This window comes from Gymnoscopelus braueri (assembly GCF_963280865.1).
Source record: "Gymnoscopelus braueri genome assembly, chromosome: 24".
NCBI lineage: Eukaryota > Metazoa > Chordata > Actinopteri > Myctophiformes > Myctophidae > Gymnoscopelus > Gymnoscopelus braueri.
In genome coordinates, this window is record NC_137626.1 from 27,214,047 (window position 1) to 27,276,506 (window position 62,460).

Here is a 62,460-nt window from a genome sequence, read left to right on the forward strand (position 1 = left end):
GTACCGAATGGCCTCCTAGAGTCCTCTTAGGGGCCAACAGTGTCTCAAGGCCAAATTTTTCATAAGTAATAATTTAGGCAATTAACTTAGGACTCCACTCTACTATGTCAAAGCAGTTGTGTTCATATATAATGGCCCCTATGGCCCCCTAGAGGCCTCCCATGTGTCATGGCACATGATTTGTCTCATGTGTTGGACTCATCAAGACTGACTCTAGCTTCTTTTAGTCAGAGGACTAGGCGGGTCACAATACTTAATTAAGATTTAACTTGTCTTTGATTCTAGAGTCTTTAGACATGATGTGTTGGACTTGCACTTTGCTTACTTGAAAACATCTTCACGGCAAGAAAATATTGTAAAAATGCCACTGTTGCATGTGCAGAGGCTCTCTAATATAATATATTAAGACTTATGTCATTTTACTGCACTGGACTGTTGTGTTTTGTTTTACAGTAGTAACTTGACGTTAACTTGAGATATGACACTTGACTTGACTAGGGACTTGTCCAGAAAAGTTGCAGCAAGAAAAATAACTTGAGATGTCATTGGTAAAGTTAATGTAGGCCTATGTTTTTCCCATGTGGTCCATATTCCATATTCCTGTTTTTTTATGCTTATGCTGAGGCCTACATTCATACAAACGTAAACTAGACAATATCTACCTTTAAAGAGGATGCACCTTCAGGAGGCTGCAATTCCAAATTGGCCCCTGTCAAAGTCTTAACCTACCCCCCCCTTCTCCTAAAACTGTATATTGTACATATTTCTTTTTTTTTCATACCAGTAACCTGTAAGCTGATTGTATGACGTTCTGCATAGTAGTGTATATTTGTATGTCTTCTTAAATGTCATCATGATTTGAGTGCACAGGGATCTCATTTTAAATAAGCCAAGTGCTTCTATGAGCGATCCAGTTTAGAGGACCTTGTATTGTGAATTGTACTACATGGAAGTTCCATGTACTTTTACCATGTCTTTCTAAATAAAGTATTCAATCAATCAATCAATCAATCAATCAAAATGCAACAACACATCTAACAAAAAATGCAAAACTGCTTTAAGACTATTAAGCGCCACCCCTGGCTTAATATCTTGATAAGGCAAGTGGCCAACCACAGAAACTGATGTCAGAATATGAGACTTGATTGCATTTTACATTTTTGGAAAACAATTGTAGCCAGTTGGACACCACCCTTATATGCTTCTCGTCTATTATGCACTGCTGCCACCAAGTCAGGGTTTGGTATGACTGATTTCCGATTCTCGAGAAGACTATATGGGGAGTTTGGGTACACTGCATTATCACTGAAATGCGTACGGAGTGGCTCTGATGTGCAAATGTGAATCTGGCTGTTCGTAGGACCCAGCAGACCTTCCCAGACCCCCGGGCTTCACCTGTTCGCATGCACACTGACACTTCTCTGCCCTTTTTCCACCTGGGACTGCCTTTAGTTTCCATCGCTCAATGATTTGACCCCCCAAAAAAAAGCTTCACACACACACACACACACACACACACCAACACCGAACAAGAATGATCTCGTCCGTGCAGGGCTGCTGCGGCTTATTGCTGGTCTTCTCCGCGGCGCTGTTCTTCGCGGGCGCCGGATCCCTGCATGCCGAGATGGTCTTCCGCTGCCCGGGCTGCACGGCGGAGCGCCAGGCGCTCTGCCCCAAGCTGCAGCCCGCCGGCGCCGGCCCGGGGGAGAGCCAGTGTGCGGAGATCGTGCGCGAGCCGGGCTGCGGCTGCTGCCCGGTGTGCGCCCGGCGAGAGGGCGAGCTCTGCGGCGTGTACACGCCGCGCTGCTCCAGCGGGCTGCGGTGCTACCCGAAGCCCGACTCCGAGCTGCCGCTGGAGCAACTGGTGCAGGGCATGGGGCTGTGCGGGCAGAAAGTGGACGCCGACGAGCCCGCGACTTCTTGGAGTCTGATGGAGCACCGGGAACCCACCAGCGGTCAGTTTTCTACTTTTTTTTTTTTTACCGTAAAAACGAAATCCTTTGATACATTTTTAATGGGAATCGTCCAGGCTGTTGCTTTTAGAATAACTGTTTGGCTGTCTGGCTAGAATACAATATAAATCACCACCAGTTTGAAGCTTTAATCACATGAACCAGAGTGTCCCTATATCATGTCATAATAGACAAATATTCTGCAAAAACAGCACATCTGCAAGCTCCTCCAGGAGCTTATAGATCAGCTATTTCCAGCAAAGAAATTTGGTGTAGAGGAAAAACCCCTTTGATCAATTTTTAATGAGACTGTCTAGACTAACCGTCAGTGGGGTTTGCACTTAGTTCCTGAGTATTATCAATGCAGCTGTCAAAGAAGATACTGCAAATATGATCCGCAAAAATGAATTTCGTTTGACCTTCAGCTTTTGGAAGACCAGAACAACACGTTTAAAACTTTGGAGTTGCAGCCTTTGTCCACTTATAGCTATGTCTTATTATGTAGTGCAGCTATACAGTAAAGTGGGCAAGGTATAGGCCTAATGAATGAATGTAGGATATTAATTGAACTATTAACATACTGCACATGTTTTCTTTAAATTGGGGTCAAACATCTGTTGCATTTATTCTGGGGCATAAAGACTGCAGAATGATTCCTTTTAACTAATGTGTGTATCTAGAACAGACATAAAATGATCTAAATGTGCCTTAACATCAGCTTTGATTAGGCTACTTATGAAACAGAAAACAGACTACAGTATAGAGTAGGCAAGGTAGGCCTAATGAATGAATGTTTTAATTGAACTATTAATAACATACTGCAGATGTTTTCTTAAAATGGGGGTCAAACATCTGTTGCATTTATTCTTGGGCATAAAGACTGCTGCGGAATGAGATATATTCCTTTTAACTAATGTCTGTATCTAGAACAGACCTAATGGACACAATGTCTCCCACCTTTCCCCAATACTCTCAAATAATCGTCTGCACAACACTGTAACAATATTACAATGTCGTAAGGGAAGTTTATTATTATAATATAGCCTCGCAGCTAGCAGCCTGGAAATCCCCCAAATGTTGTAGTTGTTGGGGACTACACAAAAACAATATTAATGTTGAGGATTTCCCAGGGGGAGAGTAGAACAGAGAGCAAGACACACAGAGAGAGAGAGAGAGAGAGAGAGAGAGAGAGAGAGAGAGAGAGAGAGAGAGAGAGAGAGAGAGAGAGAGGGGAATGCTTGCATTGATTGGAAACGTGGACTTTAGGCTTTGACCAGGAGGTACTACTGTAAACTGGTGGTGTGGGTGGTTATGTTTACATGCAAGGCTGCAACGATTATCTACTTCAAACCAAGGGAATCGTCCAGGCTGTTGCTTTAGAATAACTGTTTGGCTGTCCAGTCCACCAGAATAAAATATAAATCACCACCAGCTTGAAGCTTTAACCACATAAACCCGAGTGTCCCTATTCCTGCCATGTCATAATAGGCAAATATTCTGCAAAAATAGCACATCTACAAGCTCCAGGAGCTTATAGATCAGTTATTTTCAGCAAAGAAATTTTGTGTAGAGGAAATAGGAGGCAAAGTATAAAGCTCTGGGGGTCCCCGGCAAAGAATTACAGTATAAGGTTTAAGTGATTAATTCACACATGGGCCAGATAAGGGCCACATTAGTTTGTCTGGTTTGTGTTTCAACAATGTGAGGTCACTCTAAATAAAACATAATATATCATTCTGTTCTCCATTTAATGTAGGCTACTGCCTATTTATTGCTCGGGGTGATCGAGGTGCAGGAATATGGTCATGTCTCTTTGTATTCATTATGGTTTGCTTAAGAGTAATTTAACCACTTGAACCCTAGTATCCTGATTCTGGGCTTGTCATAATAGGCAGACATTCAGCGAAAATAGGTGAACATTTTGCAAATCTGCAAGCTCACAGATCTTAGCTTGTAGATCAGCTATCTTCGGCAAAGAGAGAAAAAGGAGGGTGCAAGCGATAGACCCCTGGGGGACCTCGTTCCGCTGAATTATATAGGGCTTAAGTGGTTAACAGCTGTACTTGTAAGTGTCCCTCTCCCTCTGGGTGAGTGCATCAGCTAAACACCCTAGAAAGTTCAGTGTATAAATAGTGCTGTCAAATGACAGATTTTTAGGTAGCAATTATCGTAAACACAGTCGCAGTGAGCACATCCATTCTTTGGCAGAGTTTTACCGTAACACTGACACGTGTTTGGGTCGGCAGTGGAAAAAACTGTATCACAGATTAACTAACGGAGACAGCGTGCAGGGTCATGATACATGGGAAGTTGATTCATTCATTATTAATCAATATTTCTATATGTCTGAGGTGTCCCTCTTGAATAAAAAAGTACCCAATAAACTAAGCACCTAGTGCCTACCTACCTACCTGCCTGCCTGCCTGCCTGCCTACCTACCTACCTACCTACCTACCTACCTACCTACCTACCTACCTACCCACCTACCTACCCACCTACCTACCTACCTACCTTCCTACCTACCTACCTACCTACCTACCTACCTACCTACCTACCTACCTACCTACCTAGCTACCTACAGTACGTAAGTTAGGACGTTAGTTTTAAATGTATGCTTACATATTTAACCTGGTCTGTTTCATTTATGTAACACTTTCTCTTGCAAAGTGCTGTATTATAAATACATATCAATAAGAGAAGCTGAATAGTGAATATATCATGATCTGAATTATAGCAAGGATCTTTTAGAATAAAGCAGCACTAAATCAGGCTGAAACAAATATGAGTGTGTCTGTAAACTTGTTTTGATGTGTGGGGCATTCCAAAGCCTAGGGGTCTTGACAGTAAAGATCAAGTCACCTTTGACCCTATAGATTTCTGGCTGGCTACACAGGCCCTGCCTGAAGTAGCTAAAAGCTCCAAACAACCTGTTAAGATCTTAAAATCAACTGAAATACCAACACAAGTGATGGGAAGATATGCTATAGGGTCAGTGTTGCAGACTGCCTTTTAATATACAACAAAGCTTTGCGGCTGCATTCCGTGCAAGCTGGAGAAAAGACTTTTGACAGCTGAGGTACAGTAGTATGATTTCAGAATAAAATCCCTTTAGTTCTTATTTGTCAAAATTCAAGAACCCCCCACCTGCCCCTGAACCAAAAAGAACTTCTGTGCCATCTGCTCCCTGAAATAACACTGTTAGCTAACCAGAGACATTCAGCTGTACCTGCGGGGCCATCCAGACGAAGCCCACGGGACTGAAATAGCTCCAGATAATCCCTCCCCTCCCGGCTTTACCAAAACACGGGCATTTGTGCCATTTCCCCCTTAGGCGACGACTTCATGTGTACCCGTGCCAAGAATCCCAGCGTGCCTCTATTGAGTTCCATAATAACCCACCCCCACCCCCACCTCCTTGTCCTTTCTCTGGCTTTCACTCTCTCTCTCTCCCTCTCTCTCTATCTCTCTCTCTCCCCTTTTTCCTTCCTCTGGACAAGGGTGCTTGAAGACAATGCAAACAATAGCTGAAACGCCACTGAGCCGAGCGGTGCTGGAAGGGAAGGGAAAGGTACTTTATGGTATGAGAGGTCAGGGGGTGGAGGGCCTCTCTTCAACTCGGGTTTGAAAGCCCTACATGGTGAGAAAGTCATGTAACGGGCGATAAAAGCCCCAAAGATCCCGTGTGCTGTTTTTGGACCTTGCAAGGTTGACAAAATACGGAGCTGAGAGATTCTTGTCACTCAATAGTATATTTGGTGTATACAGTACACTATATACTGTATGGTATATGAACGTGGCTTGCTTTCGCATACTTTCTCCTTTCAGTGCACTTATACAGAAATGTGCTGGAGGATCCCAATTGCTTTGTATTTGCCTCCATGGAACGAAATGAAAGATTTTGTCCGGCATGTGCCTGCGTTTGAGGGCCAGAAATTCTGCACGGCACCAGAAAATGTGGCCAAGGAAATAGCTTTCCCTTTAAAAGAAAAAAAATTGCAGCATAGTTTTGTTTGTTTATTTAGCAAATTCATACGCAGCAGGGGTCAATGTTATGGTCCCACTTGTTAAGCAGTTGATCAGGGAGCCGTAGTTCTTATTCGTATGAACCCCAGTAGTTACTTGAGACATCGAAAGTAGTCTTTCTTGGCTCAGGGCTTGGTGGATCGCTTTACATTCTTCACAACGCTACATTGGTGGTGCAGCTACAGTAGGCGCTTTTTATTTGATCCTTCAGATCAACTGAAACTTCCTTGTGCCTTTGAATAGCCAGGACTTATTGTTGTTGAATGCCTGAAGTGTTGCTTGATATCAGAGGAAAAAACACAGGGGCGACTCTTTGAAGCACCAATTCGTGGTTATGTCTTGACTAACTTATACACAATGCCCATACTATAAATCCAAACACTAAGCTATTGCTACAAAGTAAATTCATCATGGGGGGATTTCTCTTTATTTAATTTATATTTGTATCTTTATTATATCTATGATATCTTTATTATTGTTATATTGTTGTTGTGATGCTGTTAGCACAGTCTTGCCACACTTGTATTAGTAGTACTGGTGACAAATAAACCCCCTTTATTCTTGATTCAGAGAAGCGCGTAATGGCAATCTAAGTCATTCACTATAGATAATGTGTGAAGTCACTTCACATCAGATCAGATCAGAAAAAAAGAACAGGTGTGTTATAACAGGTTATCTGATATGTAATATGATGTATAATGGTTTTCAACACCTCAGGGCTACGCCTGACTTATACTTGGCTGCACGCCGGCGTCGCACACTGAACACAGCGGATCGACAAGCCCACGACGTGGCACACTGAGAGGCGTTGTGAGCTTGTAGGTCTGCTATTTTCATTGTGTGACATGATGCGCAGCCAAGTATAAATCACCAGGAGTTCGAGTGAAGGTGACAAAAGCCTCCCCGGTTACCTTGGAGTTGTGGATAAGGAAGGGTGTTGTTGTCTATATATCATTGGTTCCCAACGTGGGGGGAGTGGGGACCCCCAGGGATCCTTAAGGGGGTTCCAGGGGGTCCCCAGATACGTTCTTGGATAGTTAGGAGCCAAATGGACCCCAACAGGTCTGTATAGACTTCTCTATAGGGTCTTTTTGGTTCCATTTGTACATTAGGGTCCCAGGCATAACACATTCCATCAAATGGAGGTCTGTGGCCTAATGCATATCAAACTGGGGGTTCTTGATCTGAAAAGGCTTCCTAAGACCCTGTGACATACACGAAGAAAACAAGGAAGAACAGGGAATTATAAATCAACTCATTATTCACTAGAAGAGCATAGGGGAAGTACGCTATTCGGATGTGCTGTTTTTAGTATATACATGGTTAATGACAACTCCAGATACATTCATGTCAAACTGAGAATGCCACTTAATTCACAAATGCCTTCCTTTCTCAGTCCCTTTCAACTCTTTCCGTCCATTTTAATTGTTCATGCACAGCAAAATCCAGAGCATTCAAATGCAGTTTAGCTCAACACAGTAAAAATGCATGTTAATTGGTGTTAATTCGTACACTCGCCGTTAGAGGAGCACTCAGGATTTTACTGTGCAGTTGCCTGCTAATGCGCTGTGAGTCTGATGTGTTTGTGCTTGCCCTCGATTCTACACTATGCCCCTGTGCCATAGGGTTCAAGCAGGCTGCATTGGTAGCCAGCTACAGTACCTGGCTGCGTGGCCTTGGATGCCATCGGCCGTACGTGCCAGGTCCTGTCCAAGGGCTCCAATTTTAGTCTCCCCCATCGGGCCAGAAAAAGCCTGTAAGGTAAACACATCTGCACTCCTGCTGAGTGCGTGCTTCTAGGAAGACAGTCCCTGTTGGCCGCGTAACGGATGACGAACTGCAGGTTCCTCTATGCAGGAGCTTTCAGCAGCTTCGGATGCCCGATTTACGCTCCGCCGTACAGCGGTAGCCGTGCGGGTGAAAAGAGCCGATCTGCAAGCCCACAACGCGCCGCAGGCGCGCCGCGTTGTGGGCTTGTAGATCGGCTACTTTGCTTTTTTGCGGTGCGTGACTTATTTCACACCCGAGATTTCGTGAGAGGCCGATTGAAAGGCAGCCGTGCTGCCCATACCGCTGCCCAAATTCCTAAAATAATTGCGGCCCGACGCAGCCGATGATGGCCCTCTGAGATCTTGACCTTGACTATTGCGATGGTGTTCCAACACGCCTTAAGCAAAAAAAAACACTCAACAGGCTCAGAATTGTACGGAACACTGCTGACTGCTAGACTTTAAACTAAAACCAAGAGGAGAACATAATATTACTCCTATTTGAACTTGCCTGTCTGTTTTAAGATTGATTGTAAGATTTTACTGATTACTTTTAATGCAGTTCATGGCCTGGCCCCTAATTACATTTTTGAGTTATTAACCCCTCACGAGCCTGTGTGCAGCCTGAGGTCCTCAGGCAGGAGCCTGCTGGTTGTTCCTGCGCCGACGTTAAAGACAAAGGGTGACCATATCTTTACTGTCAGGGCTCCTCCACTCTGGAACGACCTGCCTGAGGAGATCAGGCTTGATGAAACACTGTCCTCTTTCAAATCACTCCTTCAAACGTACTTTTATCGAATGGCCTCTCTGTCTTTAAAACATTTAGAAATGTTATTGTTTGATTCTCTTAATTACAAATGTTTTATTTCTCACTGCACTTTAAATCAAAATGCATTTCTTAATTTTTTGTAATCTTGTTTTTACAAGTGCTTTATAAATAGAGTTATTATCTTAAAATCTAGGGGGGTGGGGGGGTTACAGATGCTGCTCAGAGTCAGAGCCTTTCCTGTTTCCAACGCGTCCGTTCGAAGCCAAGTCTGCAATTTGCTGCTCAGTTGACCAGAATCGACTGTAGACAATAAGACGTGACACTTCTGGCCATCTGGGAAAGCCGATATAGAATGGAAGCCAGCCCGGCCATTGGCCCCAGTCTTAATTCAGGCAGTAGACCAGACATGATGGTGCTGATCCTTCATCCACACCCACCTCTGTGGGACAGCTTGTACTGCAGAGAGGCATAGAACCCCCCGAAGTGTGCTCCTGACCCTCTCTCTGTGTGTGTGTGTGTGTGTGTGTGTGTGTGTGTGTGTGTGTGTGTGTGTGTGTGTGTGTGTGTGTGTGTGTTAGCATGTGTGCAAGAGCGGAAAGAAAGCAAGGGTATGTGTGTGTGCATTTGGGTAAAGCCTGAGTTATACTTTGTTGCACGTGGGTGTCACGCAGCGAAAACAGCTGATCTACAAGCTCACAAAGTGAGTGTGGCAGAAATCACAGACGAGTATGTGAATCTGTACATGCAACGGCGTGCCTGTTTGTGTTTTGTGTGTATGTGTGCACAGTCTGCACACCTGTGCGTGTCTGTGAAGGACAGTGTGTGTGTGTGTGTGTGTGTGTGTGTGTGTGTGTGTGTGTGTGTGTGTGTGTGTGTGTGTGCGTGTGTGCGTGTGTGTGTGTGTGTGTGCAAGTGTGAAGCATGTGTGAGCGAGATCACTGTTTTTGGTACGTGTTATGTCATATGTGCGTGTATGCATGCGTTTGCTGCACCCACGTGTGTGTGCGTACATGCTTTCATGTGCGCGTAACTATGAATGTTTGTGTGTGTGTGTGTGTGTGTGTGTGCATGTTTGTGCAGAGACTCAAACATCTCAGATTTCTCCTGGAAAGTGGGAGTGTCTGTGTTGCACTTGGATACTGTTGGAATTATGTAAGGGAGCAAAACAAAAATCTCCCCGGCCGCCAATATGCTTGCATGTGTGTGCGTTGTGATTGTCTGTGCAAAACTCTCTCTTACTCACACACACACACACACACACACACACACACACACACACACACACACACACACACACACACACACACACACACACACACACACACACACACACACACACACACACACACACACACACACGCACACACACAGGTAATACTATACTTGTGGGGCTGAGGACATCAAAGGCTTTAGGGTGGCAATTTCATAAATGCCATTTCTACAATTTTTTTAAAAACCTAACCCTAAAGCCTGAGTTGTCCTTAGTTCCATGGCAGTGCCACTCCCCGAAAGTAGCTGCTCTACAAACTCACAAAGCATCGCAGCTTGTAGATCTACTATTTCTGGTGCATGACAACCAATTCCCAACCCATGAACCTAGCCTCTAAATGCCTAATTAACCCCAACCTGAATCTTTTCCTAATTAGTACTGAAAATATTTGTAACCATCTTCAAAATGTCTATTTCTCAAATTCTACTATATAGTATATACTGGGGCCCTCACAAGTATAGTAACACACACACACACACACACACATACACACATTTGTATTACTATACTTGCAAGGACATTTTAGGACAGCAGTTTTATGAACGATATAAAAAAATAAATTGCCATTTTTAACTGTAACCTAAAGCTGAGAAATAGCACATCTACAAGCTCACAAAGCGTCACACTGCAACACGTTGTGAGCTTGTAGACCGGCTATCATTCGGTGCACGTCACCAGTGCACAACTAAGTATAAATAAGGCATACATTTAACCTCCTTTTCTAATTGTAAACCTAACTCTAAACATCTTTTGTAACCATAAAACAGGACAAGGAAAATGGTCTTCACAATGTCTATTTCTACTATATACTGTAGTACTTGTGGACTGGGACGTTTGGTCCTCACAACTATAGTAAAAACACACACGCACACGCGCACACACACACACACACACACACACACACACACACACACACACACACACACACACACACACACACACACACACACACACACACACACACACACACACACACACACACACACACACACACACACACACACACACACACACACACACACACACACCTGATTTCAGTTGACTTTTGCCCCTCACAGAGAAACTCGGTCTTCAAAGACAGAGTGTGTAGGGGAAGCACAGAGGAGCGTCATGAGAGAACTGGAGTTCAACAACACCCGGTTCTATCTGATGGCTGAAGGCGCCAGCTCCTTATTTTTCCTGCGTTCGGAATTTCCTTCCACTGCGTCTCTTCTAGAGCTTTTGTGATGGTATTTTATGACCGGCGGATGTCAGATTTACCTCACACAGAGCACAGAGAATGACCCTCCAACCACCGCTCAGCCTGGTGTCCTGCAAGGGTGGAAGGAGTGCTTGAATATTACTCAAGTAGAAGTTGATTTAACTTGGCTTAAATATTACACGAGTAATGGTTATTGTAACGTCGTTTAAATATTACTCATAGCATGTAGAAGTTACTGTACAGTGGATTAAATATTAATCGAGTAGAAGTTACTGTTACTTGGCTTAAATATTACTCGAATAGAAGTTACTGTTAAGTGGGATTTTACTCAAATAGAAGTTAGTTATTGTAACTCGGCTTAAGTATTATTCAAGAAGGTACTGTTACTTGGCATGAATATTACTCAAGTAGAAGTAAGAACACTACTAAAGTTAAAGTACGTCTATAGTTAGCCTGCTTTGTGTTAAAGTTACTACAGTATGGTAACGTCCTTAGCGTATCCATTTCAATATGAATACGTTCTACGAACCAATCCCTCTCAAGTTCAGCGATACTCTCCAAAGTGATGATTAGTGTTGCCAGATTTTGCAAGAGAAACAAGTGGTCAGGTCTACGAAAACAAGCTCACAAGAAGCGACTAAGCCACATGAGCGTGCACGCACACACGCACACACACGCACACACGCGCACGCACGCACGCACGCACGCACGCACGCACGCACGCACGCACGCACGCACGCACGCACGCACGCACGCACGCACGCACGCACGCACGCACGCACGCACGCACGCACGCACGCACGCACGCACGCACGCACGCACGCACGCACGCACGCACGCACGCACGCACGCACGCACGCACGCACGCACGCACGCACGCACACACACACACACACACACACACACACACACACACACACACACACACACACACACACACACACACACACACACACACACACACACACACACACACACACACACACACACACACACACACACACACACAGTTTTAAGAAAGCTTCTCCATGACTCCAAGAGGTTCATAGCATTTCTTAACATTACGAGCCTTTCAGTACTGTTTTTCTTTTTTACTTATCTAGAACTTTGTTTTGCTTTTAATGTAAAGCACTTTGAACTGCATTCATATCTGAAAGGTGCTCTATAAATAAAGATTAGTATTATTATCATTAAAGTAAACTTCAATCTCCATACCATAACCACAGCAGCAGAAGAGGTTACTCTGTAATTCGTACCTTTCCAAAAGTAGTATAATTTATCAAAGATCGACTTAATGCTGCAATATCAAACTTATTTTAATGCCTACAATTCTATTTGAATCAATCTGTAAGGTAGAGCATGTTGATATAATATAAGTACATTTGCCCAGGTCCTACCCAGGTTCAAATCCCTGGTAGGATATCAGCTTTAAATTAAAGTAGGATTTATTTTTGAACGTTCTCAAATAAGTACACATGATGCCAGCCTGCTACCAATAAAAAGCTACTCATTTACACTAATGAGAGTAGTTAATTAGTTACTTTTCACTCTATGCGTGGGGAAATGGATAGAAGCGAATACGCACCAGTAGTGAGATACGCAGAGAGCTGGCTTTACAAGGCAGAGAAAAACTCTCTCTGCATTACACACTCATGTACGGGAAGATGTTGTATCCAAGCTTGGGTTGTGCTGATTAAAAAATGTCATAACTGGTTAGAAATTGTATTTCATACAGAACCGAGTCTATCCTGTTTATCCTATCTTTTGTAATCCGCACTTTACTATTATGTCTCAGTCTGTACTCTTGTGAGGGGGAAGGAGGAGGGGTGTGTGTGTGTCTAATATCTAGGGACATTAAACACTTTGAGAACATTTATTATAAAAGGCCTCATTATAAAGCCATCATAGTAATGTCATCATTATAAAGTCATTAGTGCATGAATTTATGTTCCATAATCATTTGTGGGAGTTAGTACAGGGAGCTGTTCCTGAAAGTTTATGGCTGTTTTGTAGCTTCAGAAAATGTGCTCGCGCGCACACACACACGCACACGCACACGCACACGCACACGCACACGCACACGCACACACACACACACACACACACACACACACACACACACAGTCCCAGACGTTACACTTTGGTTGCATCAAGGATGTTCTCCCAGGAATGTGTTCTTATCTACTTGTCCAGGCCATTTCTCTGTCTCACTTGTTATCAAAACAGCTTCAAATCAGTGATGTAGAGTATGTGACCTTCAGTCCTACAGTGTGTGACTGACCTGCTAGAAGGCATTTACTGACACATTTTTAGGTCAGTGGTTCTCAACCTGTGGGCCAGGGCCATGAGGATATAGAAAGTGGGCCCCCAAATAATTGGCTGAATTAATAATATTTTATTGATAATTTGACAAAGTCATGTAAAAAAATAAATAGGTTATGGTCCCTTTTTTCCGACAAATAGGGACTTCAAATATACTACGTTAGTTTCATTGATCCAAGGCCGAACACAATCGATTGATTGAACGTTAAAATAAACATGCGGCCCACCCGTCCAACCACTTAACATGGCAGCCGAAAAGGCTGCCAAGTGGTCTTCTGATGGGTTGGCACTTTCGAGATCTTCATTTGGGCCCTGATCCAGGAGAACCACTGTTTCAGATGAGACACTTTGTCTGTGCTTTGGAGTTAAGTGCTCCACACGCACCCCCCCCCCCACCCAAGGATGTTTTGTTGTGAGAAATAACATGTCGCGATGGACTTCATGGCCTCTCACATTGCTTGCACCATCTGTTTGGAGAGAAGCTTTTTTTTTTTAAGTTGATGTTTAACAAGACATGGGGATGCTTTCAGGCCGAGCCCAGCATGCAGCTGTTTGATTCCCCATTAAGAGCTAAATGAAATTCTTCATTATGGTTCCTCGTGTTGTGTTTGAAAACAATGCAAAATTTATGCCACTGGATCGGGGTCTCTTGACAGCAACTGTGACGTGTGCGCGGTGGGGGCCCGTTTGGGTGGCTTGCGGTCCCTTGCGAAATGTAAGCTATGTCGTAATATTGTTTGTGTTGCTGCATACGTTTAGAACAGTGGTTCTCATAAGTGGTTTCCTTGAGGGGTTTCCAGGGGGGTCCCCAGCAAAATGAGAACATAGCATCACAATCAGTTTAACCACTTTAAACCTATACATCGGCTATTTGAAAATAGCCGATCTACAAGCTGTTGCAAATATTTTTGAAACATTTTGACGCAAATCTTGTATGGGGATTGGGGTCCCTGGCACAAAATATTTTCAGATGGGGGTCCGCGACGAAATACATTTCTATTTGCTCAGTGGTAAAAGATGTCAGCTCTTGTGCAGGAGACCTGGGTTCAAATCCAGGGTAAAACAGGAAAGTTACATAGTGCAGTTTTTAAGTAAAACATCTGAGTACTTCTTCCACCATTGCACTGTTGGAGCAATAGGCTCTATGCACAGCAGCCATATTGGTAAGAAATTGGGCCACTTCCTTAGTTCCTTCACAGGTGTTACCAATGACACTAATGAAGGCTCTGTTCCATTTAGTGTGGCAAAGTGGTTCTGAAACCTTTGTAATTTCAAGGACACCCATAACTCTGAGAGTGTACAAATGGAACCAAATGGACCCGGGTCCATTTGGTTCCATTTGTACACTCTCAGAGTTAAAGCAACCGTAAGGGGCCAATATGGCTGCTGTGCATAGAGCCTATTACGCAAAAGCTACGCTTCCAAAGGAGATTGCATGTGAAAAGCGGTTCCAGGTATCACTGGAAGCTGCCGAGGTTACTGCAGTCACCAAGGTTTTCTTTCTAGGTTCTAGGTTTTCTCTTTAGTCTGAGCTATTGGCTTTGGGTGAATCATTGGTTCACAACGTCACTGAAGGCAACGGTCACTGTCCTTAGCACTGTCACATGAAAGCATGTGGCGGTGTGGATGCACGCCAGGTCAATCTCTACATATATCGTCGCTGTCGTGCTTGTATGGTGAAAACTGCTCCTTTTCCCCATTAAGACCTTGGGCCGATTCTACAAATGCCCTGTAAACCAGTAGTTCTCACACTTTCAAGATTTGTGTTCAGTTATTTAGATTTGGGTTTGGTGTTGTTTTTAAATCGACACTAAGGTTAACTGAGAAATGTCCACTGCAAGCCTGTTAGCGTTTTGTGGCAGTTGTAAAGTTAAATGGAAACGCCAAAACGTCTGCCAAAACATTGGAGTGGGATTTTGATGGCACGAGTGCGTCAAACATTTCTATGGCCCGAGATCACCACCGCATGCCGAAGACATTTATTTTTTATTCTTTTTTTGTACTTGAACCGAGGATACATGACTATTTACAGCTATTTATCCAGTTTCATAACTCCAGTTTCATAATCCTTACCGCGACCATAAAATACATTTGCATAGAAATAAAACAATTTTTGGCCACCAGAGGGATCTTTGACGATTGACTGGTGGCCAAAAACCGCAACCTCAGCATTTTCAACTATGTGGACAGGATGGCGTCAGTGAGTGAGTGAGTGAGTGAGTGAGTGAGTGAGTGAGTGAGTGAGGGGCATTCACTCTTCTAGGCCAGTGGTTCTCAAAATGGGGTCCGGGGACCCCCCAAGGGTCATTAAGTAATTAATGTAGCATCACAATCGTTCTAACCACCATCCATTTATTGTTGGCTATTAAAAGAAAAGGTGCTATTTGAAAAATGTATTTGAAAAATATTTAAACTTTTTTTTTTAACATAGATCTTCTCTTCTGGGGGTCCCTGGCTAAATGTTTTCAGATGGGGGTCCTCGGCCAAATACATATACGTTTGGGTGTCATTGACGTGAAACATTTTGGGAACCACTATTCTAAGCAAGGCCGGTAGTTCACAAACTTTTTAATTTCAAGGGCATGGGTTTGGTATGCATTGGACCACGGACCTCCCATAACTCAGAGAATGAACAATTTTGGTTTCATTTGTACACTCTCTGAGTTACAGACCTGGAATGGTCCATTTGGCTTTTTGCTATCAACAATTTAACTGGGGACCTCCTGGAACCCCCTCAAGGACCCCTGGGGGTCCCCGGACTCCACTTTGAGAACCAATGTTCTACTAGGCGGGTCCCCCTACACCAGGTGTTTTTTTAATGCACCCCCATACCAAATGATTCTGTCCTAGGGACACTGATATGAAAACACGTTTCAGCTTAACCCATTAAAACCGGGAAAGCATATGTCATTTTAGATTTTTGTGTTGGCTATTTAAAAAATAGCAAATATAGAAGCTCACAGTATATACTTTGTGACGCGCTGCGAGCTTGTACATCTGTATTTTTTTTAATAATCTTGAAAGTGTGACAACTACTGATTTAGAAGGCATTTGTAGAATTGGCCTCAGGTCGTAATGGGTTAAATTAAATTGTCTAAACGTTATTGCACTTAGATAGATTCATAGTGGCTGCACACACACACACACGCACGCACGCACGCACGCACACGCACACGCACACGCACGCACACACACACACACACACACACACACACACACACACACACACACACACACACACACACACACACACACACACACACACACACACACACCTGCCTTCTAGTGTCTGTAGCATAATTAATTTGATCTCTGTATGGAAGATGGATTGACGGGTGGATGTCATGATATAATAGTTAGTAGATATATTATTAGTTGGTTGAAACTGGTTTGTACTTGCTGACATATGTCCGCCTCATATTTTGTTTTACAGGAAGAAATCATGATTTGATTTTGATTTTAAAAGAAAAAAAAAAGAAAACATGTTTTCTTTTGGCACATTTTGTTAAAGGTATAGTAGGCAACATTAAGCCTATATTTGAAAAATACCTCTATATATATATTTTGCATTTTTTCCCCTCTATCAGCCACTATATAATGATGCTGGGGTGTTTTCCTGCATTGAAAAACACTCCTCTTTCTGAAATCCGTATTTTCCCTACTATTTAGGTTACACATCCGGGTATCCGGTGCGTAAATTCACGCACGCATGTGCGCATCCGTGCGCGTCCGTGTCCGTGTGAACTTTTTACTTTCGGTTTTAAAATGCTCTCAAACTTCTTTTTTTAGGCACATAATTTACTTTTCAAAAAGCGTTTGGATAGAATTTAGTTGTTTAACTTCATATATGTGGTCAATTTGTCATGAAAGAGCCTATTTAAAAATAAAAATTTAGAGAACCGGCAGGGGTGGGCAGTTCCGCGAATTGTATCCGAAAAAAGTAACCTATATTCGGCATGGCCCGTTTAGAAGTCTGCTTACTCTATGGAAGTCCTCCGTGCGTCACCCCCTGGTGGTCGGGGAAACGAACTGCTGGATTTTTTCCCTTTGTTTATCTCTGAATCGCCTACAATCCCTTTAAATAGGAGCACAATACGACCAGGGCCGTGATCTAAAAGAGTTAAAAACATTTTTTTCATTTCAGCACAACTTTAACCACATAAACCCTCTAGATTTACTAAACTGGACCTGAGTTGGCTCTGTACTTGGTCTGCTCTTGCTTCCTTCCACACCAAATCTCTTCGCCAGAAATAGCAGGTAGATCGGCTATTTCCCCAGAATAGGGTTGACGTTCAAGTGGTTAACCCTCTTCCTCAATCAACAGGTGAGACTGTGGACCCCGTGGTCGAACAGGGTCTGACTGAGATCCCTGCCATCCGGAAGCCCACCAAAGACAGCCTGTGGCTGGGGGCCAAAGAGAGTGCTGTGCGTCAGCACCGCCAGGAGATGAAGACCAAGATGAAGACCAACAAAGTGGAAGAGGTGCGGCCCACCAGGCCAAAGCAGGTAATGATGACCTGGTTCATATTTAAACAAGCTCACAATGTGTTGTGATGTGATGCGTTGTGAGCTTGTAGATTGGCTATTTTCACTACTTCAGTTTTTTTTTTTTTCGTGGAATGTATTAGATTTAAAAAAAAAAGTTTTTTAAATCTTTTGAAATATAATTAGAAAAAAAATGTATGAAACAAAAAAAGGGATATTTACTTGTGTCCCAGCCCAGTCTTTGGGAAACACTGGGTTAGTAGGTAGAGAGGTCTGATAATCAGTAGGGTCACTGGTTTGCCCCCTGGTACGCCCCCAGTATGCGTGTGGAAGTGTCCCTGAGCTGAAACTGAATTTCCCCTGTGGGATTAGTAAAGGTCTACCGTTTTTTTGTCGTTGTTTACATTCAGTGGTTGCGTGCGGACGGGTGTCCCGCACCAGGAATAGCAGATCTACAAGCTCACAACTCAACACAAGTGTTGTGAGCTCATAGATCGACTGTTTTCGATGCTCAACAACACCCGCACGCAACTACTGTGAGTCTAACTCAGGCTTTAGAGACAACAGAGTGTCTGTTCTGGAAGTACTTAAGTTATTGAACAGCATCACATCCAAAAGAGAATACCAGTGTCATATTTAAGAAGGCCAGTCTTGGTTATTTTCCCTTGTGAAAAGTTGGCCTTTTGACATGGGGAAGAAAACTTTTAGATGTCTTCTCGATGTCTGTCTGGAACCCTTTCTCACTCCTCTCACTGCCTGGTAAAGTGCCTCAGGCATACCTGGCCGACGTTGTCAGCGCTCTCTAATGTCATGTTTAGACGTGAGCGGTAGTCAACCACACTTCTGTAGAAATCCCATGGTGTCGATAGTTAGATGCCAAAGACATCACAAGTTTGTTTGATCCCTAGCATTAGCTAGTGACGTATCGGATCGGCCCGAGCGTATCGCGCCAGTTGGAGGACGATGAAGCCGAATATGCTGCCTATTCATGTTCAGCCGCGTTGGCGGTATCAGCCGCCACGGCCCGCCTAGCTGTCACTCAGACGGGATTACCCTGCCATCATGACGGAAGCCCAAACCCAAGCCGGCACCCTCAATCACTTAAATCCAATGTATCTATAAGCTTACAATCAGTGTTGATTTTGTCGACTAAAACTATGACGAAAAATATTACCGTAGTCGACTACCTTTATTCACTGACGAAAACGAAATAAAAACTAAGCTATAATGACTAAAATTAAGATTAAATGTATTGACTTTTTGTCAACAAATAAAAACTAGACTAAAATGTTAGTGAGAGACTAGTGGAGAAGAGATCCAGTAGAACTAAAAGACAAGTCATTTTATGTTTGGTTGCGCTCGGGTGTTGCGCTCTGAAAATAGCCGATCTACAAGCTCACAACGCATCGCGCTGCAACGCGTTGTTAGCTTGTACTGTAGATCGGCTATTTTCAGCATGTGTAAAATCAGCCATCAAGGTCTAAAATACATTTTAGTCTTATGATATATATGAAATCTTATGATATTTAGTCGACTAAAACTAGACAAAAACTAAAACATTTCAGATGACTAAAATATGACTGAAACTAAATAAGATTTTATTCAAAAGACTATGACTAAAACTAAATCAAAATTTGCTGTCAAAATCAACACTGCTCACAACTGTGTCTCATCGCGATGCATTGTGAGCTTGTAAAGCTACTTTGACAATTTCTTTTAATTTCATTTTTTTATTTTCACCTGATGTTTTCATCACCAGGATGGGAGAAATGACTGCAAAGCAGAAGGCCCACAACACTCCAGGTTAAATACAAATCTTAAGGTGCACGGCTCAACAATGTCATGAAAGTAAGGAAATAGCCAGTACACAATAGACCATATTCACACGGCGGCCATGTTTCTATGAAGTCAATGAAAGTAGCCACCCGGGGTGGCGGCACTTTCAATGTTAAATTCCAATATGGCCGCCGTGTGAATATGGTCTATGAATGTCCTTTTGACATGTGAAAAGGACATTCATTGTGTGCTGGCTATTTCCGTACTTTCATCACCAGGATGGGGACAATTATTTTAGCGCTCAGCACACCTAGTGACTGCACCTTTCAACAGAACAGAACATGATAAACATCTATGTAAGCACTCAAAACAAGAGTTATTATTATAATTGCTGTGAAAAACCAGGACAGTTTGGTTGTTGAAAACTGGGACATGTGAGTGTTTTAGAGATATTTGTCGGGCCCCTGCCGGGACACCCAGCTTGAAACCGAGAAGTAGTCTCTTTCAGGAGGGAGCTTACTGATCTACGAGCACTGAGAGATCTGTCTTTGTTTCTGCAGAGTTGGATGAAGTCAAGATAAGAAGCAGAATTTATGTCCCCTGTCACAGCAATTCGAAACACACCGTTAAAACGTCTGTTAACGCATTCTACTCAAGCCAGCGTTCACCCCCGTTCTAATTATTTTGTGGTCATGTTCAGCACGGATTCGGTGTCAGTGGCAACTGGCAGGCTTAATGTCTTGCACATTAAGACACAGTATCATAAATACCAAGGCATAAACACCAATATTGTGTTCCAATTGGATACTGTCTAACTTTTAGACAAAATACAATTTTCCTTCAGAGTTTTCTTTGGAATTATTTGGTAAACATACATCATAATAGTGGCATTGTATGTGACATTTGAATGTGGCTTGTGTCAATTGAAACCGGCCGAAACCAAATCAGCTAACAAGACTATTGCTGTGAGGTTCAATCAACAGGCCCTTGGCCTTGCAGACGAGCTCAAGTTGGGTTGAGAGAGGAATGGGATACGTTATTAGTGACTGGGAGTCAGGGGGCAATCTGTCACACAGCTTTTAGGGGTAACATACTGTAAATATGTGAAAATGCAGGCAATGTACTTACCTGTCCAAATGGTACTGTATGTTATAATCATGTCCTCACTCCATTTGGAGACTGGCACTTGCAGATTGTTTTCAGAGCTGATGACACAAATAGACACACAGAAGGTTCGGTCACTGTCTAACAATACAGACAGAGTATCTGTGTTTACATTCAATAGCAAAATGTAATTAAATCTTTGACAAATAAACTTTGCAGACCTCCGTTTTTAACATCATGTGTACTGTTGTCTATTACTTGCAAAAAACATAGTGAATTAATTAAGAAATTACGCTGTGACTGCTTAGCTATAGGGAAAGAGTGTTTAGTGGAAAAAGTAATTGTTTCCACTGGATTCGAGAATGCCATGAGTCTGGTGTCCACAAACATTATGGTAAAACCTGTCCATTTAACCTTTCAGTTGTGCGTTCGTTTTCTCCAAGGAATCTGACAATTAAACTGCAAATAAAACAAATAAATTAGGGAAAACTTCCACACCTCTGCCCCCCGGTCTCTCTCTCTCTCTCTCTCTCTCTCTCTCTCTCTCTCTCTCTCTCTCTCTCTCTCTCTCTCTCTCTCTCTCTCTCTCTCTCTCTCTCTCTCTCTCTCTCTCTCCTCCCCCCCATGGTACTCACATATTTCAGATCCTGGGCTGTGTAACAGTAAAAGACTTGATATAATCCTATCTCAGATCTGATCTGATCTCTGCCTGCCAGCACTTTGAGTTGCTGACTGGACAGTTGCTGTTCGCCTCTCCAAGATCCCCACCCAGGGAACATCTCCCCGGTCAACTTGACCGGATCAAATCATATCTTTCCAATAGAAAGCTGAGTTTGTGAACAATGTGTTTGTGTTGGCTCCATTCTTGGACCAATGTAATTGTGTTTGCGATGACACTGACAGTACCCTGTAGGAGTCCCACAAGGCTGCATTCTTGTAAGACTTTTATTCCCACTATATATTAATTACATACCTAATGCATATAAAAACATTAATAATGTCAGCAGATAATGCAATCATTTTTCCACATGCAAATTACATTGAAGAAGACTCCTTAAGTTTTTTAGCAGTGACCCATTGTCCAGGGCAGGCTTACTAAACCACGTCTCTTGAATACCAAACAAAATGGTGTGTATGATGTTTACAAAACAAAGAGATGACACATTCTGTGAGAGGAGAAGCTTGACATTGTAAATGAGTTGTAGTATTTGGGCTCATATTGATTGGACTCTACAGTAACCTTTAAAAGTGATATGAAAGAGCTGTCAAACACCATAAAATTAAATAAACATGTTAAGCAATTCCATATACTGATGTTCATTACCCATGCTCTATTTTTATCAAATAAATAAAACTCTATATAAAGGTATTAGTCTTATGTTTTTCAGAACACAGTAATTGCAGAAATTGCCATCTACTTTAAACAGCATTTTCTGATTACCTTAACCTGAATAAGGTCAGAGTAAGCAGAATCTAATTAAGATTGATATTTATTGATTTGACATAATTGAAGGATTTGTAGAGAACGTTTTAGAATGGGTGCAAACATATTTTGAAAAGGGCTGCATGCTGTCCGAATGATGGAATATCAGATGAAACGGGGTGGGGGTCATTCCATAGCCAGGCCCAGGAGGGAGAAGAGTTTTTAGGTCACTCTTTGGCCAGGGTGTTGTATGGGGAAGAGAGGGACAGATAGTTAGACGTCCTGTGTTAGCTGATCTAAGTGGGCAGGAAGGGCTGTAGGGGGTGGATCATGTCCTGGGGGTAGGGGGGTGCAATGCCCTTGAAGGCCTTGTGTAGGTCATCACCAGTGGTTTGAGTTTAGATGCCGGCCAGCATCCGGAAGCCAGTGAAGGGGGAGTTAGGGAGCACGGAATGGGGAGCCATGAAAATGTAGGGGGATTAACCCATTAAGACCTGGAACTGTGTCATTTTTAGATTTGAGCGAAAAAGCATTATTTTACACTTTGGGCTATTCAAAAATAGCAGATATACAAGCTCATGAGCTTGTATATCTGCTATTTTTGAAAAATCGTGAAAATGTGTGCAAATCTTTGAATATATATATTTTAAAGCAAACATTTTTAACTCAAATCTTTGCTCCTGGGGGTCCCTGGAACCAAATGTTTTGAGATGGGGGTCCACGGCCAAATACAAATAATTTTGGGGGTCCTTGAGATGAAAAGGATTGAGCACCACTGAAACATACGTTTTTCAGAATACTGTTGAGATTTAGGAGACATGTAGAATCGGTTTCAGGTCTTAATGGATTAAAGACCAGGAGTACCGCAACATTCTGGATCAGTTGCAGGGGGTTTTGAGTGTGCAATGAGCATGCCGGCAGAACGGCAAGGGAGGGAGCTGCGATAGTCGAGCCCGGAGACGTCTGAGGCTTTGGATAAGGAGCTGGGCAGACTCCTTGGTGAGGAAGGCTCTGATCCTCCGGATGTTGTAGTTTGATCCTCTGAATGTTGACAGTTTAATGGTCAGATTAATGCAGCCCATATAACATAGTGACATTTATGTCAAGGGAGATGGGGGTCAGTAGCCAAATATGTCAATAAAGACAAAGATGATTTGATAATGACGTTATAAGTGATAAATCATATGTTAGACCGTCACTGTGTGACTTCCAACAGGCATTTGGCAGATTCAGACAGTGAGGTAAAACTGAGGTCATTGGCACCAGTTATTATTCATTACTGGCAAGAGACATGCTTCATTTAGCCATTGCTGAAAGGATTGTGTGCGTGTGTGTGTGTGTGTGTGTGTGTGTGTGTGTGTGTGTGTGTGTGTGTGTGTGTGTGTGTGTGTGTGTGTGTGTGTGTGTGTGTGTGTGTGTGTGTGTGTGTGTCTGTGCGCGCGCGTGGGTGTGTGTGTGCGTGCGTGCGCGAGCATGTGTGTGCGTGTGCGTGTGTACGACGTGCGTGCGTGTGTCACGTGCGCGCATGTCCACATCTGTGTTTTATGTGGAAATTCATGCACATCTATGAAAATATGCTGATTGTCCAAAGAGCACAAGTTGTTCACTAAGTGCTGATGCACTCCTGGCTTGGGGACCTAATTCTCACACACACACACACACACGCACACACACAGAGAGACACACACACACACACACACACACACACACACACACACACACACACACACACACACACACACACACACACACACACACACACACACACACACACACACACACACACACACACACACACACACACACACGCGCGCACAGACACACACACTGCGAAGCCTGAGAGGCCCTCTTGTGGCGTGTATAGCACATTTTGATCAGCCTGCCGTATGCCCCGCTGCTATGGAACTCTTAAAGGCAGACACACCAAAAACATAGTCTTAGTTTATGCAATCCAATGAAGGCAAAACACTGCAATTTCATTTAAATGGAACCATTTAAGTTGTTTGTATTCAATTCACCTAATTTCACTGTCCCAATTTGTATAGTTGACAGATATATAGATGGATACATAGATGGATACATGGCAAGGCAGGTGTCACTAGAGCAGGGGTCTTCAAAAGTTTTTTCCCAATTACATTTCCCATAGAACCCCAATTTGAAATTATTCTGATGTTGTACATTTTCTAATACTGGTGATACTGAAAGATATTGTTTGGACAGTCATTTGTAAGTGAATTGAATTATTGCTCAATTAAACTATCCCTCCTTTGGCTGGGGACTCCTTGCAATGGCCTTGAGGACGTCTGGAGGTCCCTGGACCGCAATTTGAAAACCACTGGCCTAGAGAGCATACACACAAAAATACTGCTGTTCATGCACATGGTAAATATCTAAAAGTGGGATATGCAAAAGTAGACAAATTCCTTTTACTTCGGCCAATACAGGGTGACTTCTGGAAAAACAGATGTGGCTAATAATCCACAGGAAACACACTTAAGACCTTGAATGCAGATCCAACAAAGGACTGGGCAAATAAAAATGAATGATTAGCACAGTTCCTGCAGTGGTTTCATATAAGATACAATGTCATAGTGCAAGCCCAGATGGTAACTAAACAAACCAGAATTGCCTCATTCTTTAAAGCCCCTGGTTATCCGCACATGTGTTTTCAGTTAGTTTGCTGATTAGATCTCTTCTCAGGTTGAATTTGGGCGCAAATGCGGGGCAAATTTGCTGAGCTCATCAAAGTGCATCTATCCAAAAGAATCATAGTCGTAAGTTGGCCTGACCCCTAACAGGTGCAACAAAACTGACATTGAGGAGTGAGGGAGATGTCAGCCGAGCACGGTCTGTACACAGCCAAACTGTCCTTAGAAGAGGTGTAATCAGCCAAAATAAACTAAAACAGCTGTGTGGGTGACCAAGGTCTTAATTATGCAAGGCAGGGCGGGTTGTTTATACAGTCAATGGCTGGGCGCCATTGCAGTTTCGTGTCCCTTGAATTATCAGGGGACGTTACTGGGGTGAGCAGCATCCACTGACCACAGCGTTGGTCACACCCCATGTGAACAGTGTACGTGAAGTAGGTCCAGTCAGTGGGAATGTGAAGAGTAATGGACACTGGCGGTCTGCCGCCAAGTCTAACTGACTGGTCATCTTTGACTACAGGCTGCACACTAATGCCTGGTGTTACGTCTGACTGGTGGCCGTGGGGGGGGGGGCCTCTATGACGTTATAAGCAGTGAAAAATGAATGGAATAGGAAACTGATATGGACATCATGAATTTGTGTTTATTTGACATTGTGAGGGTTAACAGAGGTACATAAAATGTGTAAGACAAACAAGGGAAAAGGACTGGTGGTGCCAAAATCTAAGTAATCAATAAAAACACAAACCCACAGATCAAAGTAAACAAAAACTTCTCTAAACAAAAGAATGGACAACAAAAACCCTTACTACTCCAACTATCAAATAAAACTACTGTGGCTTGACCCTCGACTCTAAACCTAGTGTGCTTAACAGAAACACTTCTTACCCATGGGCCATGTCCTTCCCCTAACAACAACAGAAATGGCGTACAAAGACGAAAATGGGGTCACAGAGAAAACTAGCTGTCTCTCAGAGAGCAACAGGGAAGCACAGCTGCATGTGTGCTTTTTATTGGAGGTGGCTGGAGGTGATTGGAGGACTGATGAGTGGTGAGGCGGAATTTTATGGCTGGTGGAATGAGCGATGGGCTGGACCCGAGTTGAGGAGAGACAGGGCAGAGGGAAACAACAACCCAAGTGCATGCGTAAATGCATACACATAACATTTGATTTAGCCGCTGTTTGCTCGCTGTGTTGCAAACCGAAAATAGCCGATCTACAAGCTGACAATGTGTCGCATCGTGTTGTGAGCTTGTAGATCATCTTTTTACGGTACACGACACTGCCGTGCAACACCTACAGCACATTATGTCTTTATATCGTATGTAGACTAATAGGCTACCTTTATTTATTGTGATGGTGAGGTCATACAATACTGCAGGAAGAGAGGAGAGCAGAGGAGAGGAGAGGATAATCCCGAGGGGAATTCCACTAGCCAAAGTAGTAAAGCAGGTACAGTAACAAAAAAAAAGAACTTGTCTCAATACATAATTTTATATTATTAAATGTAGACAGATGGAAAACCAAATGGAAAGGCAGGTCCAGAATAAACCAGCTAGGTCAGTATCGGTCATCTTGAACTTCCAAAAGCCAAAATTTAAACTCAGTCATTTATCGAGCCTCTGGCCAATAGATCTCATTATGCACACACATCTATCCATAAATGCACGGAATCTCTGTGTGTGTATGTATGTATGTGTGTGTGTGTGTGTGTGTCTGTCTGTGTGTGTGCGTCCCACATATCTCATGAACCGTCCGACTGATCGACTTCAAACTTGCTGTTTGTATCGTCCAGAACCTGAGTGTGTGTTGTGCCCTTTTATGCCCATGTGGAGATCCCTGATGTCATCAATATCACGTCATAATAGCACTGACGTCATAGACTGGCCTAATGTGTACTGCACCAAGTACTCTGACAACAGGTACATTGGGTATTCTAACAATGGGTAATTGCATAACCAGAGGGGCATGCGTTCCAAACGGGTATCGGCCTAGTTGAACTAATTATAAGAAATACTCCACGGCCAGAAAATTACTGAAACAGATACCACACAGACCACACAACAGGAATAATGCCACCAGCCATGATGTTTTGTTTTGGCTTTTTAACTAATTACATTGTTTGATAACCTCTGTATATGCATTGCTGAACTATCTGACCTTTGAGTACTTTTAATTATATAACTTTTGTCTAGGCTGACAAGGTATCAGTCTGTTTGTTTGTAAAAAATTGCATGTCTGTATGCTTTTATGTTGGTATAATTTTTTGTGCACCCTTGGAAGATCAGCGACTGCGCCGGCGGAAGCTAATTGGGAACTGAATGAAGAATATGATACGTATATATGTCTTAACTAATTGCTGTTGTCATTGTTCTGTGTTGTTCAGACTCAGTGCCAGCAGGAGCTGGACCAGGTCCTGGAACGGATATCTAAGATGCCCTTCAGGGATAACAGAGGTCCCCTGGAAGACCTCTACGCCCTGCACATCCCCAACTGTGACAAGAGAGGGCAGTATAACCTCAAACAGGTGACTCCGTGAATTCGGTGGGAGCAGGACTTTATGTGTGTACAAATGGAACCAAATGGACCCTCTCAGAGTTACAGACCCGTAAGGGTCCATTTGGAACCCTCTCAAGGAACCCTCTCAAGGAGACCCACTAACTAGACAATTTATAATGTAGGCATTTAGCACAATAATCTATTTTCAATGCATTGTTGGTGAAAATGTGGTGCTGTGTTTGAGCAATGAGATGAGTATATTTTGTGGAATACTTTATGGCAATGCTGATTTATGGCACATTTCATACAGAGGGAAACCCAATAGGCTTCATGGAAGATAGGTACAAAAAAATGTACAGATGTGCCTTAAAATGCCTTTGTAAGCATGTATCTGTTACTGTAGTATTTTTTTCCCCGGAATAAAATAAATAATAAACATGTTAACATCATTTTAAGAAGATGTCTGAGGGACGGATGGGGGGATGCGGGGTGAAGTGACTGGAAATATGATATAATATGATAATATGATATGATATAAGTTATACAGACTACAAACTTACAGTAAACTCACCTTGTGTTTCCAGTGCAAGATGTCTCTTCATGGCCAGCGGGGCGAGTGCTGGTGCGTTAACCCTCACACCGGCCGGCCTCTTCCATCGGCCCCCACCGTGAGGGGGGACCCCAACTGCAGCCAATACCTTGGAGGGTCAGAACTGGAACTCCCTGCCATGCCCCAAATATAGCACGACCCACCTGGGGGGGCCCGGAAGAGAGAGAGAGAGAGAGAGAGAGAGAAAGAGCGAGAGAGAGAGAGAGAGAGGGAGGGACGGAGGGAGAGAGAGAGAGAGAGAGAGAGAGGAGAGAGAGAGAGAGAGAGAGAGAGAGAGAGAGAGAGAGAGAGAGAGAGAGAGAGAGAGAGAGAGAGAGAGAGAGAGAGGGCGGGGGGGGGAAGAGAGAGGGGGCGGGGGAGAGAGAGAGAGAGAAACAGAGGGAGAGAGAGAGAGAGAGGAGAAAAAAAACATACTGTAAAGTATTTCAGATTTGAAAAAAAAAAAGTATTTGAAACATCTGAGTAAGCTATACATTATCTCTGTTTGTATGTGACTGTAGGTTGTCTGAGGACAGTTCTGTGCTATTTACGATTTAACCACCATAAAAGTGCTAGAGGCCTGCATTCTTTTAACTGAACGTTAACTGACTGGTCCTTAGGGGAAGAAAGAGGTGAAGATGACATTGATTTCCATTCAAGCCTTTTCCGTAGATAGTCGTCGCTAGAGGTCGACTCGTCCGCGACAGGACACCGCTTTACCCCCGTTGTGAACCGCATGAACTGCTCAGACTTGCCCTGTCATCACTGTTTTGTACTGTATGTGTCTTAAAAAATGCAAAGCCTTCAGAATATTTAGTGTTTAGTGTTTTCCGCTTGCACACTGTTGTTCCATTTTATGCTTACGGGCATTGAACAACCCTTCATGTTAATACACAGTATTAATATAGTAAAGTGTTATTAAAACTATGCCGTGTTTTGAATGTTATAGAATAGGTAATGCTATTAAAAAGATAAGAAATAAACCTTTGTGCTTGTGGTTTTGGTTTGTGTACTTGGCTTTGTAGAACTACCATCATTATCTACAAATGCATGTCATTAGAATGGATGACTGTCTGCCACGGAATGTTTGGGCAGTGGGTTTCCGTGGTTACCAGGGAAATTGCCGCCCAACAAAAGACTAACATTACTGTCACTTGTAATGTGAAAAAAAGGCCTCACTTCTGCATGACAATAGGGGATTAAAATTATAAAGGATCTGTGTGGAAGAGGTCAAAAAAAGTTGCAGTCCTTCTCTTAAAGTCTTTTTAAAGACAGACCTCTATTATGGCTTAATTTGCCATGACTAATAACCTGTCCCACATTATGCTACAGCTGACTTGTGACAAATAGTCACTGACAATGTGATATGTCCTAGATCCACTTTAATTCAATGACTTTCACCAGACAGGTATACATAAATGCAGAGCAAAACCAACAAATTATCAAAAACAAATAGCACACGACACAACCTCACAAGTACTGGAACTTTATTTAAATAAGTGATTTGTCATTACAAAAAAAAGAAAAAAAAGAGTACATCAATTACACACCTGATAAATATTTCACTGTTTGCTTCACATTGATCTTTGTCACCTTTGAGAATCTGCAATGTATGAAATGTCATCGCATTTACATGTATCCATTAAACATAACAAGCATGAAAGTAAATTGCGGAGATTAGGCTGATTGGCCCTTGTCCATGTCACAGATGTGGCAGTAAACTGCACACACGTTTACTTAACCACATGAACCCTAGCGTCCCTATTCTGGGGTGAACCTTAGGTGAAAATAGCCAACCAAAGGCTCACAACGCAATGCACTGTGTGAACTTGCAGATCAGCCATTTGCAGCTAAGAGGGAGGTTTGGTATATAGAGGAAAAGAAGTAGGGGTCCAATATACTAGGTTTAAGTGGTTAAATGATAATTGAGTGTCAAGACTATAACTGAAAACATGAAATACTTGGGAAAAATAGAGCAATGTTGTTCATATACAGTTCTTAATTGGAACATATTCATAACCTTTCTGAGCAGGCAACTGGAAAATAAAACCATCCTATACGGCCAATTCTGCAGTGTTTGTTATTCCATTCTAATGGGCAGGAGCATTCCTTTGTTCACAACAACAAAATGGCTCTCCATGCAAATCACAATTCAAAGTGACGTGAGATGGAAGGCACTTGAATTTACATGCGAACTTGGGAGACCTTTTCTAGGTTGAAAAACCAGGCCGGAAGTCACAATTAGCTAGGTTAAGATATACAACGTGTGTGTTTGCATAATGATTTGCGTGCGAGCTATGTAGGAAAATTCACAGCACCATGATTTTCTTAGCTTGGGTTGGCTTAGTGAGAGCAAGTTGATTTGAACTGACGGGAAGTGAGAGTTAAGGAGGGAATGCACTCATTGCACTCACACACACAAACAGATACGCAGACACATACAATCACGCACTCACAAGTTCTTGATGCATTAACAGTTGCCGGGACAAAAAGGCCTCTTGTATTATTTCACAAGGACATTCAGTACCAAATAACCAACCTTATACAATACTACTGCTATATATACCATTAAGTCTTGTTTTATCTTGACTGCTTATTCATTATAGGGTTAGTGTGCTAGAGCCAGAGACTCAATGAGCAGCAATATCTCATGTTTGGAAATGTCCCACAAGCCTCTGCTTTGCGGTTCAGGAACTCCACTCTTGTGCAAAGGTAAGCCATCAACTATGATACTATAGGATAGTTGAAGGGTGACAAGGCCCAAATATCAACCTCAGATGATGAGGGAATGCCTCTTTGGCAGGGCTGGCATTGCTAAAGAGGATCGACCCTTAACAGTTAACACATACTGTGTTATTGGCGGACCCCCTCACTTTTGACAAGAAATAGCATGCGTGGATCATCTGGAGTGATCTAGACTCTAGAGTAACCAGCGACAGACGTGGCAAAGTGCTCTGCAAGGGCTGAAGCTTTAGGATAAAAGAGCTAAGTGGCCGTTTTTTTTTCTTCTAAATCTACCACTCCAATAGACTACAGCCAGCTCCCGTACGGAGTTCATATCAACATGAAATCCACCAGACACTGTTCCCTATATACAGCCAGCTCCCCTATAGAGTTCATATCAACATGAACTCCACCAGACTCTGTTCCCTACATACAGCCAGCTCCCGTATAGAGTTCATATATACATGAACTCCACCAGACTCCGTTCCCTACAGTCAGCTCCCGTATGAACTCCACCAGACTCTGTTCCCTACAGCCAGCTCCTGTACGGATTTCATATCAGCATGAACTCCACCAGATTTCGTTCCCTACAGCCAGCTCCTGTACAGAGTTCATATTAACATGCACTCCACCAGACTCCGTTCCCTACAGCCAGCTCCTGTATGGAGTTCACATCAATATGAAAACATTATAATGAAAAAAACAGGATAATGAACACTCTGTTGCTTCAGCCACATTTACAGTACATGAAATCTTGGCTTATTGTTTTAAGTAATTTGAACAATAATATATCTTGTCACCCTGACTCAATACACAAAATATTATCAATATATATCACTTACAAATATATATATATATGTATGTATTTATTTATTTCTATTATCTATGGAATTATAGAGATGGTTGTTTTCTTTCACCTCAAACATGGCTACATAGTCACTGGGGAGTGAACACGGTGCATCTGGTTGATTGCAAATGAAAGGGTTAATGAGGCTGAAATATGACACTATATCGATACCATAAATGGATTCCGCCAAACTTTCTCAGCTCCCCGATAAGACCTACGCAGACCATCACACACACCTGACCACACAGATAAGCGTTTGTGCCGTATACATTTTTTTCTCTCGATTGGCAGTCGTCAATTGTGCTAGCTTGATTGGCAGGTTGACAAGTGAAGAAGAGAACGGACTCAAGAGGAAGTGCGGCTGAGCCCGCCTCTCTAGCTCTCATTCGTTGGTGTTGCTGTTGCTGCTGCTGTCCATCTCCTTGCACTGCAGGTCTCCTCCGCTGTAGTCGATGCCAGGGAGCTTCACCCCGAACCGGTCCACGCACCAGCAGATCCCCCTCTTCCGCCCGCGGGACGGCTTACACTACAGATAATAATAACAGGAGAGATATTTCACCACTTAAGCCCCATCTACTTTACTAAACAGATGACAAAAAATAGATGATCCACATGCTCACAACGCTTCACGATGCAACGTGTTGTGAGCTTGTGGATTTAGGTGGATTACTTTTTTGAGGTTATTGTGGCAGAAACGTTTTCAAGATTTGGGAACTCCTGTTATACACAATGTTAAATGTCAGACAGGGTCATTTGCTTTTACTGTAAAAATACCTGCTTGCGCTTGAAGAAACCTTTCTTGTCACAGTTTGGGATGTAGAGGGAAAGAGCCCAGACCCGAGACGTGTCCTTCATGCTTTGAATCAGATTGTCTAATCTCCTCCTGCAGGGTCCCTACACACACCACACACACACACTTACTTATATATACAGCTTGTGGATATGTGCAATTTAAAATGTAGGCATTTATCCAGAGCGACTTACAATAAGCAAGGTAATCACATACATCAAATGCAGAGAGACAGTAGTGCCTCAGTAAACTACGATCACAGGTAAACCAAAAACCTAGCATCAGTCTAAGCAATATACTATCAAAATAATAATCTGTACATTGAAACTATAGGATACCAGGTAAACAATGAACCTAGCATCTGTCTACATAAGATGCTATCCAAATTACACAGATGAGCCTGTGTACAGTGTACACAGTCTCACTGTGTGTGAAGTTTGTGTGTGTGTGTGTGTGTGTGTGTGGGGGGGTGTGTGTGTGTGTGTGTGTGTGTGAGAGAGTGTGAGTGTGAGTGTGTGTGTGTGTGTGCGCGCGCGCGCGCGCGTTTGGCCGTGTGTGCGTGCGAATGGCCATGTGAATCCCACATGTGTAATTCGATGCATAAATAAAAGGCCCACCGTTTCGCGCACAAACTCCGGCTGTACTTTTTCCACAGGGCGGGTTGGGTAGTCCAGGCCGCCGGTGGGTCTCTGCCTCGCCAGCCACTTCTTGCGGTCCTCTGCATGCTTCTTGGCCTGGGCCTTCAAGCTGACAATGTGGTCCCTTCTGTTCGTGGGCACCTTGGTTTGGGGCAAGATGGACTCTGGAATGGGTAACATGGCCTCATCAGGAGACTCGCCATCTGAGAAGAAGAAGAGGAGGTATGTGCAGAGAGAAAGCGAGAGAGAGAGAGCGAGAGAGAGAGAGAACGTTAAGTCAAGTTCATGCCGAAGTTACTACGGTGACCAGATGTCCTGGTTTGGCTGGGATTGTCCCGGTTTCAAGCTGGGTGTCCCGAGTCCCGACAAATATCTCTAAAATACCAAAATGTCCTGGTTTTCAACATTCACTACCAAATTGTCCTGGTTTTCACCACAATTTAAATTATAACACTTGCTTTTGAGGAAAGGTGTGGTCACTAGATATGCTGAGTGCTAAAATCCTGATAAAAACACCAGGGGAAAATTAAAAATATATTTTTAGATTGTTAAAAGTAGGGAAAATAGCAGATCCGACAAGCTTACGTTGTGAGCTTTGGGGCTTTTGAAAATATGGTCACCCTATGCAGAAAATTCATGTCAACTGCCTGTCATTGTCATCGACTCTTTCTCATTCGTCACAGGACTTTATCAGTTGCAGTTCTAATTGGCAGTGATGGAAACATGATGACTGGCACCATGCTTTGACATGCATTGAAGTGGGAAACTACGTATATATCTGTGGTAGTTTTGGTGGAAAAACAGTATTAATAACCTATTGATCTCTGTGGCAATTTTTTTAATGAAATTACTTGCACGTATTAATTCCATACAGTACATGCATGTATTCATTCATAAGAAGTCATATTCTAAATCTATTTCCTCATGGGTAACCGTCACATACCTGCACTGGTTAACCACTTAAATCCTATATACTTCAGTTGACGGGGGTCCCCCAGGGGTCAATATTTATATCTGGTCCCCACCCTTTTTTCCCCCTTACACCAAATCTCTTCTCCCACATTAGCCGATCTACAAGCTCACAAACGCGTCAGACGCTTGTATAGAACTGCCATTTTCGCAGAATGTTCGCCTATTTCGTAGAATGTTTGTCTATTATGACATGCCCAGAATAGGGACGCTGGGGTTCATGCGGTTAAGAAAACGGCTGTACAGCTGTAGGAATGAGAGAGAGACCAGACACTGGACAAGAAAAGACATGAAATGATGTGATGATGTCTCTGTGGACCGTGTGCGTCCATGTTTAGTGCAGTCCGTGGCCACTGGCCAATTCCAGACACCATGTGTTGACATGCGTGACAACACAGCCTACATTTGTGGCAGGTCAAGTTAGCATTTTTGGGGTATATGTAGACCATATGGTCTCAAACTTTTATAGCCAGCGACCTAAATGAGACATTTAGTCTCACACTAGCACCCCAGAGTCAAGAAAACATACTATTACACTTGTCATGTGGGCAACCCACTGGGGACAAGTCCTCCATTTTGGGTCCCAATCCCTAGAAACACTGGACTGCTTTCATATTTTGCGAATGAATGCCTTTAGAAAGGGCCTTCGAACGAGCCTTAAAAAACACGCGACACATCTTCGCACCAATCACAGGCCTCGGCTGTCCTCTCAATGCAGGCTGGAATTAGTGGTCAGGCTTGTGGGCTTCCTAGTAACACCTCAGCTCTCTCTGTTACTGTACATCTATCTGTATAGAGCAGTGGTTTTCAACCCTTTTCATATCAAGGTCCATTATTTATTCAGCATTTGAGCCACGGCCCACCATTTGATGAGATTTAGACTCTCAGACCCAAGACTTAGAATATTTTGTTATCGTTGGATACGATTTTGTTCACAATTCCATGCGGTATTGATGTTGGTACCAATAGGAGAGAGAACAGTTGATCAAAATAACAATTCTTTGATTAAGTAATGCAGATGTTTAACAATAATTTAACTCTTGAGAGCGTAAAATGATACGCTAATTTTACGCTCTCAAGAGTTAAAGATCTATAAGGGTCCATTTGGTTACCAACTCTTCCATCATTTAGCTGGGGATCACCTGGAACCCCCTCAAGGACCACTGGTGGTCCCCGGACCACTGGTTGAGAACCACTGGTATAGGGCACCGAACTCTGACATAATAACGCATCCTACCTGGGTCACGTTTCCCCCCCCCCCCATTCTGAATTCCCATGGACGTGTTTAATATCTCGGCATATAAGAACTGTGATCCAAAAATAAACAAACGAACCCGGCGGTTCGACTCATATGGGTATGAAGCATCAACTGTTAATGTTAGCGCCGCCTAATTCATTGCATTTTCACCAGAAGCAGACTGCATCAAATATGAGTGACTGACTATCGTTAACGATACAGAGCCACCTCCCTGACAAGCTCTGGGATTATTTTATTTTTTAGGACCACAATTCTTATATGAGATGATTCAAATACGAACCAATGTTATTTTCCATGGAGAAAAACTTCCGTGACCCAGGGGATGAGCGAGTGACGTCAGGACTTCGGTACTCTATTGACCTCAATTAATGCTGGGCGATATGACTTCAAATCAGTATCACAATTATTTCAAACTTGTGCCTTGGTTACGATTAATTAATGATTATTACTTTTTAAACGGTGAAAATAGCTGATCTACTGTACAAGCTCACAATGCGTCGCGATGCAACGGATTGTGGGCTAGTTTCACTATTGTGTACACATTGTACAATGACGTATAAGGGTTAAGTGGTTAATCAGTCTAATGAATTTCGTCAATTATTAAAAAAAAATATTAGAATGTTTTCGTGTTTTTTTGTGAATGTATAAAGATTCATATTAAAACAAAAACCTGATGCGTGATTATTCAATTAACCTACATGAGCAAAATTAAGTTAGTTATTGGTTGTAAATATCGGTTAGTTGCCCTGCCCTACTGTCAATCCAAACTGCCGATATCGGACATTTGAACACAGTGTCAATATCTCAGATTAAACAATGGCTAGTATGAAGGTAAAACTCACTAAAGCTAAAAAAAAAAAAACATTCTGCACACTCCACACAATGGATATCAGCTACTGTAGCATTTGTATCCAAAATGGATACGTGGTGGCATTTCACTTACAGTTTTTAGCCATATGTGTGTCCTGAGCCATGGCTGTCATGGGGATCCATGCATCATGTGCATGTTTCCGCTTCCACTTTTGGCATGCAGTAAAGATTTGCCTTGTAAAACCCCCGGGGGATGACAAACACCAACCCGTCTGAGCTTTGCATGATGACGCCATCCCTAAGCTACGTCTATAAGGGAAACAAGGTCAGCGCGCTTGAGGTCATGACATGAATCCATACATTAAACCCATGAAATCCTCTGTCATAAAGCCTCCGTCCTAACGATGATGACAATGATGTCTATACCCCCTGTCCACGGGAGTCAATTATAGGGAGAAGGAAAAGAGATATTTCTCCCACCCACCCCCACATCCCCAGTTTTCTGCTGACACACTTTTCTTGGGGGGGGGGGATAAGTGCAAGTCTAATCAAGTCTGCACTTGTTAATCCCCACCATCTTCTAATCTGATTACTGCTGACTGATAGTGTCTCTCTCTTTTTAGCCTCCCTTTTCTTGTGGTGGAGCTGTGAGAGATGTGATGATTCTGTTGAATTTGATCCCTTTCTGGATGGGGTTGTGAACAAAAACTATGGACGATCTAACTCCCCCTTTCCCCACCACCCGTGTATCCGTTTGAAATGACTATTTTGTCTTGTATTGGTGCAGACACAAGAGGAGCTTATTTTTAGAATGCCGTTCCGTAATCCTTGGTATTTACTGTTCAGGTTCTTAGAAAGCATCGGCGTCGTTATGTCCAACAAAGCCTTAAAAAGGTCCAGTGTTTGTGATCCTAGGCTCATCAGTTTTCATTCCGTCGGGTCAGTTTTCCTTTCAAAAGGTGTGGGCGTGTTATTTCAGAATGAACCTGTTCACATATTGATACTTTAAAAGGGTTCAGTGTACACACTGACACATACTGTACATCTATCTATCCAGACTGTTCTTCATAGCTCTGTTACCAGTGGTGGAAAGTATCTTAGTACCTTTACTTACAATTTTTTTTAACTTTTACTTCACTTCAGTAGTTTCTACTTCTACTCCAATACATATCAGAGGCAAATATTGTACTTTTTACTTCCACTACAATCATATGAAAACTTTAGTTACTAGTTACTTTGCAGATTTAGATTATTATTACAAAACAGCCTACAAGCTCACAATGTGTTGCATCGCGACGCATTGTGAGCTTATAGGTCAGCTATACACATTTTTAAATACTTTAATCAACTTTGGCACTTTACATATATTTTGATGCCAATACTTCAAGTAAATTTGACATTGTGTTTTACTTTAGTATTTTTCTGAGTACTTCTTTACAGCCTGCCTGTGGTATGCAATATATTAACATGACATAACATAACATAACACAATAGGAAAGCCACACATACACAGCCCACAGCACATGGATATGGTCGCTGTCAATTGGAAACTAGGCTGAGACGATATGAGTACCGGTCCCTCAGGATTTGTTGCTGTGACGATGTTTGGCCCTTGATAACGATGATATCACAATACACGATATCTGCGATAATAGATTGCAAGAAATTTCATCTACAACTCATCACGATATCTGTAACTGAAGAGGAAATGGTAAATTATGCATTTATTCTGAAATCTTGCCACATTTCCCTCACTAAGCTCTCCTGTGCAAATTACATTTTTAAATGATGTAAACCTGGACAGTGCTTTCCTTTATCATGATAAAATATATTTGCCGCCACTACGATAAGAGGGAGTACGATCGATATATCGCATCGTGTTATGATCTACGAGCTCATAACACGTCACATCACGAACGTTGTGAGCTTGTAGATCGGGTACTTTTGCTTTTGTGTGACACTGTGGTATGGCGAAGTATAGGCCATAAATGTATGGAAAAACTAAAATGAAATATGGAGATACAAGCTATCTGTATGTGTATGTGGTTGCATGCTGGCATGCACAGGAGCATGCATACTGTACGTGCACGATTGCCTGCACGGGTGCATAAGTGCATGCGTGCATGTGTACACTTCACATGTCCCCACCCACACTCGATAAGCATGTGGGTTAAGGTGGTTAGTGCACACATATCAACGAGAATGAGATGCACGTACAGCAGGGAGTGAGGAGTTAATCCACGACACGAGTGAGTCCACAGACAGACTGGGGGGGGGGGGGGGGGATGTGTGTGTGAGGGGGGGGGGGTAGTGATCCATACTCAGCCAGCATTTTGCTGAATCACTACAGAGCCTGCACACACTCAGCTCACACTCAGCGGAAAGAGGGCGGGAGAGAGTAGAGATTGAGGAGGGCGGGTGGGGGTGCAAGGAACATGGAGGAAAAGCCGGGGCGGGAGGGGATGGGAGGCATGAGGAGGAAGAGAGTGAGCGATGGAGGGAGGGAAGGTGGCTAGGAGGGAGGGAATGATGGAAAGATGACAGGAGGAAGAGAGAGAAGCAAGAAAGATGGATGCAGAGAGCGAGAGAGAGAGAGAGAGAGAGAGAGAGAGAGAGAGAGAGAGAGAGAGAGCGAGAGAGCGAGAGAGCGAGAGAGCGATAGAGCGAGAGAGCGAGAGAGAGAGAAGAGGGGTAGATAGGTGGTGAAAGAGGGTATAATGACAGCGGGGGGGTGACAGGAGGAGATGAAGTGGGGAGGTAGAGAAGTGGGGGGAGGATGAGAGACAGGAGGAAAGAGGAGACGGTGCCACTTGAGATGGGAAAAGAATGGAGGGAGGAACAAAACCATGAATAAGGTGCGATGGAGGTTAATCTGAAGGACTGTGGACAATAGCAAGAAAATGACAGAGCGCATACTACGACAGGGGAATACAGGGATTTAATATAGGGCAAGTTCAATATTGTGGAAACAATGTCACCTGCACAGACAATGAGTGCAGGGTATAATAAAAGTGTCAGACGGACCAAAAAAAGAAAAAGAAAATTCAACAGTGAAGGGGACAGAAGAAAAAATCCTCTTGTGCTCCATGTCTCAGATTACGAGCCGGGGCTGCAATAGGGCCAATCACACAAAGCCGTTCGGACAGCGTTGGCCTTAACGCCCTCCCCGCAGACACTAGTCTGTGAACTGTCCCTAAAATGTCATTCAAATGAGCCTCTTCTTCTTCGTGGAACAGCGCCTATAATATTCTCCCTGTTTTATATGGCCCAGTGGTGCCCCCGAGGCGACGGCCGGGCCACTCACACGAAAAGGGCCCCCGAAACCCTCTAATTTAGACTCTTTAGACCGTTTAGTCCCACCACGGCTCTCAGACCAAGATGACAGGTTGATCGGCACTCGGCAGCAGTCGTTGACAAGAGTTCTGCGGGTCACGGCTGGGCTTTTGAGACGTGCGCATCGGTAATGACAGGTGTCAACCCGTCTTAACCACACTTACACCCCACATGGGTAACCGGAGTCCCTCAGGGCTCAATACTAGTGTATTTTCTGTTTTCTGTTATTGTGGGGAAAGCTTTCGCTGAAAATAGCCGATCGACAAGCTCACAATGTTTGGAGCTTGTCCATCTGCTATTTTCAACGAAAGCTTTCCGCACAATACCAATGCTGGGGTTTAAGGGGTAAGAGCAGTGCGTTTCTCGACCCAAATGGCCACCACCTCCCAATTCCAAAGCCTGCCGATCACACACCCAATCACATGAAGGCATAACCATGTCGGTTTCAATGGCCTTATCAAATGAATCAATGGAATATTAGCGAGTGTAGCCTATAGCTGATATGAGAGCGCAAAGCATGACTTTTAGGGTTTGTGAAATGCAGGTTTTATCCCGAAATGGGTTTGTCATCATAGCCTGTAGGACCAAGCTGCTTCAAACGAAAACAAATAAAAATAAGATAATTATTAATATTTATCATTATTTATTATGTTTAGATCCTCCGTTTGTAGCCCACCAGAATAAATATATAAAATATATATATATATGGGCGCAAAATTATTAGGCATAATCTAATAGGATATAGGGCTATACAGTAGGCTATATATTTTTTCCCTACAGACCTGCAAGTCCTCAAAAGAAATAATTTCCTATAGCTATTCAATAACTCCAACTAATGGAACCAAACGGACCTGCAAGGGTCCGTTTGGTTCCATGAGTATAGGCTACACCCGTGGTTCCCAAACCTTTTAGCTTCACGTGACCCAAAATGTTATGTCTCCCCAGGACCCAAGCTAGGGAAAATAGCAGATCTACAAGCTCACAACGCATAATGGCTTGTAGATCGGCTATTTTCACTACTTCTTAACCATTTGTTTTCCAATTTATGGAATTTCTTGATTTTGTCTTTATTTATTCATGGAATTCTTTTGAAAAATCATTGAATTTGTTTTGAATTCAGGAATATTTTTGCTTTTTTAAATACACATTTTTTTTAAATGTTTGGACATCTTTTCAAAAATGGGATATTTACTCGTGACCAATAAAAATGTGTCAGCGACTCACAAAGGGCCAAGGGGTCTCTACAATGGCTACACTCTCCCCCAATAAAACACAGGGTTTTTAAACCCAGATCGGATCAATGGCCTTTCTTACCCTTTGACGAGTGCATCAGCTTGTACAGCTTCTCGTTGGCGCACGCGCCTCGCCCGTGCAGGAGCGCGTGCAGCTGCTTCTCCTCGCCGCTCCGCGGCAGGCAGCGGAGGCCGCGCATGCACGGCCGCGTGTACACGCCGCACGGCGCGCCCTCGTCGAGCGCGCACGTCAGGCAGCATCCGCAGCCGGGCTCCTTGACGACGTGGTGGCAGCCCAGCGGCACCGGCGGACACATGGACAGCGCCTTCTGGTCGCACGGCTCGCAGGGCACGTAGGAGCCGCGGCAGCTGATGATCGGGGCGAGCAGGGGGATCACCACGACCACCAGGAGAGAGGAGTACACACTCAGCAGCATCTTGATCGCTGCCGTCGGTCGGGTGGCTGGAAATAGCCTAATATGTGTCAAGAATATACCAAAACGCTCGTCCCAAAACACAGCCGCCCCCGGGGGCAAAAATCCAACGACCTGGGTATTCCTAAACGTAACTTTAGTAAACTATGCCTAAAAAACCTAACCTTATTCCCAAACGTAACTTCAGCTAAAACAATGACAGGGTGAGCTGTTTTGGGGCGAGTCTTCCGGTTACCGCCGAGAATATACGTCAACTGGATGAATAACGAATATCAACTAAATATGACGTCCGATCCGACCTTTCCAGTGGGCTCCGAGTTGAAACGTTAGAGGGGTTTCAGTCAGTGCGCAAACGGGGGGGTTCGAGCATCCACAGGTGCCGTTGCGCGCTTTGTAGTGTGTCGTTGAGTCCCTTTGGTGTCACTGTCACTGCATCCGATGCTTGCAAACCACAAGAGAAAGAAAGAAAGAAGGAAAAAAAAAACGCCCCGCAGCTCCTCTTCAGCGGGCAAAGTGCAGAAATATCAAATGAATAAAACGGAATCAGCGATGATCTCCTGACTGAGCAATTCCTCCAGACCAGGGATGTCCAGTGTCGTTTTTTACGCGCAACTTGTCTCCCCTATAATGAGGGGAAGAAGCAGCAGCAGAGCAATTCTCCTCCTCGGTGAATCTCCGTAGGCTATATACCAACCCGCGCACGGTTCCCTCAGCACAATATATAATCTGTGGCTTTGAGCTTGCCTTTAAAAAAAAAAAAAAAAAAAAAAAAAAAAGGTTGCCAGAGGCGAAGCCTATAACGACGGGTATGTCAAACAACGTTTTGGAGGGGGAGGCGCACTTGTCAACTCTCCGTGCGCCTCGATGGTGATTTCACTCGCAGGGCGGGTGCTGGCATGCCTCCAGTAGTCAGACATGCTGCTGGATACGAGCAGTGGTGGAAAGTAACTAAGTACATTTACCCAAGTACTGTACTTAAGTAAAAATTTTACTTTACTGGAGTATTTCCCATTTTCAATACTTTTACTTCTAGGCTACTCCATCTCAGAGGCAAATATTGTACTTTTACTCCACTGTAATTATTTGAACACTTGAGTTACTACTTACTTTGTAGATTTTGATTATTATTAGAAAACCTACATTAACCACTTGAGCCCTAGTACATTTTGGCCATTTGAAAATAGCCGATCTACAAGCTCACAATGCGATGAGCTTGTAGATCTGCAATTTTCAAAAGATTTTAATACATTGAAAACTTGTGAAATGGAACATTCTGCATAATGAGTACTTTCTACTTTTGGTACTTTAAGTACATTTTGATACCAATACTTTTGTACTTTTGCTCAAGTCAATTTAAAATTTGTACTTGTAACAGAGTGTTTCTATATTGCAGTGATGCTTTTACCTAAGTAAAATATTTGAGTTATTTTTCCACCACTGGATAAGAGTCGATGCTGAAAAGGCAAATGAACCAGATATAGCCTCCTGTGAGCATGACCCGATGAGGGTTTTCTTTTTCCTCTTGTTTTGTAGGATCTACACACGTGCTTGAGCACCTATCTTATTCACATCTATCATGCACAGGCATGAAAATAATATGCAGACTCCTTTTTTTAAAATTCATTGTTTGTAATCTATCATTCTAAACAGCAACAGCTAGGGAGCATCTGCCTATTAACCACTTAAACCCCATATGGTTGAGCCCCTCAGGGCTCTATAATAGTGTCTTTTCTGTTATTGTGGGGAAAGCTTTTTGCTGAAAATAGCTGATTGATAGGCTTACAACGCGTCGCAGTTGTCGAACTGCTATTTTCTGCAAAAGCTTTCCCCACAATACAGATGCTGGGGTTTAAGTGGTTATTCACGTCTATCATGAGTCATGACATGATATACTTTTTTTTAATTCATTGTTTGTAATCTGTCATTCTAAACAGCAACAGGGAGCATCTGCCTATTAAAATAATAACATTGAACATTATGTAACCTATAGCTACAATCCATGACAATCAATGGATCATCTTTAAATAAAGGAGCTGAATGTATAGTGCCTGAATTCACATTATGGGTTAGTAGGCTAATCTTATCTAGCTACTATAGATCCATTCTGGTTTAGCCTAAGCTGCTATTACATGACACGGAATAACTTGGGCTCCATCATATACGTACCATGAATACAGCTTTTGGTTCAAACCCATTATTGTGCCTCTTCATACAAAATGAGTATTTCAGGTTTTACTGACAATCGAGGATAACCCCTAAATATCAAGAAGAAAACACATCAAATGCATGCTTACGGTATGCTTCTGCATAAGAACAATGTTGGTGATTGAGTATTATGGCTATAATAGAAACCCCATAGTGTCCCTATTTTGGGCATGTCATAATAGGCCATAATACTAAATGATATAGTTACACCCTTTGGCGTTGACGTGATGGAAAACTCTTTTCAAAGCTCCTGGTAGGTCCCACCACGCTGGAATGCGGAGGTGCCTTTCTCCCAACTTGCAATAGTTTGACGCCAAGCCCCCAGAAGGGAATAAAATGAAGCGGAGATCCCCTGTTGGCCGACTCTGGTAGTGTAGCGTAACCACAGCTGGGGCCCATTACACGAACGAGCGAAAACGGCTTCAACCAATGGGCTCGACTCACGGGCTTGCGCACGGAGGTAGTTTGTGACGTAGACGCATAAAGGACACTACCGCATGCGAAGAGTCCCCGTTGACACTACTGCGCATGTTATAGGGCCCCACGGCATCATCAAGCCAAATACGGAAGAAGCAGTATAAAGGGACTATGCACTGGGTCAGCAACTCAATTCAAATGAATGGGCGGGGATTTCCGGGGGCTATTCTATAGGTCTATTATAACTCTATGGTTGACGTGCAGGCTAAAACACCTAAGACCAATGCAGGAGCGCCGTCAGAAGCCCGCGAGGCACAGCCCGAGCGAGCCGATTGGCGAGCGAGCAGTGCAAAGTCTGCTTCTGCCGACTCAGCAGCGTTTGAGTTGCATACCGGCGATAGTTGGAGACTTGTAAATCATCAAGTCCTCGTCAACATGCAACGCGTCAGGGATTCCCATCGCATCAAATGGGTGCCGCGTGGTCAAATCTGTCCCAACTCATCAGCCGTTTGACAAGAGATTTGGGAATAAATCGGGACCCCGGTCAATATAAGTGGTTTAATAAATGTCATGGCTATAGAAACTCCTGGATTAAAAACATTTCTATGGAAAACAGCAAGTCATTCAGGAATGTTGGCTGCATGGCCATTGATGTAGCCTTGAGATTTCCCATATGATTCTTTTTCAAAGTGTTTTCTGCAATTTTTATGATGTTTTCTCCATGACAAATGTGGTGCAAAGTCCTTTCCAAAGGCACATAAAATGTATGAATGACATTTTCACGACTCCATGAGGTCAGTGGTCAGCGTTCCTGGAGAGTTCTCCAATGGTCAGCGTTCCTGGAGAGTTCTCCAAATGCTATCAGTCAATTCAACTCAACTAAATGTGCCATGGAAGAGTATATAATAATGATGGAATAGCCATAATTAAATGATAAGGAAGACTAATGACCTATCAAAGATTCATTTATTTATTGAACATTCTAGCCACTTTAAAAGAGGAACCAGGCCAGTGAATTCTGGATCAGTTCAACTCCACAGCAGTGTGAACATACCCTAAAGCCCAGCATCCTACAGGCATGCATATTTGTTCTTGCACACCACACTAACCAAAACCACGGTCATAAAATTGTCATACAATTGTGAGTGATCTGTTCATTGTCATTGCTGTAATGTGGCGCAACTGTATATATATATTATGTGTGTTTGTGTACGTGCGTAAATTGACTGGATTTATATAGCCTTTCTCCAACTCGCTTTGAAATTTCAATGTATTTCACGTTCACCCAGCCATCACACATACATTCACGCACCGATGACGCAGGAAACCATGCAACCATGACCTTGAAATCTTGCTCATCTGGAGCAGTCAGGGTTTAAGTGTCTCGCTCAAGGACCGAGAACCGGGAACCTTCGGATTCCAAGACCTCCTAAGCCACTGCCGCCCCACTGACTGTGTTTGAGTTTGTGTGTGTGTGGGGGGGGGGGGGGATCCTAATGTGTTAAGACCAGACATATTGTGCACATATTTAACAATATGCCAAAAACTAAAATCCAATCTAATCATGGTTTCTTCCTTTAACACAAAATATAACAAGTGTTTACGTACAGTGGGTTTGAACCAACCAATTTCAACCAATAATATCTTGAGAGCAGAAAAAGATGTGCGCACGCTGTAACAGTTCCCAGGAACAACTTTATTGATGACGTTTTGACCACTACCGGGTCTTGAGCGCGCTTCCCTTTGGAGTCTATAAACAATAATATCTTAACTTCCACCCATAAATCCTCAACTTAAGTCTCTGTTTGTTATGACACGCCCATTTTTTTAACATTCAAATCAAAGTCCTCCCAACATTATATGATGCCTGCCTATCCCGCTTCACTCGGAAATACGTCAGAATACGGAAGTTAGCTAATCTCGAAATGCTGTTTCATTTGGGCTTTAAGTTGCTTTTACCGTACATCATTGTCAGTGAGCAGAGGAAGCATGAGAAAGAATATTTCCGATTCAGTTTGTATTGTCATTTGATAATACTTGCTGAACGGGCAATAAAGACGGTTTGTTTATTGATTTCGTCTACTTTGTTGCCTGCGGTTTGTTTCCTGTAGTCCTCGGAATGTGTTACATGCAGTATCAGTGATTTCCATCACTTGTCATGTTCATTTCCGTGTCATCGTATAGGCTCAATTCACCTTGCACAAGTGTAAGCACAAAGAAACTGGACTGCAAATAGAGCAACAAGGACAATAAAACCTGTAAAAAACAGCATATAGCAAAAATATGTTTATCTAAAAATGTCTTCAATATGAATTAGTTGCCATCCTCTTTGTCAACCAGAAACATGAATAGGACAGTAGACACCTTTCGTTTCAGCCTCACCCTCCCACCGTGACGTGTTTATAGCGTCTGCTCTTCACATCTTCTGACCCCGTATTGTGTTCACCTTCGACCTTTGTGCCGTATCAGGCGTCATATGACGTCACTCACGTGTGGAAAAGGTCAACGTCTCTCACTCTCCCTGTGCACACACACACACACACTCCTGCCAGCTCTCTTTACGTGTCTCCCGGACCCCCCCTGTCTTGGGTGGAATACAGAGAGGCATTCACATCGTAAAACCTGCGAGACATCTGTCTCTCACTCACCACCGCAGAAACAAAACAACACACCAGTGGTCTCAAACATTGCCCTCTTTCTCAAAAGGCTTTAACCACTTTCAAGCCGGCGTCCCTATTTTGGGCATGTCATTATAGGCTCATTCAAAAAATTAAAAAGATTAAAAAAAACAAATTCAAGACATTTCAAAATTCTAACAAAAGCGAAAATAGTAGATCGAGCTATTTTTGCTGTTCATCGTGCAAAGAAGTATAGTAAAGCTTAAGTGGTTAAAACACACTCTCGCATAATTACCCGTTATAATTCGGTGATTTGTCATAGTGGGTTTTCCAATAGGCTATCTGCCCAAATGCACTTTAACACAGAGGCCAAATTGTTAAACTGTCAACGTTCTCTCTGAGATTTGGGAGTCAGCAGGAGGAACAGGAAGGCATGTCCCAATTGCTGCCAGGGCTCATAAAATCTGTCGTTGCGTTCGTTAAGGTGGGAGTTCCTGCGTACATGGGTCTTGTGTCAGTTGGCGTACATGGGCCGTACAATGCACAGGCGGTGGATCTGGCTACGCTGGGGGAGAAAGGACAGGGTTTGGTATTTCCCCTGAAATTGGGCTCGGGCCAAATACCTCATTTGCTCTTCTAAAAGCAGAGTCCGCGGCTCCGGGGGTGTCACATTCTGTTACGTTTCATTCGACAGCCTCGAACCGGAGTCATGTCGGCCCACCTCAGCCAAGCTATTCTAAAGAATTTCCATTAGTGTACAATAGAGCCAGTGCCAAGGGAATGTTTATCGTGACTTCTTCCCTGCCTGAAAACAAAAGAGGTATCTCAGTTACTAATTTCTTTGTCAAATTCAAATTATACTATATAAAAGATAGGTAAAGGAGGAGGCAGGAAGCAACGATAGTGTTACAGCCTCTCCTTTTGTTGCCGGCCCTACAACGTGGTACAGTAGCTTGTCTCCCGTTACTATGGGTTACCACTCCGTAAACATTCCGTGCCAGGACTGTATAGAAGAAATGTGCACTAGGCTGGAGAGATCGGTTGGAACAGTGCCACCGATGGAAGGAGAGCGAGAGAGAGAGAGACAGACAGATAGACACAGGGTGTGTGTGTGTGTGGGGGGGGGGGGCTATTGAGGAGTGAATCCAAACATACCCCCACCAGCTAAAGTGATGTCATGATGTGCGTTGACACTCTGCAGCCCGTGGGGCTGGCATGTGTCCAACTCCTACAGAATTAAATGAGAGTACATGAAGAGGATTGGGCAGAGAATGTATACAGCGCGCGCGCGCACACACACACACACACACACACACACACACACACACACACACACACACACACACACACACACACACACACACACACACACACACACACACACACACACACACACACACACACACACACACACACACACACACACACACACACACACACACACACACACACACACACACACGTATTTATACAGGTAAAGCTCTTTGAGATACAAGAGAGAGAGAACTCAATGGTCAACCCAATGCTTCTTAGGCCTGCGGGGCCTCTGCTTGTAGACCCCTAAGTCACAGGGGAACTGTACAGGCAGATAGCGAGACAGACGCACAAGCCTTCCCCTCCCCGTCTGTCTGTCTACCTCTCTCTTTTCATCCTTTTTGTCCCCCCCCATTTGACCTCCTTCATCTGCCCTTTCCCCCGTCTTCCTCCAGCCATTGTTCTTCTCTTTTCTGACGTGGCTTGGCTTTCATGTTTGTGACCCAATTAGTTTGCCATCAAAAGGATATTTAAGCCACTATACTGCGCTTGTTCAGACGAGGAATCGTCTTCCTTCCATAAACAAACTGGGCATCCATCCAGTGGGTTGCCAAAAATAGCCGATCTACAAGCTCACAACACGTCTCATTCACAACGCGCTGAGAGCTATTTTCGGCATGCGACGTCAAACAACGGAGCATAAATGAGGCATTATACTTCATCACATCACTGTTGGCCGACAAAATGTACTTGATTTTCATTGAAAAAAGTGTAAGATGTGACTCACGTCAACTTTCTTGTTGTTGAAAATAAGTAAGTTGTGTCGTGTGACACGGTGGTGAGACGAAGTATAAAATCAGCCTTCCACTGGCCTACAAGGAGCCCACAGTGTGTTAGCAGATGACTGGCTTGTGGTACTGCTGTGTCTCTTGTTCCTGCACCCCATATGACAAACCCGGAGCTTACTGTAAGCGACAAAGCCAAGATAACCGCTGGAAATGTGCTGAAGCAGCACAATGAGCACCCTGCTGCAAGCACATGAACACACGTACACACGCACACTTCCCAGAATTCCCTCTTGATTCTAAGAAACGGTTGGATTCTATGTCACCGAATCAGTGTTTGAATCTGCGATAGTGCTTGCAAGGAGTGTCATGTGAAGACATGAATCACTGATGTGTCTTCTGCACGGCAGCCGCAAAGCAGACATCTGTTCTCCTGCTCCCATGGGGCCGAAACATATTCGGATTTGACAATAGAACGGTAATAAACAGTGAGAATTGCTGACAAATAGGCCTACCCGTGGGAAGAAAAGTCAGCGCACACGCATAACACATATGTAAAACGTTTAAGGTTATTTACTGTATAGCTCACTTCAATCGAATTTCGGTTTATGTCATGTGTAAGGTTCCTGTAAACTCTCTGGCATTGGCCTGTCTGATTCAAAGGATGACAGTGCAACTTTTATTTCCCCCCATGACACAGCAACTGAAATCAACAGAACTAAATTAGACTGGAGGCAGTAAATGTTTGGAAACTCTAAAACCCCAAATCACCTGGGAGTATAGTGATCTACATTCAAAACCAATGAGAGAGAGGATGAAAACGCGACCCGGGGGTGAGATCGTACAATGAGCTGTGGGTTCGAGTAAGGCGAGTGGTACGTGACGAGGCAGAACGGGACGAGGCCCTGTCAGCACATTTTGTGTGGCCCCTGGCAACGATGGGCTCGAACATGGTCCCCGATGACTGTTTATTGAATCCAGATGTTGGGAAAAAGTGATTGCGCGCTCGTGCCATGGCAATCCTGCCCAGAGAGCAAGCGTTTCTCATCAGTGTGTGTGAGACTTTGAAGTTTAAGCTATCCCCCCATTTTGTAAAGTATCGCTCTATGCCGACAAGATGCAGCGAAGCAAAGCGTGTTGAATCGTTTTGCTCACAGAGGAAGGTTACTGTTCAAGACAGTGTTGAAAGAGGTACGAAAGTAAGTAAGAAAGTAGTATGAAAGTAACAATACCACAATGCAGATGTACTCTGTTGCAAGTAAAAGTGTTGTGTTAAAAATGTTACATGAGTAAAAGCAATGTTACATGAGTAAAAGCACAAAAGTGCTTAAAGTACCAAAAGTAAGTGAGTACTCATTATGCCGAATGGCCCATTGTTTTCAAAATTTGTCAGAATCTTCTTAAAATAGCCAATATTTTTGTCAACAGGCTCACAATGCCTCACATTGCGACACCATATTAGGAAAACATGTGATGTGCAATAACATTGTTGTATAGTGATGACGATACAATTCGCGATAAGTAAACATTGAAGTATACAGTTTGAACGTCTTTCTGCCTTAGGTTTGCAGCAAATCTAGATCCCAGACAATGAAAAGCCTGCAGTATGCATACACTCCAAAAAAGAAGAAAGAAATGGATTACAGTATATTTCCATTCCAACAACATGGTTTTACTGAAAACATTGAATATATACCACCATTTTAGCAATACCATTTCTCACTGCACACACTTAGTTCTAATCCAAACAAAAACATCCATTATACCTGGATTGTAATGAAATGCGATATGTATTTTGCGCATGATGATAAATGTTCGATATAATGTGCAGCCCTAATCCTAAATATAAAATAGGGCTTAAGTTAAGTGGTTAGTGTATGTTTTGTAATAATAATCCTAGTCTGCAAAGTAATGTTTAACTAAAGCTGTCAGATCATTGCAGTGGAGTAAAAAAATAAATATTTGCCTCTGAGGTGTAGCGGAGTAGAAGTATAAAGTACCAAGAAATGGAAATACTCAAGTAAAGTCAAAGTACTGCACCTCAAAATTGTACTTGACTACAGTACTTGAGCAAATCTACTTGAAAATGTACTTTCCCTGAACCACTGGTTCAGGAAAAGTTTGTTGACATTCAGGCCTGAGGAACTAGCCTCTTAAAAAGGAAATTAAGAACATAATCTGCCATTAAAATATTATTTTTCATCAAATAAGTGAAAGGAATCTGCCAATAAGTCAAGAGAATGTAATTTCTTTTCAGACTCGCCACTTATTTCAAGGATTTCTTGGAAGAAAGGTTTTAAGAAATAATTTTTAACAGCATTTTAAAGGAATGAGCAATAGTACATTTGACACATGCACCACGTCTCTCTCACACAGACACACACGCGAGCGCGCACACACACACACACACACACACACACACACACACACACACACACACACACACACACACACACACACACACACACACACACACACACACACACACACACACACACACACACACACACACACACACACACACACACACACACACACACACACTCTTAATTTAACTCAGAAAGTACAAAAATGGACCCTCACACATGGACCCACCCACACGTGCAATTTTGCTGTGTAGCAATTGCTTGATAATGATTGATGACTTGTTATTCATGTAGCTTGATAACCAAATTCTGGGGCGGGAGGGCTGGGGTGGGGGGGGGGGGGGGTGGATGGCTGAGGCACTTGACTGCATCACTTGGACACCTGTCGACAGCAAAAGCTGGAAAGCATCAAAACATTTCTGGGAAAAGCAAGGAGGCGTGGGCGGGGTGTTTAACCCATTAAGACCGGAAACGCATCTGTGCCATTTTCAGATTTCTTTGGCTATTAAAAAAAATAGCAGAGCTATTAAGCTCATAGTGAAGAAATTGTGAAATTGTGTGCAAATCTTTGAACATATATGTACATTTTTAACTCAAATCTTTGCTTCTGGGGGTCCCTGGAACAAAATATTTTGAGATGGGGGGGGGTTTGGGGGCCCCTCACATGAAAAAGGTTTGAGAACCACTGATATTATAGTTTTCAGAAAACCGTTAGGATTTAGAAGACATTTGTAGAATCCCCAGAAGCAAAGATTTGAGTTTAAAATGTTTGCTTTAAAAATATATATGTATATAATTGGAACGCCCATGGCATAATATATATATATAATGAATATATAATGTATATATATAATGTATATATATATTCAAAGATTTGCACACATTTTCAAGATTTCTTAAAAAATAGCAGATCTACAAGCTCATAGAGTGCCGCGCTATGAGCTTGTAGATCTGCTATTTTTGAATAGCCAAAGGAAATCTAAAATGACACGGATGCGTTTCCTGGCTTCAACGGGTTAAGCATTTAAATGCTTTCTCTGAATTTGCGGTTTTCCGTACATCTGTGCAGTATGAAGCAGAGGGTTCGTCCAGGGAAACATGGACGATAGCTGCTGGCGAACGGGGGCTCTCCCGGGGAACTGTGCGCTGTGATCTAATGTCCCCGACGACTCTCGCCGCCTCTGACTCTTTTTTTGTTGCAGTTTTGAAGTCGAGGCCACACTGTCCTTGTGTCTGCTGCGTTCCCAGTGGCGTCGACGGATGATGCGATGAGTGATGGTGAGGTTTTTTTTTTGTTGCAAAGGGGGATTTCCCAGAATGAGTCCCCACACTGTGGTTTTGGGGTCAATGTGTCTTGGAGAGGCTTCTGCTGCACCATCTGCTTCTGTGTAGGGCTGTAACTATCGATTAGCTTCTTAGCAATTATTCTATTATTCCATCAACGAATATACGCGGGGAAAAAAGGCTAAATTATTGTTTTTATAATCGCCTAAATCAATGAGTCTGATTAACCACTGAAGCCCTATTTCGTACTTTGTCATGCATCAGTGTTGCAAGGAAAAAGAAGCGAAAATATCAGTATGGCTGCGTGTATTATAACGACTTAATCAGAGTCATTTAAACGTAACCAGATTATACATTACCATCACTCGCCGATCTACAAGCTCACAACGCATCGTATCGCAACACATTGTGAGCTTGTAGATCAGCTATTTTTTCAATTTTTTTAAAATCGATGATGTCGATTAAGTCGATTAGTTTGATCACCTGTTGCACCCCAACTTCTGTGTACATCTTCAAGTACTGAAGCATTCAGTTGCTGAGCAACAGTATTGATGATTTAGTTTCAATAGGCATGCAACAGACATGCCCTGGTTTGCACCTGTGTGCGCGTACGTGCCCAGCTCTGGGTGTGTATATGCATGCAAACACAATGCTCCTGAGCAATGGCAAGGAGTGTGTCATTTGTGTGTTAACTTGCTTGCCCTTTTATATCTGGGTCGCTTCGATATACCTTATATAATCTGTATGTCAGCGACATACAGATACAGATATTTTGTTCTTTCAAAAAGTATTTTCCTCGTGATACTGATAAATAAGAACTTAACTTTGTTCAAATTGATTGACACAAGTGATTAATTGATCATTGATTTTCAAGTGGGCCCTGATCCAGAAAACTGCTGTAAAGCAGTGGTTCAAGGACCCAATAATTAAATAAAAACAAACTAATATGTAATCTGTTTAAATTTAAATGTGTCTTGATTAAGCTGTTAGGAATAGTACATTTGTAGTATTCCTAACACAAGAGATTCCTTTTGCAGGACTTTGGTAACCCTGTGTTACCAAAAATGTGCTATATAAATAAAGTGGATTGGAAACATGCACCAAGTCAGTCGCGCACGCGCGCGCACACACACACACACACACACACACACACACACACACACACACACACACACACACACACACACACACACACACACACACACACACACACACACACACACACACACACACACACACACACACACACACACACACACACACACACACACACACACACACACACACACACACACACACACACACACACACACACACGTGCGTGCACAGACACACACACACAAGTCTAACATTGAGGATATTTGTTGATTCATACGTTCAAAATTTTAGACAATGTTCGCACATGTTACTGCAACCTTCAATCAAGTAGGCTAATAAATATGTCAGGTTTGAAGGCTCATAAAGCAACACCCCTAATTTAACCTTATTTGACGATATGGTGTTATTTTGGGGGGGTTGTCCTTTGGCTTGAAACACGTGGAAGAATTTGCCTGAAACTCCAATGCCTGTTTTGGTTGAGATATTGTACACACGTAAGGCCATTTCTCATATCACAATGAACAAATAAATAAAAATAAAACGTTAATTTTTTTTTTTCTTCTGTTCATTCTGTAATGGGCCTTAATGGGACTGCAAGTCGTTTTAGATTTTCGCATTGGATATTCAAAAATAGCAGGTATACAAGCTCACAGCGTGTCACTTCGTGCCGCGCTGCGAGCTTGTACATCTGCTATAAAAAATATCGATCTGCAGCAATTGTGTCTTATTTGTTTGTATTGTCCTTTGTGTTAATGGTAAAATAAGATACCAGGGTTGTGGCTCTTTCGGAGCGGGAACTTTGGGGGGGGGGGGGGTGGGACGGGTAACATACACTGTTTTTGGGCGGTGTAGCCGCCCCTATAAGTGGGGTTGGGACACCTCATTAGTACACCCTTCGCTGTACTGTGATTGGCTCATAATTAGTACACCCCTAGCATTAGTACACCCCTAGCTGTACTGTGATTGGCTGACTCTATTGGGTGACTCTATTCAGCACTGTGATTGGCTAGCGAGACACATGATGAAATGAATAACCTATAAATAGGACTATGCGCTTAAAAAAACCCACTTTTTTTTTAAGTGAGCTTCCATCACTGTGATGACCACTGTGATGACCACACCGCCCACTTCACACTGGGTGTGATTTTTGTGTGCTTTTTGTTATTGACCTGTATGTGAAAATATAAAATAAAGAAACCTTGATAAAAAAAAAATATATATATAGCGATCTGCAAATTCCCATACTGTATGTCATCAATATGACTTCATAGACTGGCCTAGACTACGTATTTGGGCAATGGGCATGCCTAACACGGAACTCCATAAATGGGCATAAAAGGGAAAACAGACAAAGAGATACAGAAATCTCCATATATGGGCATAAAAGAGACACAGACAGACAGACAGACGGGTACCCTGACAAGGTGTTAGGGTATTGCAAGGGTATTGCATAACTGGGTGGGGGAGAAAAATGACATAACCTAAGTAAAGAACTCATGTACGTGTGTGTGTGTGTGTGTGTGTGTGTGTGTGTGTGTGTGTGTGTGTGTGTGTGTGTGTGTGTGTGTGTGTGTGTGTGTGTGTGTGTGTGTGTGTGTGTGTGTGTGTGTGTGTGTGTGTGTGTGTGTGTGTGTGTGCATGCATACTGTACAGTATGTGTGTGTTTGGTTACCACGTGCCCATGATTGTTACACATTATTTATTAGGGATAACCACCACAAATCCTTGCAAGCTCAAACATAAGCTCAGCACTCGTGTTTAATAACTGCCCTACTCTCCCTCGACCACACCCTCATCAACCCACAGTCTGAGATCCATGTGTACGTCAGTGTTTCACTAGTCTCACATTATTCCACAATCTCTGAATGCTATATAGAGTCTGGAACTACACCTCCCGAAAGCCGAGGAATGAAGCCATCATCTGTTTGTCATTTCTATTCACGAAAATATATTAAAAAATATCTTTACATTTTATTTTTGAATCTCTGATGAGCAGCAAGCTATATAGGCTTCAATTATTTTGATTTATATTAGGGAAAATGTGAGCGACTGTAAAGACAAAACGGAAGCGGGGGGGGGGGGGGGGGGGGGGGGGGAGGAGGCGTCACATCCGATTTGCTAAACCCCGGGATCATTTTCAGACTGTATGACGGAAGCATTTCGAAAATCGTGGGAGGCAACAGTCTGGCTCGCGAGACTGTTTCACAAGCAAAGGTCCGTGACCTATTTTCGGTTGTGGACCCGTTGTTATGGGTCATGAGTGTTTTTTAAACTTTCCTACGAAGAGAAATGTATACATATATACATTTTCATTTATAGCTTGTAGATCAGCCATTTTCACTATTTTTTAATAGGGCTTTAGTGATTAATTCATAATGTATTTTTGTAAGTTTCAGTTTTTCAAGCTGAAAACCGACATATAGAACCCCTACTCTATGTGGTATGGATCTATGCGATGTCATCTCAGGACTCCACCCTCATCAGTGTGTCCTTGAGGATCTTGCAGATCACAGGTTTTTTCCCCCCTTTTTTCCAGAGAGTTCGCAGATTCTTATCAAAGGAGCTGAGGTTGGCAGTTCCACAGGTTTGAGCTCCTGGGAGAGAACACACACAGACAGACAGACAGACAGACAGACAGACAGAAAGACAGACAGACAGACAGGGTGTCTATGTACGGCATAGATATTAGAAAAATAGAACTGGTATAAAAAGGTTCACTCTCTCCTTATCAATTTGTGTGGTCACTCTTTTTTTCAACTCTCCTTCTCTATATTCTTTCAATCTTGCTAATTTGTACAATTGTGCTTTTATTTGGCCTTTCCCTTTACCCCTCTCCCAGTCTGCCTTTGTCTCTTTCGGATTCCCTCCTCTCCTCTCTCATATTCCCCGCTGCCAGTTTATCTCTATATTCTCCCTCCCACCCTTCCTCCCGCCATCGTTCTCTCTCACTTTACCCCCCCCCCCCCCCCCCACACACACACACACACACACACACACACACTGTGTCTCATATCATGATACAGGCGGGGTAGCTGTTAACAAACTCTTGTTCTGGCGTCCCTGAGCGATGGCCAAAGCACTGATATACATACTACATAATGTACAGTGTATACGTGCCAAACACCGGCTCTATTAGCCGGACATGTGATATCCTAACAGGAGAGCATTGTCAAACCCTGGAACAACTCGGAGGAGTGGTGTCTTTAGCAGAAAGAAATCCAGGACACAAACTGTACCTCTGTTTAGACTATAGCGTAGGCAATACACTGTCATTTTGTAGTTTCCACACGTTTTGCAGCTGAGGAGGTGTGTGTGTGTGTGTGTGTGTGTGTGTGTGTGTGTGTGTGTGTGTGTGTGTGTGTGTGTGTGTGTGTGTGTGTGTGTGTGTGTGTGTGTGTGTGTGTGTGTGTGTGTGTGTGTGTGTGTGTGTGTGTGTGTGTGTGTGTGTGTGTGTGTGTATGTGTTTGTGCACATTCATCCATGTGCACAGATATACTGTATAGACACAAGTGGACACAGACGTGTGCATTCTTTGTGTATATATGTGTGTGTACGCATGCCTGTGTGTGCTTGTATACTGTATGGTGTATGTGTGTGTGTGTGTGTGTGTGTGTGTGTGCAGGAGTGCCTGTCAGCCAACGTGCTGCAGAAAGCGGGGGGAAGGGAGTGGAGTGCACACCGGGTGAAAATGATGAGTGACAAGGCTGGAATGAAGCTGAGATAAACATGAGCTCCTCTAAAAACGCTGCTTTGTGGCAAAAGGACCACAATAAGACGAATAATAACAAGGCTGTGCTCGGCTAAAGAAACTCTTAGTCTACTAATAGTCACAGGAATTTGTCGACTAATTGATTAGTCGATTTATTCAACAAATCTGTAACACTGTGTTTGCTGCACGCGATCACGCAAAGACAAGCCCTTTCAGGTTGTTGAGGTTGCGAACTGAACATTCTAATATTGTTTCACCATGGCTACTGGCTATTGGCTAATAGACTGGTAGAATTAAAAGGTTACTTCATCTACAGTTTATAAGAGGTGTGCGCCTAATTTTTTCAATAAATAATTCATTCAGCATGGACAAAAACATAACTGACCAAATGAATCATCAATCAATCAATTATCAATTAACAAAGACTTGGTCCACTAAGATCAAACCAACTCATTGATTATTCGACTATTCGACTACTATTATTCGCGAGCCCAAGCATCTATATACATCTATAGCGTCTATAAACGTTTGAAAGTTAACTGGATGATCTACCATTCTACCAAATTCCTTATTGATCATTCCTTGTTGGTAAATAAACACTCCATCCAGAGGCCTGCCGCTCTCTGGGTCATGAGTCATTCTGTTATCCCGATTTTTGATTGGTTTCATTTAGCGAGTTGTGTTTGCTGTCGTGCATGTATGTATTGTACTGAAAACTGAAAACTACTGTAACTATAACTATAGTATACCCAAATTTAATTATTTAACTTAACGTGAGCCCAAGCTTGAGTTCAACATGAGTCAGTCTTGCCCACCCTTTCTTCTTTGACCCCCCCCAACCATGACCTCTTCGATTCGTCAATATCTTTTCTCTGATTTAACACGAGTCTCCAAAAGCTCCCATCCACCCCCTCTGATTTGTTTCTTTAAATCAACTAAAAACAGACCTTTCACTAAGTTGTCACTGACACGTGCTCATACCCGCTACGATCTTAATTTAATGACGTGTCGTTAAGTGCTGCCTGAGTCACTCTTCTCGGGGCGAGACGTGGAAGGTGCAGGCCAGGGTACGCAACTACGCATCTGTCCAGGGCTGACGGATCTCTTTCCACACTGCGCACCCGGCAGCAGCCTTGCAGTTGGCAAGAGAACGCACATGTCAGAGTGGATCTAACTGCAGCAGCTGGGATGGATACATTCAAGCCACAGTTTCCCTCAAAATGGAAATCAAGATTTCAGTGTCCAAATCTGAGTAGATAAGTTGTACGTTCTTCTTTTAGTACATTTTTCTTTTGAGTACCAATTATGAGTTAAACTGATTTTATAATGTCAACATCTTCTCACACTGTACCACCTTGCATACTGTGACCATTGCAATTCACATAGTACAGTACTTTTATGCTTTGCATTTCAGGCATTTAGCTGATAATGTTATTATCCAGAGTGACTTATGTCTTCGTCATCTAATGACTATGCATACAAGCATGGGTTTGGATAAGTGTCAAAGAACACATGGGACAAACCAAGGATCTCGGATGTTCATCTAGACTCTAGAGTCTAAAGACTATGTAAATTCTGTTGGCTTTACTTCATTGAGCCTAAATCAATACTCTAGCTATACTGTAGCTATGTTTCTATTTTCCCCTAACTGTATTTGTAAAGAAACAATGTGAAATCCTTACAGGATTATAGGACTTTAAACACTGGTATTTCTGGAGGATTACACTGCTAGTACTGCCTGTACTCTCACTCGATGCCAAATTCAATGCCGAGTTCATACCAAGACGATGAACCCAGTGACACCAGATAAGTTCTTAGACGGAAATAAAACGTGCAGGAATGAAAACGACTGAGATTGAAATATTGTCTTTAGCTTAATCACATCTGGACTGTAAATATACTGTATCTATCCATTTATCCAGGCATCTGTCCATCCATCCATCCATCCATCCGTCCGTCCATCCATCCATCCATCCATCCACCCACTTACCTGCCTGCAGTACCTACCTACCTACAGTACCTAGTGCCTATGTACCTACAGTACCAACCTACAATATTGATCTATACATACTGTATATCAACGCACTACTTCACTCTAGGGTGAAGTAGTGGGTACCATGTTTGTATGCTCTTATACATGCACGTCTACACACGTGCACATCAACAGACACGCATTCAGATCAGTGCTATGGAAGACAGATTTTTCTATTTAACCCATTAAGACCTCAGGCCGATTCTACAAATATCTTCTAAATCCTAACAGTTTTCTGAAAAACGTATGTTGCTATAATATCAGTGGTTCTCAAACTTGTCAAGGACCCCCAAAATTATATTTATTTGGCCGCGGACCCCCATCTCAAAATATATAGTTCCAGGGACCCCCAGAGGCAAAGATTTGAGTTAAAAATGTTCGCTTTAAAAATATATATATATTCAAAGATTTGCACAACTTTTCATGATTTTTCAAAAATAGCAGATCTACAAGCTCATAGCACGGCACTCAGTGCTGCACTATGAGCTTGTATATCTGCTATTTTTGAATAGTTTTCCCGGTCTTAATGGGTTAACAGAAAGTTGATTCTTCCATTGACAATGCAAAAGGAGGGCTGACTGGAGTGGACGTGTTCAAGCTCCAAACATCCAAGCCATCACCTTCCACGGGTCGGTCCAGTTTGGACCGTGGACCCACGGCAACGGAGGAAAGGGGGAAAGTTTCCGTCTCCCTGTGTTTGCGTACCGACTTCCTCCCCCAGGCCAAAGACAGCACGGGCCTGCTATTAATTACACAGAAATATTAGCCTCTTGTGGGAGATCCACAACAACAGCAGTCTCCAAAGCAAACAGATACGATGGTGCCTTGCACAGCTGCAATGCCAAATCCTGGACCTCACAGATCCTCTTACAGCAGGCAGATCAGGGTGGGGGGGGGGGGGAGAGAGAGAGAGAGAGAGAGAGAGAGAGAGAGAGAGAGAGAGAGAGAGAGAGAGAGAGAGAGAGAGAGAGAGAGAGAGAGAGAGAGAGAGAGAGAGAATCAGTTAATTTCAGCGAGGATGAGGTAAGTATAAATTAGGCTTCAGTGATTGAGTGAAGGGGCAGAGGGAGAGAGAGCAAGCAGGCAAAAAGAGAGAGAGAGAAAGAGAGAGAGAAAGATGGAAGGGGAGATGGGGGGAGGAGGGGTGGTCCGCTATCATGCCAACTACAGCTCCATAAGCACGCATGCACGCACACATGCACACACAATTACATAAAAGCTACTGGCATACAGTAGGCCTTCCTGACAGGCAATCTCAACTCGGCTACAGTGAACTGAACAGTGAATATGAAGGACCTGAATACAGTACATGCAAAATAAATAACTTTCCAACAGACGACAGCGTAGTCAGCAGATGGCTGATGGCTGCTGTGTGGGAGGTTGTCAGGTTTTCACACAAAACGAAACACCGCTTCAGTCCCTGAAGTACAAGCGGATGGAAAAGGAATAATGTAATAAGGTACATTATTGTGAGAAACCAGCACGATGTTATTATAACCTAAACGTCTACAGCTATTTTTCCACACCGCTGAGTACTACTTGGTTCAATAGGTAGAACATGGCACTGATGCTGCCAGAGTTAAGCCCCATTTACACTTTGTTGTACTACAGTGTCGCACACCGAAAACAGCAGATCTAGAAGCTCACAACGAGTGGCGTCCGTGACGCGTTGTGGGCTTGTAGATCTGCTATCTTCGGGGGCTCTGTTCAATGGATGGAGTAGGGGTGAATCCATTCTTTGATTTATCGATCAACAAAACATAAATCGGATGTTAGCAATCAAATAACCAATTTAGTTATGTAACATGTAAATATTTCAAATATGTGCTATTTACCCACTCACCAAAGGGGTTTGTTTTTGTTGCATATACAAAATGTTATGTTTTTGACTGCTGCATAAAGCAGCAATGTCAGGATGTCTGCTTGGGGTCAAACAACTTGAGCATTCACCATAATTTTGTCTTATCTTACCATAGTTGTGGGGTCTAAATGAATCAAATCAATTACTTGGGATGACCCGATAGCCAAGAGGCTAGGGCACATACCACATGGGCGCAATGCCCTGATCAGCAAGTTTGATTCCTGGCCGGATTTGCTGTCTCTTTCCTCAATCACTGTCAATAATAAAGGATAAAAAATTACCCCCAAAATATAGCAAAGCACTTAGTAATAATATACCATATGTGAATTGATCATAATCGACAGACTAATCGATAATGAAAAGGTTAGTCGCAGCCCTAGGATGCAGCATAGTGTTAACACTGCAAGGCCTTTTCAGTCTCCCTGGGACCACCTGTCCTGTGCTAAAAATAAGGTATGCTAAGTCTATACACAACTACAGAAATTCTTGTCTCCCATACACACTTCAACAACTCAGGTGTGTTGCCTAATCTTGTGTGTGTGTGTGTGTGTGTGTGTGTGTGTGTGTGTGTGTGTGTGTGTGTGTGTGTGTGTGTGTGTGTGTGTGTGTGTGTGTGTGTGTGTGTGTGTGTGTGTGTGTGTGTGTGTGTGTGTGTGTGTGTGTGTGTGTGTGTGTGTGTGTGTGTGTGTGTGTGTGTGTGTGTGTGTGTGTGTGTGTGTGTGTGTGTGTGTGTGTGTGCGTGCGCGCGCGCGCGTTTGCCTGCCCGCAAGCATGTATGTATGTATAGCTGTGGACCCCCAGGACTGCCGTCAAAAGGCTCCATCAACAGTCTCTTTCAACCAGAGGCTCAGCTGAAGACTAAACAGCAATAGTGTACTTACCACATCGCCGGGGGACTCGAGTCCATGCTCTGTGATTTTCAGGATTAGCTGTCTCCCCTCGCCTCACACGACGCTCCCTGGACATTAGAAAGAACACTGGGAGTTCAGTGAAGTTCAAATCTATTTATTTTTAGGTTAAATTATTTTTTTCGGGTGGCAATGTTGCTGATAAACTTAGTTTTCTTCTTTTGTCAAATTCTTGAAATGCAAATGTTAAAAGATATTAACCACTTGAACCCCAGCATCCATATTCTGTTTGTGGGGGTCATTAGCCTAAAATAGCAGATCTACAAGATCTGCTATTTTTGGCAAAGAGACATGGTAAGAGGGGGAAAAGCAGAGCACAGAGCCAACTCAGGTCCGTTTCACTAAGTCTAGCGGGTTGAAGTGGTTAAGAGAGCCCCGTCTCTTAAACGTCACACAGCCAAGTATGTACAGTATCATCTGTTTTATCACTGTATACAGTTGCTAAGACAGGATGCTAAGATTTACGGCAAACTCGGTTCAAAGCCAAAATCAGTCGTCTTTCTTAATTATCGTACTTACCGGTTCACATTTTCCTGCAATAAGCTTATTCCCTCAGTGCACTGTACTGTATATGGAGCTATAACCACTTTCATTGATAGTATACTAGAACCCTTTCTTTTTCCCCCTCTAAACTAAATATCTTTATTCAAAATGTGCTCGTAGATCAGCTAGGTTTGCAGAATGTTCATCCCAGAACAGGGATGCTAGGGTTCATGTGGTTAAACCATTAAAGCATCTGTGTCATTTTAAGATTTCTTTGGCTTTCTTGAAAAATCGTGGAAGAGTTGTGTAAATCTTTGAATATATGTTTTGTAAGCGAACATTTTCAACTCCGATCTGTGCTTCTGGGGGTCCCTGGAACAACATATTTTGAGATGGGGGGTCCGCGGCCAAATACATATCATTTTGGGGGTCCTTGACATGGAAAAGTTGGAGCACCACTGATTTAGTCCTACTACAGTCTATGTCCTTGCTCATGGGCTCATTAGATGTACAGTAGTATATAGGGGTCAAACCGGAGACTCAGTTTGGCCACACTAACCGCTAACTGCTTGGT

The 62,460-nt window shown here is 43.1% G+C and overlaps 2 protein-coding genes across 3 annotated transcripts; one reads left to right on the forward strand and one right to left on the reverse strand.

Moving 5' to 3' along the window:
* Positions 1 to 1,218: 1,218 nt before the first annotated feature.
* igfbp2a (insulin-like growth factor binding protein 2a) lies at positions 1,219 to 28,076 on the forward strand. Its single transcript, XM_080422246.1, has 4 exons — positions 1,219 to 1,955; positions 17,631 to 17,812; positions 27,130 to 27,270; positions 27,827 to 28,076. Exons 1-4 carry the CDS (start codon positions 1,535 to 1,537, stop codon positions 27,983 to 27,985), a joined length of 903 nt encoding a protein of 300 aa, XP_080278372.1. The 5' UTR covers positions 1,219 to 1,534; the 3' UTR covers positions 27,986 to 28,076.
* A 1,225-nt stretch (positions 28,077 to 29,301) lies between these two features.
* On the reverse strand, positions 29,302 to 41,568 carry igfbp5a (insulin-like growth factor binding protein 5a). 2 transcript variants are annotated; one of them, XR_013932749.1, is made up of 5 exons: positions 40,515 to 41,568; positions 32,810 to 33,033; positions 32,177 to 32,296; positions 31,067 to 31,928; positions 29,302 to 30,851 (listed from the first exon to the last, which is right to left on the reverse strand). XR_013932749.1 is itself a non-coding variant. In XM_080422855.1 (4 exons), exons 1-4 carry the CDS (start codon positions 40,867 to 40,869, stop codon positions 31,785 to 31,787), a joined length of 843 nt encoding a protein of 280 aa, XP_080278981.1. In that variant the 5' UTR covers positions 40,870 to 41,568; the 3' UTR covers positions 29,302 to 31,784. The 2 variants fall into 2 exon arrangements, 1 of the variants encoding a protein (XP_080278981.1); XM_080422855.1 differs by having other exon boundaries at positions 29,302 to 31,928.
* Between the last annotated feature and the right edge of the window lie 20,892 nt (positions 41,569 to 62,460).

Bases quoted from the DNA above. Each gene is read 5' to 3' on its own strand.
- igfbp2a (XM_080422246.1), top strand. From the start codon at position 1,535: ATGATCTCGTCCGTGCAGGGCTGCTGCGGCTTATTGCTGGTCTTCTCC. The intron at 1,956-17,630 runs GTCAGTTTTCTA...CTCAATCAACAG, and splicing joins GCACCGGGAACCCACCAGCG to GTGAGACTGTGGACCCCGTG. The intron at 17,813-27,129 runs GTAATGATGACC...TGTGTTGTTCAG, and splicing joins GGCCCACCAGGCCAAAGCAG to ACTCAGTGCCAGCAGGAGCT.
- igfbp5a (XM_080422855.1), bottom strand. From the start codon at position 40,869: ATGCTGCTGAGTGTGTACTCCTCTCTCCTGGTGGTCGTGGTGATCCCC. The intron at 32,297-32,809 runs GTGGGCCTTTTA...TGGTGTGTGTAG, and splicing joins CGGAGTTTGTGCGCGAAACG to GGACCCTGCAGGAGGAGATT. The intron at 31,929-32,176 runs GTATTTTTACAG...TATTATCTGTAG, and splicing joins GTTTCTTCAAGCGCAAGCAG to TGTAAGCCGTCCCGCGGGCG.